Below are 72,089 nucleotides of genomic sequence, written 5' to 3'. Positions count from 1 at the left end.
CACACCGTATCCGGATTCGTGTTTCTTTTAGAGTAATTGTAACGGTCGGAAATTTCAAAGTCGCCGAAGGTCGATTAATATTTACTTTAAGGATGCAAGACGAGTGACAGCAAGTTTGAGGTAAGTTAAGTTATTAATATTCTATTCTCTGATGCCTCATATCACAAAAATGTTGATGACGTTCGTGAGCATTTCCATTGAACTGATTTTCACTCAATTTGCAGAAACCGCGCAAACATGCATGTGATATATTCACTTATATTTGAGTCTGTTGCACTTGATTCCTTTAATCATTTCGGTTAATGTTTTCTAAGACTTACCGGATCCTTTAAATACGATTACGGTTTTATTTTGTTTATGTTTTTGAGAAAAAAAGGGGGTCCTTTTTCCCCACACTGGCCACATAAAAAAAATGACATTTATGTACAGTACACTCAAGGTTGGCAAAAAAGTGGTCAATACTAGTATTGATCATGCCAGTGGTAAATACTGGTAAATACCGGGAAATACTGGCAAATACCGGCAAATACTGGTCGATTGAGTTTTTGAGTGGTCATTACTATTGGAAAGGTAAACGGACAGAAAGTCACAGGACAAAAAGTCACAGGACATAAAGTCACAAATTTGATAGGACAAAAAGTCACAGGACAAAAAGTCACAAATATTTTTTTTACAATTATTTGAATATATAAGAGAATTATCTTGAAATATTTACTTGTTATTACATATTTTCATATTAAAGTTAATGAAATTTATCATTTTACTTCAGAAATGAAGAATTATTTAATTTTAATCATGTAAACAACATATTTCTTGGCACCATGAAGCCATTTAAGTGCCAATCTACTTTGACATTTTGTTTTCTTAACAATTATTTGATCATCTTTGATATTTATTTGATAAATTATGCTTACAAAGTTGGTTAATATACAATACTTCAAGAAAAATACAAAAATGTTTTTTGTAAAAATAAGCATGTTTTATTCAAAGAACAAATGAATTGTGACTTTTTGTCCTGTGACTTTCTGTCCTACATTCTATAAAAACCACTCTCTGCCTGGTCAATTACTATTAATAATGAATTAAATAAAGTGTTCAAATAATTTTTTATGCTCTCATGTCTATTTCTATTGTAAATTATTTTAATAGGTAGTGACCTACATTGATTAATGAGTACAAAATATTATAATAATAAGATAAAAAAAAAACTGTTTTGTCCCTGCTTCAAAATTTCCATTTCCAGCATGAAGAAGTGTTTTGTCTCACAGTTAAATAGATAGGAAATATTTTATTGTTTATAAGGGGGTCTTCAAATAGGCGCAGGACATTTCAGCGAAAAAATTAAAACTACTAGGGGACATTTGAGCGCCAACATTAGAGCCCATTTAAGCGCCGGATTAATCCGCTCACCTGTATTTTCGATAGCCCATTACAAACAACAACATATATAAAGAAACGAAGTATAGAGGAATGTGCACCACGATCGAGAAAAGATAAAGAGAAAGAGCAGTTCCTAATGCAATTCTATGAACAGTATTGTACAGAGGGTATATCTAGACCCATTACGTACGTGCTCTAGGTTATAAATTCCAGGCTAAAACAGACTTTTAACATTAGTGCTGAATTTTAATGGACATGTTTTATATTGTGCTGTCTTGAGTCTATTAAACATTTTTCAATTTATTAAATTATTTATTTACTAAAAAGGGTTAACATTATTTCGCTAAAATGGGCTTTTGTAAATTATTTTAATAATCAGTGACCTACATTGATTAATGAGTACAAAATATTATAATAATAAGATAAAGTAAAAAAGTAGGAGCCTGTAATTCAGTGGTTGTCGTTTGTTTATGTGTTACATATTTGTTTTTCGTTCATTTTTTTACATAATTAAGGCCGTTAGTTTTTTCGTTTGAATTGTTTTACATTGTCTTATCTGGGCCTTTTATAGCTGACTATGCGGTATGGGCTTTGCTCATTGTTGAAGGCCGTACGGTGACCTATAGTTGTTAATGTTTGTGTCATTTTGGTCTTTTGTGGATAGTTGTCTCATTGGCAATCATACCACATCTTCTTTTTTATATTTGGCAATTTTATTTTTTTCTAAAATGGGTTAAAATTCTGGCGCTCAAATGGGTTCTATTTTGGTGCTCAAACGTCCTTTTTTTCGCCCAAATGTCCTATCAATGCGGTCAAATGTCCTCCGCCGCTTCAAAAATCTTTTTTATTACTTTCAACCCATGTACTGTCAACATTTATTGGAGGCTGTTGTTTTAGTAATTAAATTTTCACACCTGGCAATCAGGTGATAGGTAAAAAGACACAGGTAACTTCATTTACCTGTAGTTTTATTACTTTTATTCTAAATACCTGTAAAATCATACATTTTGAATAAAAATATATTGATTTATAAATTTTGAGGTTACAAGTCAATTTTTATATATATCTACTAAAGTATGCAATATCCCAATTCATAGTAACTACATTTTAAATCAGTAGGAATAAGTGTTACAAATGAATAAAACATATCAAATTCATTAATTCATATAAGCTGACACATGCATAAAGATTAAAGTTTAAATATATTTGACTTTTTATAAAATTTTTACTTCAATTAATAGTAAAAACAACCATGAATATTTTAATTGACCAGTTTTTGCCAGTATTGACCACTAAGGGAGTATTGTCCAGGGCGGTAAAACAGGTAAATACCACTGGTAAATGGTCCGAGACCACTATTATTTCTTAGTGCATTTCTATTAACTCAAAATATGGACAATTTTATGTTTAGGGCGTCTTGAAATCTTTTGACAGCTTCCGAAGTGCTAATTTTAAACCTTTTTCAGCTGGACCAAATCACTACTTTCCTTTAAAATTCTTGACTCATTTTTTGTTAAAGTGTAATGTCACCTCCCTACTTGCTATTTGAGGCATTAAACATGGAGAAATAAATTTGGAAGGGGTATAAAAATTAATGGCAAGGAACCCACTGTCAACACTAGGGACTATATTTGTGAACAACGAAAATAAAGGGACGACAATTGTGGTCTTGGACCAAATACCGGGGGTGGTATTTACCGCCCCACCTTGAGTACACTACGTAGACATATACATAGATAATTGGAAATTAATAGCAAAAAGTATCTCTGAAATGGAGTTCACTCTGATAATCAGAAGCATAACCCCCTTTGAATGTGTCTGAAGCTATTTAAGTATTTTCTGACTTGGCCGTCAGGACACAGTATTCAAAAGGGATTAATCGGAGGCGTAGCAGGAAAAGTATTTAATATGTGTACGCAAAATGTCCTTTCTAGAAGGGTTTGTGCCATATCATAAGAATAATAGGTATGGCAATGAGGTGTTTAAAAAATAATTGGTATGGCGAATGTGCCTGCAGTAAAAGTTGCCACTCCCCTGGTCCCCTGTAAAATAAATAGCTGTGACTCATTACGGCCACTTATTCTAGACAAATTTGGCTTTAGCCATACATATTATTACTTCAAAGAAACATGTAAATGTAATAGTCTGTCTTAAAAGTGTCTTTAGTATTTAAAAAAATAATATAAGTTGACAATACAGAACTAATTTTTCTTTATCACAATCAAACAGTCTTAAAGTTTAATAAGTTAGTTTTATTGTTTTAGAAACTTTCTAATCATTAGTTAGAAAAGATTTTGCTTAAAAGAAATAGGAAATTGTTATTATAAGATACAGAGAATTTATTTTTATTCATGGAATTAAAGGTGCCATGGTCAGGTAGTAAAGATGTCGCATCAAAGAAATTGGAAATATCAGCTACCATTGTTTTCTTGGGTTTAAGCAAACTTTGAATTTAAATGTTCAAGACAACTTATCACAAAACTTCAATCTTATAGGTTACAGTTTTAAACTTTACATTAGAATTGCGGAAGATTTAAACAATTATATCTTTTGATGAATAGTTGATAAAATATATCAAAGCCTGTCGAATGTGACACATATTGTAAAACAATAAAACTCTTTAGTACTTTAGTACATTTATTAGCTTAATCAAACAACAGTATAGTAACACAGTAGTTAAAATGTACTGTCTAGACATAAATTATATAATACAAAATCGACAGGTGAATACATTCCCAGAAGCACGTATCTAATATTCATATCAATAAATCATTTAGGGGCTGCATAATGATATTCTTTTATTTTTAAAATGCAAATAACTTTCAAGAGTCTTTATCTTATTGTCATAAATTAATTTTTTTTAATAGTCATTACTTCACTTTGAGGTGCGCGGTTTCTGCAAATTCAGTGAAAATCAGTTCAATGGAAATGTGTTCCATCCTTAAAGTAAATAGTAATCGACCTTCGGCGACTTTGAAATTTCCGACCGTTACAATTACTCTAAAAGAAACACGAATCCGGATACGGTCTGATATTCCTGGAAGTTCTCGTTTTTACATGTTTCGGTTCCAATCAAAATTAATGTTTACATTGTTTACAATAATGTACAGACGAAAAGCAAAATACTTTTTTTTAAATACAAAATATTTACTGGCACAAAGTCATTAATTATAACAATGAATGGTTCCATTTAAAAGTCATGATCAGTCCTGTACAGTAGTATTGCATAACATAATATTTAAACAAACATATATTTATAATGAAAAGTTTATAGGATATTTAGAAAAATGTGAGTGGAAATAATAAGACCATATTACAATAATCACTTGGGTTGTTTTAAATCTGAATTAGGATAAGAAAAAATTGAGACATGAAAAAATATCACGGCTTTTCACTGGTCACAACATCCAGTGAAAAAGCCGTGATATTTTTTATTAAGCATGAAAGGACAAATTATCAAGGCCTTCTCACGGAATATCGAAATTTCACGGTCTTTTTCTAACATCAAATATTTTTCACGGCCTTTAGAAATATGTTTTTTACAAAAGTCACGGGGTATTTTCACGGGGTTTTCACGGCCCTGTGATATTTCACAGACATTTCACGGCCTTTTCATGGGCTGTTGTTACAGTAGTGCTAGTTTATATTCTTTTTATTTAGTTGCTGCTGTTGGGGACTGTCAGTCTTTAATTGAAGGTTTGTACTCCAAGTAGCTTGTTCATAATTTAGATTTACATACATTATGGAAAACGACTGCCTCGCCTTATGCGATTGACATAAATTGTTATTAAATAAGATTGACTATGGGAATATCATCTGGATGTGAAATAAAGCTACTTTGTGTTTTAATAAGTCGTATCCAATCTAACTATCTGTTGTTATACATCATAATCGAGTACAATAAGGCAAATTTCCCACTAGAATCCGCGACAGAAAACTTCTTAAACATGATAGACCAAAAGTTAACTGCAACTAATATTGTTGCATTATCAATTACAAAATGAATTTGCTTTGTCGGTTAGGCGTTTCGGAAACGTTAAAAATTAGTCAACCAATCATTCTTATCTTATATGCCTCGTCATCAGAATTGATATATAAATGATGCATGCAGCCAATGAAATAACTTACCCACGCATTCGTAGGAGTTTAAAGTGGAAATACAGCAAATCCTAGGGAAATCACCACGCAATATCATAGATGGCTTCTTTTCAATTGGTTGCTTCATACATCGTCGTATCGGCTTATACGTTTGTTTTGTTTATTTTCCCTCCCACCGAAAAGTTACAATCCACTATATAAGGAGACACAGAATTATGACAATTCATTCTTCTCCAAGAATAGCCTGACATCCAATCAACCATCAGATTATATCGAAAGGGTAAGTTCACAATTTGTTATTTTCGTAACTTCAGTAGTGAGCAATGCTCGTGTCTTGACTTTGATGTAAATATTTGTTAGGTATTTATTCTCGTATTAAGGCATCTAAAAAGTAACCTAAAAGTGTTTCTATCAATATTATTTATAAACATAAAAGTAAATTATATTTTAATATAACCAAGTCAGGAATATGACAGTTTTTTTCACTGGTTCCATTGATTGATAGTGTTTGATTTTGTTGGTTTTTATGGACTTCCACTTTGGAATTTACCTTGGAGTACGGTATTTTTGTTATACATTAAGGCCTTTTCAATGTAATATAATGCTATTAAATACAATTTAAAATCTAATACTCTTTAATTGGTAAATATTTGCATCAAAGGACATGCTTAACAAAAATGAACTAATTTGTGACTGAAACACAATACCTAGCGTTTCGTTTGTTATAATATTAAAATTCAAATAATCTGTCAAATAAATACTCAAAATTGGTAAAAATCTGCAGTTTTATGTCATTCGCTTTTATATGAATTATAATTTGATCATATGTACGGAATAACGCTATAAAGCTTTTAGAACTTTAAGTACACATATTACGCTGTAATACTGTGAATATTTGGGAAGATAAAATGACTGTTGGAAAGTGACATTGGAGTAAAACCTCTTTGCGTTATGTTAAAACGTGAATGTAAGCATCGATTATAAGAAGTCTATTTTGAGGCTTGGTATTTTTAGAGAGTTTTTACTGTTTTAAAAAGCGGTTCAGGAATAGTTTTACGTAGTCAACAGAAACAGGCTCTTTACTCATTACTTAAACATTATGCAACAATTTCGCGTACATATTTTGTTGCATTTTGTTGATTTGTATATATTTTTTTGGATCAAGTAAAACAGGAAACAGCAACTGACATGTTAATTAAAAGTATACTTGTAATTAAAAATACACTCAATATAGATATACATGACCACTGGTGTCGAGACAAGTTGGTTAATATGAAAATGAGAAGATGATATGATTGCCTATGAGACAACTCTCACATAGAAAACAAATGACATAGAAATTCCCAACTATATGTCACTTAAACACGCTACGAAACAATTTCGACAAGCTCTTAGGTTATATCTTATATAGTGCTCTGGATTATCTATTGGTATTCATCAAGTAGCTTGAAAGGTTACACTTCAGGCCTAAACATATTTTATACTAAAATTGATAAATGGAAATTCAAAACAACAAATAAATTGCTTTCAGTATGTTTTGGAGAACAAACGTAGCATCAAACATATGCATTGAACAAAGGCCGTATAAACAGCTTAAAATGATACTTTGCCAAAGAAAATAGTATTTAACCATATATGTTTAGTATTTTTAACATATTGTCTTTTATATTAAGGGAACAGCGGTAATGTGTTTTATGATTTACTTCACAATAACACATACAATTGAAAACCATTCATAAATAACGATGCGTTCTTATCATGCTTGTAAGTCTTAAAAAAATAAGCTTACATTTGATCATTAAAAGATTTAAATGTTAAATTTAGTTAAAATAATATTAAACAATTTAAATGGACGTTTTGAATTTTCCTCGGAGCTCTGTATTCTTGTGATTTTACTTTTTAACGAAATTCAAATTTGGGAAACGAAAGATGAATTGAGCCGTTGAAGAAGATATTTGATTTTTTGAAAAGCATGATTGCATTTATTTAGTTATAAATCACTGTAACAAAGATTCACTTTCATTTATTTACTCGGAGACAAAATGTATACAAAATTATCCCTAAAGACGATGTTTCCAGAAAAACGTATGCTAACGGGTAGAAGACAACATTCTCGACAAAAGTCCATTGGAAATGTAAATTAAAACACAAATAAGGAGAAAAGTTCAAAAGGATCAAGTTCTCGTGAACAAAACCACGAAAATAAGTAAAAGAATGAAATGCAGACTCCAATTAGAGACAAATTAATAACCGATAGTTTTTGCAAACATGCTAATGTAATTTATTTCTTTAATTCATCATGCACGTTTTGTCCTATGCCCTCACTTGTACGATATAATTGAATGTAAAGAGTACTACGTAACTATAATACTATTTTTTTTCAGACACACCACTATAACAATGAGCTACTATACGATTTCCATGTTAATCGACAGCAAAACCTATTACCTGTCATACGACACAAGTACGACCCCCGTGGTGAAAGTTGAGGCATCCTCTTCTCCTCAAAAATGGGAAGTTATCCGAATGTCTCGTCCACAAGAGTATGCTTTGAAAGATGTTAACAGCACATATTTCCTGCACGTGGACAGTACCGGACACGTTACCTGTGTACCAGGAAGACCAGAGGGTACATGTTTCACCCTTCCAGGAGGCCTAGGAAAATCAAAAATTACGAATTTTTCTCTTCAACCTAATATCACATTGTATGTCGACGCTGGTTCATATCACGTCTCTGGAAAAAATGGACTTGAAGGACAGGAGTGGGCATTCCAACAGTAATTGCTGATGGTGATTGATACTGTTTCAACAATTACAATATCGCTTAACTATAATATTAACTCTTTACAACACAAATTCAAGACTATTCTCTTTATTTAATCTGACTTTTAGAGACATTATATTTGCTTAATGCATGCTTGTAACTTGCAGTAATATATTCAATTTCAACTGTTTTTTTCGAATTAAAAATATCTATGACAATTCGTCTTTGTATTTATTCATTACAGAAACTGTCAAGGAACTTTTCCATGAGGTTTAAATTCCTACCGTTCGGGTGAATTAAAGTGTTTCAATTGAAGTTTGTATATTAATAAGGACTCATTTTGACCTTGAGATGTCTTTTGACTTTATGTCATTTAGTTGTTATCTCATTGCAGTTCAACGTTCATCATCTTCTATTTTCATCAATAAGTTATTATATATAAATGTGTCGTAGATCAAATTTATTCGTTCAGTGCATGTTTACTTGTTTTTGTTAATATTTTTTTTGACCGTTTCAATCCATTTCAATTGATATTTTATAGTGTGTCTTTCTATTTTGTAATGTTTTACTACTGCTTCATGTTAGGGTGAAGGTTGGAGCTTGTTAAAACGTTTAAACCCGCTGCATTTGTTAGCACCTGTCCTTAGTCAGGAACCTGTTGTTCAGTGGTTGTCGTTTTTTTATGTGGTTTCTTTTTCAATTGTGGTTTTAGGAGTATAATTTTAAAAGCCGAAGTAAAAAGGTTTTATTACAAGCATATTGATAGAGTGTCAGTGTTTTCCATTCGGCATTTAAGCCGGGTGTGCCAACCACCTTCTTTTGTAAGCCGACCACCTTTCGATTTTAGGAGGTGGTCGGCTTTTTTTTCAAATTTCGGATTTTTTTCGGTTCCGTACCGTTAAAATTTGAATACTAATTGCGCCTCGCTGATTTGTTTTCATTGACAAAGATGGCGTCCAATCGTCAAATTTCAATGTTTTCATTTATCAATCGGGGTACAAAAAAGGCAGATGACGATGATGATAAAGAAAATACTAGACCAAATAAGTTAAATAAAATTGATAGTAATGTTGAAGTTGTGGAAATTGAACAAAAATCAACCAAACAAAGGAAAAGACACGCAAGTGAAGACAAATATGAGCAAGACTTCAAATGGCTTATAGTCACAGAGGAAGGATACTACTGTTCTATGGGCCAAAAATACGGCACAAAAGTAAGAAACAGGACATAAAATTGTAAATGAAAGAAGAGAGAAAAGAGATAAATTGTTGAAAAAAATCAAATCAAAGAATATTTGACAATTAATATGGCTACGTCTATTTATGTTTTTTTCAGCTCCATTAAATGTGAATATTATACTAATCTTTTTTTTTTGTGACCCCCAAGTGCACCCACAGTAAATTAAAAAAAAAACGGGTGGACATTTAAAAAAAAAACCACCCGGTTGCAAGTGATTTTTTTAAAACACCCACCTTCCCTTAGTGGAAAAAGGAAAACACTGAGTGTCAATGTGTTAATATGAAATGAGATATGGGGTATACTTAAATTAAACAACATCACATCTCCACAATAAAATCTGCAAAGACATCTGCTGTTCAGAGAAAAGTCTTTATCGTATGTCATGCCCTAATTCTAAATGATATTTTGAATAGATTATATTGAAACTACCAGTGTAAATATCATATAGTTTTAACATTTATATTGGTCGATGCACTTTCAAAAGATAGGTCATACAGAAACGTCATTAAAAAGTGCAGAAAGATAAAGTCTTCTTAGAGATGACCAGGATATTGACGAACGTAGTTACGGAAGCGTAACTTGACGAATCGAACGAAACGGGAGCTGCTGTTTTATACATAGAAATGTATACATCTAACATAAAAACGCTGGTTGAAGCACTAGTGTAGTAATCTGTATCTAACTCCTCACATTAATAATTCAATGTTTTCTACAATAGCAAATGGTTCACTCAATATCCGAGACTCTGCTTTGAAAATTAAGGTCCCAACAGGGAAACATCTAAATTTCACAAGTCTTCACCCAACCCCCACCCAAACACGTTTCAGTACTTTTATTCTTTACAACAAAAAGTACATGCAAACTATTTCTAATAATATTATTATTTGTCGATAAAAACAGTGCATCAATATTGGAAATAAAGCTTCAAGTGGGGAAGTTTTTTGTGACTACAGGACAGCCAAAAATTATGACACACTAGTTACAAATATGACATCTGAATCAAGTGTTAGACACTTCTGTTGAAATATCAGATACTGATTGAGAGTATATTCATCAAATTAGCTATAATTTGTTCATGTTTGAAATACAGAACAGCTAAATCTTGTAAATATTATTCTTATCAATCATATTATTTGTTTTCTGAGTATATTGTGAAATCAGTGATATTTTAAATACTTATATCGGTACTTCAACAATCTACGCAATTGCATGTGTGTTAAACAAACCATTTCAGACAAAGTATGTTTCGGTCCATATATTTTCCCAAAGAAACGGATCTTTGAACTTTATAAATTTTAATCCATACCAGTATGCATCTCCTCAGACATGGTTTGATATCCATACTAAAATGTTGTTTTAAGTATGGACAGTAAAAAAAGGGGTTGTAACAGAGTGGGAAAATTCACTCGAAAATAAGTGAGGCATACGCAGAAGTGATTGATAAGTGGTATAAGCGTATAAATAATAATATTTTAATCAAAAATAAATTTATAATTAATACAAATTAAACAAAAAGGGAGAGTCTACCCCATAAGCGCCTGTGGTCATTTTGACAAATATTTATTCTTCTTCTAAAAAGTTATCTTTAATGTCGTCGCATGCGTTATTAATGGACTAATTATACCTTTTGTCTAATTAACTCCTTTACAAAAAATACTTAATTTACTCGAAAGACCAGTTTTTTTACACTAAAAACTTTGCAACAGAAATCTTGTTTTTTTTAATTGGTATAAAAAATGTAGGATTTCGTTGTTTTCTTAATTATAAACCAATAGATTTGTTAATCTGAAACTTGAATATCCAATTTAAAACACAGAGCAAGCATACGATCTGACAACAATAATTTGATAAATTAAATCAAATCATTAAAAAATGCATTCATATTTGTGTGAACATTGCAGAAGTCGTCGGTGCACTCGAATAATTATATGCGTGATGTCATTTCATTTTGCTTTCAACCAGAACAAACAATCACATTCCATCGTAAGATATGGAACACTTTCGCAAACTTTTAAATGCCCTTTCATTTATATTATGAAAACCTTTTTAAAATCGGTATGATTTTATGCTATGCGTTTCTATCTATTAACGTGATTGCATCCAAAAACAGTTTAAACATGATTGCATCTCTTAAAGTTTTAAGTACGTTTGTAAACATACAATTACGTCTTCTATTACGTTTGTTCGTCGAGATAGGTTCGTTCTCTAATATCCTGGTTGTTTCTCTTAAAACGTACGAATCAAATTTGTGTAAGGTTTCAATATCATACACACACAAAAATCAATAAACTGTAAACAAGTCTTGTGTTTCAACATATAAATGTGTCCTTATATATAAATCTTTTAAAAAAAGATGAAAATATTTCATAAACTTTTGGTTTAAAATTTCCAAATTGTTCTTATTAAAAAATTATCATAAATTGTATCATAGCTGAGAATAAGGCATCTTTAAGTTAGGATGTTTCACAAAAAGAGCTTGACGGGCCGATGTTGGATTATGTAGTTCCAGGGTTTGTATGACTCCGACAAAAGCTGTCATTAGAAAACAAGTATATTCTGACAAAAAATAAGCATTTGCAGCGTTTTTCATCACACGAACGACATTCTGCAGAAATAGTTTATGATTAAACACTTCAGTTCTCACCAACAGGTTCCGAAGACTATTGGGTTGCCTAAAAGCTATCATGGTAGGCTCGGGCCAAATCGTGGAAAGTTTGAAATTCTTTTCAACTGTTTTCCAATGATCACGAATGACATCAAAGCTGTTTTTGAAAGATGGGTGGTAAGTAAGGACACATGGAGTCCTTTTTTTTTTCTTTTTATTCTTAGTTTACTCCTTGGGATGGTTTTCGCTTTCTGATTTTTTTTTGAATAGTTCTGTGTTTAAAGCCTCTTCTCTTCAAGCGGGTTTTGAGTTGACTTAGTCGTGTTTTAGTTGTTTCTGTGTTGGAACATTTTCGCTTGACTGTACGGTATGCTCTTAGTACAATGAGCAGGATTGCAACTTTTAGGGGACAGGTATGGTGAGTACAGTAGGCTTAGAATATAGGTCAGTGGATATAATGCCATCTGTGAGGGAGCTTGAAGTATCGAGGAAGGTGATTTTGGATTTAGATCTCTCATGAGTAAATTTGATAATTTGATGCATGTTGTTGGCATGAATGATGAATGTATCTAAATCCTAAAAGTATCTGCGTGAGCATTTTGACCAAGCATTCAGTAGGTGGATATTTTAATGGTCGGGAATTCCAAAATTCTTTACATTCATCAATGCCATCTGCATGTGGAATATTCGTGTGGAGGGAGGTGGCGTCCATAGAGACAAGTGTCGTGTTGGAGGAAAGTAAATTTAAGGCCTACATTTTTCTAAGATAATCGGCTGTGTCTTTGATGTGAGATGGTAAGTCTTCAACATGTTGACGAAGATGGAAGTCAACGAATTCCGAGATTTTTTCCGTCGGATGACCGTTCGCTGAAACAATAGGTCTTCCTGGGTTATTGGCCATATGAATTTAAGGTAAAAGATAAAAATCTGCCCGGTTTGGATATTCTGGTTTCAAATATATAAGAGTTTTTTCATCGATGAAACCATCGTCGTGCATTATATCAAAGTGTCAGTTATTTCTCTGCTTAAAGATTTTGTAGGATCAGAGTCTAGTTTTCGGTAGAACCTTGCATCGTCAAGTTGTCGATCAGCCTCTTCAATGAAAGCAGATTTTTCCATGACAACCACTGTACTGCCTTTTGTCTGTAGATCTAATGACGATATTGTTGTTGGTTCGTAAGTTTTTCAGTGCAATTCGTTCTTCATTGGTAAGACTGTCAAAAGGTTTATTGTTTTCTCTTGTATTTCTAATAATGTCCGACTTAAAATTGTCAATAAATGACTCCAATAAGACGTGTGGAGAAAACGATACCCTAAAGACAAACAATATACTTTTTGTCGGGGTAACTCAAAGTCACGAATTGATTATATCTTTATAAGTAGTGAGCTTCAATATAAATCGCAACAGGCAAAAATAGTTTATTTTCCGTTCAGTGATCACGACGGTGTATTCATGAAATTAAAAACAAATGAACCAGAACGCGGTCCCGGAACGTGGAAAATGAACTCATCAGTTATTCAATCGGATTTATTTAGAAATACGTTCGAAAGCTTTTGGGGAAACTGGAAATTAAAAAAAAATAAGTTCGAAAATAGTCTTGAATGGTGGGAGGAAACTAAGATAAAAATAAAAAGTATTACTATAGAAGTGGCAAAGCAATTAAACGTGACAGAAAAACAAATAAGGGAGTGGGAAAAAAATTGGATAAAATTACGGGATCCGATCTTACAAATAACTTGAATAATGAAAACGAATTAAATGATTTAAAAGTTAAAATAAAAGACTATTATGACAAAAAAGCCGAGGCAGTCAGAATTAGGTCTAAGGTTAATTGGTACGAAAAAGGCGAAAAATCGCCAAAACAGTATGCTGTTTACCGAAAGAAAAAGGGGGGATAGGAATGATAAACTTAAGGGACTTTATTAAATCAAAACAGGTGAAAAGTATGTACAGTATTGTCAACTCAAAAACACAAAAATGGAATGCAATAGGAAAATACTGGTCAACGTCACTAGACGAAAAATATGATACAGATTTTTTTATATGTTCTTGTTCGGACACTACATGTTTTAGGCAAATACAAATGTCCAAATATTATAAAGAACTTTTAATTTCCTGGACTGACTTACAGAAAATCCAAAAATCGGTCACGAAAGAAGACCTTTTAGAAGAAAATATATTCGGCAATTGTAAATTTAAGTTCAAGGGACATGCATTATATTATGCAAATTTTGCCTCCAGTGGAATAAAAAAAATAAAAGATATATGGGACTTAAACAATAAATCCTTTAAAACTTCTTTTGATATTTTTAACAGTCTTAAAGATAAAAGGAATTGGATTGCACAATATAGCCGCATTAAATCTTCGTTAACACCTCAACAAATTGACTTAAACAATAAATCCTTTAAAACTTCTTTTGATATTTTTAACAGTCTTAAAGATAAAAGGAATTGGATTGCACAATATAGCCGCATTAAATCTTCGTTAACACCTCAACAAATTGACGTTTTAAAAACAGACTCTATCATACAAAGTCATTCTGATAGACCTATAAAAATAACAAATTCTTGTCAATTTATAAAAAATGGAGTTGTCGTTGATGCCAAAAAATTATGCCTTAATGATATTAGATACTTTTATGAGAATAAAACAGCTCCAAATAGCCAGTTTAAGTGGACTTTACATTTTGGGAATGAACTACCATGGGAATACATTTGGGAAACTTTAAATAAGAATTTAGCTAACAGAAAAACTAAACAACATCAATGGAAGTTACTACATAATATAATTTACACTGAAGAAAAATTACAAAAAATGAATCGCTCAAACGGGAAGTGTCACTTTTGCAATGAAAACGAATCACTTTTTCATCTTTTTATTTATTGTAAACTGGTGGAAGACGTTTGGCGGGAATTTTTTGAGAAAATATGGGAATTTTGTTCAAAATTAAATATCGAAAAATTACAAAAATCGGAAACAAGTATAATTTTTGGGGTCATTAATGCAGATGCATCTTATACCCAAATTTTAGATACGGTGCTTCTAATCACGAAATGGGTTATCTGGAAAACTAGAAATATCGCAAAATATCAAAAGAAAGGGATAAGTAAATCGGTGATTTTAAATATGATAAAACATGAAATGCAATTTTTGCTCAAATGTCTTAAACCAAATACGAAAAACGAAGCCTTTTCTACTATGTGTGACATTTTTTGTATATAAATATATATTTTGCGTGGTCAGGTCAGTGCAGTGACATCTTTGATACTGATTATACCCCACGCAACGAAGTTGCAGAGGGTATAATGTTTTTGACCCGTCCGTCCGTCCGTCCGTCCGTCAGTCCGTCCGTCCGTCCGTCAGTCCGTCCGTCCGTCAATCCGTCCGTCCGTCAGTCCGTCAGTCCTGTTTCTTGTCATCGCAACTCCTCTCAAACCACACAACAGAATTTCACGAAACCTTTTCAGATAATAAGGACATACTATGTAGTTGTGCATATCGACGGGAAATTGCGATTCAATTTTTTTTCTAGGAGTTACGCCCCTTTGAACTTATTTACTTTAATGTACTACTGCAACAGTTTGTCATCGCAACTCCTCTCAAACCACACAACAGAATTTCACAAAATCTTTTCAGATAATAAGGACATACTATGTAGTTGTGCATATCGACGGGAAATTGCGATTCAATTTTTTTTCTAGGAGTTACGCCCCTTTGAACTTATTTACTGTAATGTACTACTGCATCAGTTTGTCATCGCAACTCCTCTCAAACCACACAACAGAATTTCACGAAACCTTTTCAGATAATAAGGACATACTATGTAGTTGTGCATATCGACAGTAAATTGCGATTCAATTTTTTTTCTAGGAGTTACGCCCCTTTGAACTTATTTACTTTAATGTACTACTGCAACAGTTTGTCATCGCAACTCCTCTCAAACCACACAACAGAATTTCACGAAACCTTTTTAGATAATAAGGACATACTATGTAGTTGTGCATATCGACGGGAAATTGCGATTCATTTTTTTTTTCTAGGAGTTACGCCCCTTTGAACTTATTTACTTTCATGTACTACTGCAACAGTTTGTCATCGCAACTTCTCTCAAACCACACAACAGAATTTCATGAAACTTTGTAGATAATAAGGACATACTATGTAGATGTGCATATCAACAGGAAATTACGGTTCACTTTTTTTTCTAGGAGTTATGCCCCTTTGAACTTATTTGCTTCAATGTACTTCTGCAACAGTTTGTCATCTCAACTCCTCTGAAAACACACAACATAATTTCATGAAATTTTGTAGATAATAAGGACATACTATGTATATTGACAGGAAATTATTATTCAATATTTTTTCTTATACTTATTTAATTTCTCCAATGACAATGTGGGGACGTGGGGTATGTGAGCGTGCTCACTAAGGTTCTTTTAATTGAATAATAATATGTACACTGCTCTCAACTCCCTGCACGTAATTTCTATTGTGTATGTAATTCATGTATATCATCTAATTGTAACAAGTCATGTTGTATCAACAGGTTCATTTTATAAACAAATATTTACTCACCATATCTTTGAAATAAATCCTTTTTGGAAATCAAAATCATTAATCCATTTTTTTATGAATGAACTACACATCCCTTGAACAAATCGCATGTGGTAAATGATCACTCGACCAGAAATTAATAATCTTTTGATTTTCATTTATTCGTATTATGTTAACATTCCCTCGACAGGCGAAGCCTGTTAGCCTTGTTATACATGTTATAACCAGTTTGATATTGATCATGAGTTGGGAAATCAAGCATCATTTAAAAAAAAACTTGTTAATAATGGGAAATAAGTATGTTTGTATATAGTTACAAATATAAGAGACAATCCTTGTCTTCGGGTACAGGTACAATGCTCAATCCAGAAATATATGTTCAAACTCAATAAAGTATTGTTTTTATACAATTTGTTTAATCACGATTTCGACTTTTCAGTGAACCTCTGTATGGTCCAATGTCTTGAATATTCATGTTTGGAAAAAAAACAATTGCTTTGGAAATATTCTCCCATCAAATTGTATGATGACTTCCAAAAAAAGCCGACATTTTCAATCTGAATAATCAGAAATTGATTTTCATTGAAAGGTCAGATTTATAAAGACATTTTATTAAAATAGAATGTGTTTCACCAATTATACTCATATCGAATTTGCAATTCATGTTAATGACTTGACTTTTAAAAAGTAAAATAAGAAAATACAGTTTCGAGTTAAGAAAACATTCAACAGGGACATTTGATTGCATAAATGTGTCAATTTCCCAGCATTTCAAAACATTTTGTTAATTTTTCAAATTTATGAAGGATCCTGTTCACCGTGATACACAAGGTGGCAAAAGATACCAGAGGGACAGTCAAACTCATAGATAGAAAATAAACTGACAATGCCATGGCTAAAAAGGAAATGACAACCGGACAAACAATAGTACACATGACAGAACATAAAAAACTAAAGACTAAGCAGCAAAAACCCGACCAAAGATTAGGGGTGATCTCAGGTGCTCTGGAAGGGAAAGCATATCCTGCTTCACATGTGGCACCCGTTGTGTTGCTCATGTTATAACAAACCCGATAAATAGTCTAATTCAGTAGGTCACATTCGTGAAAAGTAAAAAATAGCATTCTGTTACATAAATATTCATATAGAATTATATATCCAACATATAATTTAAGTGAATATATTCTTTATGAAGGTATCTGGTTCTCGTTACCATAAAGTTTAACAACAAAACCGGGACACAAGAATACCAATTTAAGTCGTTTATCAGATGATTTAAAAATTTGAGTGTATTGTGTTTAAAGTCATAAGAAACGAGAGACCGGTGAAAAATAATGTTCTTCCAATTCTTGAACCAATGCATACAAACATCATAAACTTAGTCTTCTGTGCACGAATTTATAATTTTTTTCGTGTAAATTTCGTATAATCGTTAATTTTTTTTTCAATCGGTCAGTGTTGTGAAAATATGGCAGGTAATTAAAGTTCGTGTTTTGAAGCCGAAGTTTAACGATTGTCACCTGTTTGTCAACAATCGACAATTTAATCAACAAAAAAATGGAAATTGAGCACGTGTTTAACATGTAAATTCAGATAATAGTTTATTTTAAGGACATCCATGCGTATTGTTATCACCGGATTTTTACGAGATGGGTCACACTGAGGTCACTTTGCATACGGAAAATATGTCGGGGGAATTGCTTCCTGGAAGGAAGCAATTAAAATAAAATAAACTTCTTTTAATTATGAATAAGTTAAAGAATTTTCTTCAGAAAAAAGTATATGTAAATAAGTTTTATAATGAAAATTATCCATTGAGTGTTAAAAAAACGTATGCATTATTTTTTTTTTTGATTTGAGGTTTCTTATGACTTTAACATTACTTTTGGCAACCATTTTGTAAATTAATATTTTTATCCGCAGTTCCTGTAAATAGAAATGAGAACAAAACAGCCCTCCTCACGGTTAATGATAAAAAAAGTTTTAGGAATTTCGGTCCTCAATGCTCTTCAACTTCGTACTTTATTTGGCCTTTTTAACTTTTTTAGATTCGAGCGTCACTGATGAGTCTTTTGTAGACGAAACGCGCGTCTGGCGTATGTACAAAATCTAGTCCTGGTACATGTATCTATGATGAGTTTATTTACAACCACTGGGTCGATGCCACTTCTGGTGGAGATTTATATCCCCGAGGGTATCACCAGCCCAGTAGTCAGCACTTTTTGTGCTGACATGAATTATCATTGATATTGTTATATTTATAAATTACCTGTTTACAAAATTTAGAATTTTTGAAATACTAAGGCTTTTCTACCTCAGGCATAGATTACCTTAGCTGGATTTGGCAAAAGTTTTAGGAATTTTGGTCCTGAAAGCTCTTCAACTTCGTACTTTATTTGGCCTTTTTAACTTTTTTAGATTCGAGCGTCACTGATGAGTCTTTTGTAGACGAAAAGCGCGTTTGGCGTATGTACAAAATCTAGTCCTGGTGTCTATGATGAGTTTCTTTACAACCACTGGATCGATGCCACTGCTGGTGGAGATTTATTTCCCCGAGGGAATCACCAGCCCAGTATTCAGCACTATTTGTGCTGACATGAATTATCATTGATATGGTTATATTTATAAATTAACTGTTTACAAAATTTTGAATTTTTGAAATACTAAGGCTTTTCTACCTCAGGCATAGATTACCTTAGCTGGATTTGGCAAAAGTTTTAGGAATTTTGGTCCTCAATGCTCTTCAACTTCTTACTTTATTTGGCCTGTTTAACTTTTTTAGATTCGAGCGTCACTGATGAGTCTTTTGTAGACGAAACGCGCGTCTGGCGTATGTACAAAATCTAGTCCTGGTATCTATGATGAGTTAATTTACAACCACTGGGTCGATGCAACTGCTGGTGGAGATTTATTTTCCCAAGGGTATCACCAGCCCACGTAGTCAGCAATGTTTGTGCTGACATGACTTATCATTGATATGGTCATATTTATAAATTAACTGTTTACAAAATTTTGAATTTTTGAAATACTAAGGCTTTTCTACCTCAGGCATAGATTACCTTATCTGGATTTGGCAAAAGTTTTAGAAATTTTGGTCCTCAATGCTCTTCAACTTCGTACTTTATTTGGCCTTTTTAACTTTTTTAGATTCGAGCGGTAAAAAAGTTGCCGGTTGAATGTAAACAAATAATTGCGCTCTTGTAACCGTGTTGATGATCGTTGATCACTGACTGTAAGTAGTAGAAGTTGAACTAAAAAAACAGTTTGAAGGTGAGGATGTTTGTTTCATCCACAGACCTGGTACCCGTCACCTATTCTGTAAATTCCACCTTTCTCAGACGAACCACTTCGGTTTGGAAATCCTCAGCTTACCTGACATGCAGCTAGTGACAGGTTAGCTGCGGAACCGTAGCTCTTAGGTCCTTATGTTATTTTTTGACTATTTGCGGACCATAGATCGTCCGCAAATAATCAAAAAATAACATAAGGACCTAAGAGCTACGGTTCCGCAGCTAGTGACAGGTATGAGGAAAATCTGGATTCAGAATATTTTTTGTCATTTGCTTGACCACAATAATGTCAACTGTTCAATGCTTATTAAATAGAGCAATAATTTCTCTTACACAGTTTAAAAAAAAAAACAATTTAAAATTCAGAAATAAAGTTATTCATTAAAACAATACATGTACTACAAAAATATAGACCTATTCAAGTACACCTTTGGCTTAATTAAGAAGTTCCGGGTCAAGTCAGATACCGATACCAATAGTATATTCACCTGTTACCTATTACCTTATCTGTACTTTCCGCATCTGACAGGCGCACCACCAAACGGTGTATTCAGGATTAATATGCTATATATACACAGGTCATAATCACAATTCACAGGGTTGACACTACTAAATTGTCAAATTGTTACCTATTGTAGTATTTTAATCAGTAAGACTTTCTAAGATAACAATATACGAATACTAAAAATTTGGACTAAAAATAAGGCTTATAGGTACAGTTTTCAATTTGTTAGTGGGCATGACGTAAAACAGCGAATCAAAGAATTCAACTTTATTTATAACTAATATAGGACAATGCTGTTGATTAAAAAATACTCCATTCCAGGACCTTTTGTTTCCAAATAATTAATATTACCAATAATTGATAAGTTCCAATTCGACGGGTTCAAACAGAGAGATTTGAAAGCAGAGAAAACTGTGTATCTTATAATCGGCATGACTTTATCAGATGACAATACTAATACTAAAATAAGGCTTGCGCATAGTTATATTATACTTTAATTCAGTCATGGACCTGCGATATCACAGGTGTGTTCTAGTTTAATTTAAAGTTCTGTAGGACTCTTTGTAAACAATAAATGCTGGCATAATTAACATAATACTTATTTTAGTGACTTAATCACAATGAAAATCTGTAATAGATCAACCTAATTAAAAGTCTCTGGTTTTTTTTTTACAAAAATCTAAGCTTTACTTGCATACAACCCCTATTTTCTATTCGTTTTTTTCTTTTTTTTCTACTCTATTCTACCATATATATAGTAACCGCCTTCAACAAAAGTAAGATGTTGTAATTGAGTTAATATTGATGCTTTGAAATTGAAGATTTGAAAGAGTCTACTGAAGTGCAATTTACAATGTTATCCGGTAGTTTAGATCAGGCCATGCAAAAATGATTGTTTGTTTCCCCCATCCCTGCTGGGAATGAAGATGAAAAAAAAAGAAAGAGTTGTTTTGGTTTTAAAATTGTCTGATATTTTTTATAAAGTGTTTAGTTTAAACAATATTTATTCAGATAAATCAACATTTAACAATATTATACAACATGCACCAAAGAAATAATATGTATTATTGAATAGCAATATAATATTTCCAACAAAAAGTAACCAAAGGTTATATATATTATTATGAGCGTGCAATAAATTCCAATATTGCACTAGTGCAATAAATCTTCAAAATTCATGACGTCATGCAATGTCTTTATCTACTGTGGATTCATTGATATTCTTTGGATATCAATTTCGGTGGTTTTCATGGGTACAGGCCTAGGTGAACCACAAATTTAAAAGTTCACAAAGAATAACAAATTTTCTCTATTAGATTGTATGCAGTTAAACTTTGCCAAAACCATGTTCTAAACAAAACAACACAGTGATAATTTAAAGTGTTCAATAAAACATTACTCTGGACTTACTAACTATTATTATTGCATAGCAATATAATATTTCCCACAGATAGTAACCAAAAGTAATTTAAGTGTGCAATAAATCTTCAAAATTCATGAATCTTCGTTTAAACCAATTTTAACTTTCAAATATTATATTGCTATACAATAATAAGGTTATTGCATGAATATTGGGGAATATTGTCCCTTGTAGAACATATTTGATTGCACTCGCAATCTCATGCAATAACGTAATTCTACTCTAGACAATATTCCCCAATATTCATGCAATACATGTAACCCTATAATATTATTTTAATTTATCGGATGCTGTGAAAAAGTGTTCTTCAATTGGACATTATTTCATGAAAAAGTACTATTAAATTCTGTCCTACAAGGTTGACTTTCAATAAGAGGACTTTTTCACAGTGAAAGGTGTCCTTTAAAGGGAGATAATAAAAAATTCACTGATCATTAATTCTGCTAAGGTTTTTTTACCTATTCTGAATCAATTAAAGAAATTGAAAGATCTACTTCAATGGATCACAGCTTATTGGGAACCACAAGCACCAAATCTGAAGAAACTTCTTACATGAACAAAATTCAGTACACAGAAGGTGGCAGAAATACAAAAATGCAGGGATCCCAGATGTGGAATGTGCTAAATGCTAGAAGTGAGACAAAGTAAAACTCTGAAATCAGGCACAGCAATTAAACCAAAATTATAGCATGAACGGGGCCTTTTATAGCTAACTATGCGGTATGGGCTTTGCTCATTGTTGAAGGCCATACGGTGACATATAGTTGTTATTGTCTCTGTCATTTTGGTCTCGTGTGGACAGTTGTCTCATTGGCAATCATACCACATCTTCTCTTTTATATGAACTAAATCATAAAAAAATATTTATTGTGCAACCTGTCCCACTTGTAATCATAAGTACATACATGTAGGTCAAACCAATAGGCCAATTGATAAAGTGAGAGTTCACAAAGTGACAGCAGATAAAGGACCCGTCAATTAGAAACTCTCCATGTTCAGGAACATTTTGACCAATGTTGAAAGGGAAAATTTAAAGTATATCCCTTTTTAGCTCACCTGACCTGAAAGGTCAAGTGAGCTTTTCTCATCGTCTGTGCCGTCGTCGAGCTGCCCCTGAATTGGCAATTTTAAGGAAATTTTGCAGTTTTTGGTTATTATCTTGAACATTATTATGGATAGTGATAAACTGTAAACAGCAATAATGTTCAGCAAAGTAAGATCTACAAAAAAGTCTGCATGACCAAATTGGTCAGTTGACCCCTTAACGAGTGACTGCCCTTTATAGTCAACTTTTGTCAATTTTTTCATAAATTTTTAATTGTAATTTTTACAAAAATCTCTTCTGAAACTTTAAGACAAATTTAACCAAACTTGTCCACAATTATCATTAGGGTATCTAGTTTAAAAAATGTGTCCGATGACCTGCCCGGCGAACCAAGATGGCTGAAAATAGTACATAGGGTGAAATGCAGTTTTTAGCTAAAATCTCAAAAACCAAAGCATTTAAAGCAAATCTGACGAGTTCAATTTGTTCATTAGGGTCAAGGTCTATCTGCCTTGAAATTGCCAGACTAATCAGGCAACCTGTTGTTGGGTTGCTGCCACTGAATTGGTAATTTTAAGAAAATTTTGCAGCTTTTGGTTATTATCTTTAAATTTAATATTATTATAGATAGAGATAAACTGTAAACAGCAATAATGTAAAGCTAAGTAAGACTTACAAATAAGTCAACATCATGATGAAAATGGTCATTTGACCCCTTAAGGAGTTACATGTATTGTCCTTTATAGTCAAACATGTATTGTCCTTTATAGTCAATTTTTAACAATTTTCCTAAATTTTGTAAATCTTGTAAAATTTTACAAAATATTTTAACTACTGGGATAGATTCATGGGTTCATTATAGATAGAGACAATTGTAAGCAGCAAGAATGTTCAGTAGAGTAAGATCTGCAAACACATTACCATCATCAAAACAAAAATTTTGTCATGAATCCATCTGTGTCCTTTGTTATACCCCCGCTTTAAAAAAGGGGGGTATACTGTTTTACCTCTGTCTGTCAGTCCGTCCGTCAGTCCGTCCGTCAGTCCGTCAGTCAGTCTGTCCCATTTTTCTCAGGAACTACACATCCACCCTTTCTGTAATTTGGTATCAACATTTATATATGTCAGCCATACCGTGTGATGCGTTTTCAGATTCATCACTTGACAACTTCCTGTTTACCGAACACTTGTCTGATTTTACACTTGATAGCCAAGTTGAAAATTTTCGTCACATTTTTCTCAGGAACTACAATACAAGGATTTCTGAAATTTGGTTTCAGGATTTATATAAGTCAGCTATACCGTATGATGCGTTTTCAGATTCATCACTCGACAACTTCCTGTTTACCGAACACTTGCATATTTTTACACTATTAATATTATCCACTTGCGGCGAGGGTATCATCAGTGAGCAGTAGCTCGCAGTTTCACTTGTTTATAATGATATGCACATAGACCAAGGTGGGCAACACAGGCTCTTTAGAGCCTTTAGTTTAAGATGTGGACCGAAGATAAAATTCCATGTGAAGCCAAGGAACCCTATTTTCTTGAACTGTATAAACTGACTTTAAATAGGAAGTGAAATTTGGTCCGTAAATAAGATTCCGTAATCAGTCAGGGGACTTACTTAAACAAGTGATTTTCTAAATCACTGATTCAAGTAACATTATTTCCATAAAGGTTGGAAGTTAGAGTTGTCTTTCTTTAATAATCACCTATTTAAGTAGTACAAATTAATCACTAGAAGAAGTGATTTAATTTTATTGTAGCTTTAAATATAGAATACTAATGATCCAGGGACTAATTCATGTAATTATGTTTCAGAACCAACATCTGTGTTGTCTAGGATGACCAGGTCATTTCAGGTGATGACCTTGTACTGAATCTAGGATAATGACATAAAAATCACTTGTTTAAGTATCACACCTCAATTTCCTTCCCAAAAATCACTTCTTTAAGTATCATTTTTTTAATAACTCCCACTAATTTCAACACCCCACAAACAGTGAAATTTTTATTGAGAACAGTAGAATTTTATTACATAATCTGAAAGATGAAACCTTGAACTTCACAGGAAAAATACTCCCACTGCTGTGAAAAATCTTTTAAGAAAGTATCAGTGCATTATGAAAAGCCATTATTATAGCATTTTTTCAACTAAAATAGAATTTTCAGCTAAATCATAGCATCAAAGGCATAAACCTTGCTACTTTAAAGAAGCAAAAAGTTCATATTTTTTAATTTTACTAATTAAAAGATATTGTTTAAACCTATTTGTTTAAAATTTTGAAAAAACTACAAAATCCCAATTTGTGACAAAACCTCAAATTTGCTACTCAAATAAGTGATTTAAAAATCACTTATTTCAGTAAGTCCCCTGACTGGTAATATATACAAACTACCGCATGTTACTATTAGGTAATGTCACAAGTTGTTACTAGTAACGATAACAGTTCTGTCTGATGAACTCTAGGAGATGCGGTGAAAGTGCTAACAGAAACAATGTTTGATTTATAACGGGATTTTTGTCAAGCCTGCAACTTTTGTTGCAGAAAGCTCGACATAGGGATAGTGATCCGGCGGCGGCTATGGCGGCCGCGGCATTAGCTTACTTCTTAAAAGCTTTATATTTTAAAAGGTATAAGACCTGGATGCTTCATACTTTGTATATAGATGCCTCATGTTACGAACTTTCCATCAGTCACATGTCCAATGTCCTTGACCTCATTTTCATGGTTCAGTGACTACTTGAAAAAAAAGTTAAGATTTTTTGTAATGTTAAATTCTCTCTTATTATAAGTAATTGGATAACTATTTTTGGTATGTGCGTACCTTGCAAGGTCCTCATGCCCGTCAGACAGTTTTCACTTGACCTCGACCTCATTTCATGGATCAGTGAAAAAGGTTAAGTTTTGGCGGTCAAGTCCATATCTCAGATACAATAAGCAATAGGTCTAGTATATTCAGTGTATGGCAGGACTGTAAGGTGTACAAGTCCAACTGGCAGGTGTCATCTGACCTAGACCTCATTTTCATGGTTCAGTGTTTATAGTTAAGTTTTTGTGTTTTGGTCTGTTTTTCTTATATACTATATGCAATAGGTCTACTATATTTGGTGTATGGAATGATTGTAAGGTGTACATGTCTAGCTGACAGGTGTCATCTGACCTTGACCTCATTTTTATGGTTCAGTGGTCAAAGTTGAGTTTTTGAGTTTTGGTCTATTTTTCTAATACTTTATGCATTAGGTCAACTATATTTGGTGTATGGAAATATTTTATGATCTATATGTTTGTTACAAAGGTTTTATTTGACCTTGACCTCATTTTCACGGTCCATTGCTAAGTGTTAAGTGTTTGCGTTTTGGTCTGATTTTCTTAATTTATAAGCAATAAGTCAACTATATTTGTTGTATTGAAGAATTTTTAGCTGAACATGTCTGCCTGGCATGGTTCATCTGACCTTGACTTCATTTTCGTGGTTCATTCATGATTGATCAATGTTTCGTTTTCTTGGTTAGTGTTGAGTTTAAGTGACAGTTGTAATAAAGCTTTTTATTTAGGTCTATCAACATAATATCAATGATTAGTAAAGAAGGCGAGACATTTCAGCGTTTGCACTCTTGTTTGTGCTTTTTATTTTTAAGCTATATGTATGTTCTTTGAAAATTTCTTAATACATTATAGGTCATCAAAAATGTGTGTCATTAATATTTACATGTACTTGGGACCTTTTAAATGTTCACAACTGTTCTATTTGCTTAAAAGTAATCTGAAGCAATTTCTAGACATGCTTCTATCATCAAGGTAAAAAGCCTTGTGACCTAAATATTGATTAATCAGTTAAGCTAAAAAAAAAAAATTTCATTAATAAAAAAATTTACAGATGATTAAGTATAAAACAATTATATATCTATTTCAAGGAAACTATAAGAATGTTTAAAATTTAAAAAAGTCACAGAATCTAAATAGAAAAATTGTAACTTTGCATTATTTGTTAAAGGGACACTCAGTGACAGTATGGACTCAGTTCATCATTATGATAGGAGCACATGTCCTGTGCATGCTGTGTATATAGTATAATAGATTTATTATGTCTAGTCTATCTTAAGTTTGGTTAAACTGCCTACTGGGAAAACATTATTACATGTTTACATTCCCAATTACTACTATTAGTCAATTATGTGTGAAAAATGTCAATTTCATGGGTTTTACTTGCTTAAAGACAATAAAAATATAAAATTAGGGTAATATAATATTCCCCAAAAAAAATGAACATTGAGAAGTTCTCACTCTGATACACATTTCAAAGATCAATAAAATCATATATATCTTTTATAAATTAGATGTGAGGACATGATGGGTAATTTATAAACTCTTTCCTTACTTAGAAAAAGCACCTGGTTTCCTTAAGAGCAGAACATTTCAGGGGGAGGATGCAGAGCCTCTATATATTTACTATTCTCCTGGATACTGATTTGTAAACATGTAAAAAATAAGGCAGATAAATCACTCATGTAACCTCAACAACGATAGCGACAAATGTATAATTTTATTTACTTTTTTCAATTTCTCATTGATGTGATGTAAATTTTCTGTTAGAAACTCACACGACTGTCTATCTAAATTAGTGTGACAGTTGCACAAGACTGTTTTATCTTAATTTAGCAGATTTTTTTTCTAGGTGTACAACTGTGCAAGTATTGAACATCAGCTTGAAATGCAATGTGAACCTAAAAGACAGCATAATAATGGACAGATGTAAGTAATGATAAAATAGTCAATGATATGGGAAATGTATGAAATTGTAAGAAAAAAGTAGACAGACATATTATTTTACACCTGTCCCTCCGTCGGTCAGTTAGCTATAGGTCAAAGTACAGCCTTCAACAATGAGCAAAGCTCATACTGCATAGTCATATATATAAGCCCTGAAATTACAATTGTAAAACAATTCAGAACTAATGACCATAATATTAATATACAAATAAAATAACTAAAAACAAATATATGCAACACAGCAACATACAACAACCACTGATTGTCCAGGTTCCTGACTTGGGACAAGCACAGAAGATGGCAGGATTAAACATGTCAACGGGATCCAAGCCCTCATAAAATCATGTATTTTAGATATTCTCCTCAAATAAATCTGATACATGTATATCAGAAATGTAATTAACATCAACCATTGTCAACACTTTTAAAAGTTGTATTTAACTTTATTTGATTTATGCTTATACAAAGAAGATGTGGTATGATTGCCAATCAGACAACTCTCGACAAGAGACCAAATGACACAGAAATTAACAACTTAAGGTCACTGTACTGCCTTCAACAATGAGGAGCCCATACCACATAGTCAGCTATAAAAGGCCTCCAAATGACAAATGTAAAACAAGAAAACAAAAAACTAACTGCCTAATTTATGTACAAAAAATGAACAAAAACAAATATATGTAACACATCAACAAATGACAACCACTGCATTAAAGGCTCCTGACTTGGAACAGGCACATACATTACATTGTACCTTAATATTTTAATTCACATATTGGTATAAAATCTATTATGTTTTTGTACGACCCAAATTTTTTTTTTGGATTGTATAATGGTATGATGTCGTGGTCGTCATCGTCCGAAGACACATTGTTTTCCGGATAATAACTTTAGTTTAAGTGATTAGATCTTTATGAAATTTTCTCAGAAGGTTCAAAGTACCACAAAAGGAAGGTTGGGATCAATTTTGTGGATGATGGTCCCAACTGTTTAGGGATTAGGGGCCCAAAACAAGCATTTTTCTAGTTTCAGGATAATAACTTAGTGTACAAGTATTTAAATTGCTCTGAAATTATACCTCAATGTTGAGACCACACGTAGAAGGTTATGATTCATTTGAGGGGTTATGGGGCCAAAGTTTAGGAATTCAGGGCCAAAAAGGGGCCAAAACAAGCATTTTTATAGAAGCTTCTCTTCTGTTAAGGGGTATGTTAAGGGGCATAAAGAGGGGAGGGGTTAACATTAGAACACTATGGGATTTTATTTAAAAAAAAAATCAAATGACTTGAAAACTGTAAGTGATAAACCCATGTAGTCTTCAGAAATGATCACAGGACAATAAAACAAATCAAATGAAATATAGGGTGAGTCCCTGGGGGAAACCCCCACCCCCTTCAATTTGAGAATGTGCTATTATCTTGTAAACTGTCCAGACCCCCACCCCTAAACCATATATATTCCTGTATGGGACAATAAAACAAATCATATAAAATAAAAGGGAAGTCCCTGGGGGTCACCCCAACTCCTCTTGTTTGAGAACTTGTAAATGATCAAAATCCCCACCCCTAAACCATATATATTCTTGAATGGGACAATAAAACAAATCAAATGAAAGAAATGGGAATTCCCTACGGATCATCCCCACCCCCTCTTGTTTGAAAACTTACTTGTAAATGGTCCAGATCCCCACCCCTAAACCATATATATTCTTGCAAGGGACAATTAAACAAATGAAATGAAATAAAAGGAATTTCTCTGGGGTTAACCCCCACCACTCTTGTTTGAAAACTTGTTAACCATCCAGAACCCCACCCCTAAACCATATATATTCTCGTATGGGACAATTAAACAAATCAAATGAAATAAAAGGGAAGTCCTTCAGGTTTACCCTCACCCCCTCTTGTTTGAGAACTTGTAGCAGTTCAGATCCCTACCCCTAAACCATATATATTCTTGAATGGAACAATTTAACAAATCAAACCAAATATAGGGGGAGACTATGGGGTTACCCCACACCCTTTTGTTAGAATACTTGTAAACAGTAGAGATCCCCACCTCTAAACCTTATATATTCTTGTATGGGATAATAAAACAAATTTATTACATTTGTTACAATGAATTACATTGATTTCCCAGTTAGATAAAAACCGATAGTTTCACATGTGAAATGAACGTGGTTATTTCACTCTCTGACGTCATACAACAAAAAGCGTTGTCAAGACGTTGATAACGTCGGATCAAAACAAATTGTCAATGCGTAGGAAAAAGATATAGTTCCTTACATTTTCTTCGTTAATTTCATAAAAAAAAAACATTTGCCAATGTAATAAAAAGAATAACTAATCGCCGTATTTGAATATCAAAAATAAGACAACTTGTTACCGAACGCCGCTATGGATTAAACTTGTGCTCCGCACTCGTTTAATCCATGCGTCGTTCGGTCACGCGTTGTCTTATTTTTGATATTCAAATACAGCGATTAGTTATACTATAACTAATAAAATATGGGACCATGGAAATGGCTAATTATGGGAGCTTTGTTTGGGAGATTTCATAACAGCATCCTGTTACAATTACTTCTTGTTTATTACATATTTTAGTGTATTAAAGTAATTATACTGCTTTGACCTTTCAAAATTCTTTGAAAGCTCTATCTCTTTAATGGATAAATAAATGAAACTAGTCAAGAACTCAACAGATAATTTTTTTTCAGGTTCTCTGATTGTAAGTACCTGTTGGCCACACACATGAATACTCTCACAGATCCTGCATTCAGCTAAATATCAGAAAAATTAAGAACAAAGGAAAATATGCTGAAACTGTACAGTCACTGGTCAGGATTATTTCAGAAGTGCAATTATAATACAATATATATATGTTACTGGTTAATTTCTATGATTTGTAAATTTAAACAACACACAGAGGCTTTGCATTATTGTTTTACAAGAAAGACACCAAAAGATGCAGTCAACATTTATCATTTTTATCAAAATACGCCCAGGACAAACCATGGGTACACTTAGCTTGAAAGATGGTGCTTTCATACCAAAATTGCCTGGAAGTAAAAGAAATAAAGAACCAAAATTCATGTCAGCAATCAGGGGATAAGATGAAAGAATACAGAATAAGGTACTGTCATGTTCAGTCTTTATAAGAGTCCTGATGCTCTATATATACAAATGTATATGCATTTTGTTATGCCCCGTCATAGCGGTGGGGGCATTTAGTTTTATCCTTGTATGTTTGTACATAATATTAGATTTAAGAAGATGTGGTATGACTCCCAATGAGACAACTCTCCATCCAAGTCACAATTTGTAAAAGAAAAACCATTATAAATAGGTCAAAGTACAGTCTTCAACACATGTACAGAGCCTTGGATCACACCCAACAGTAAGCTATTATTATTTTTAAAAAAATTACTAGTGTGCAACCAGCTTTGAAACATTAAACCAAAGGTTTATTCTATATAAAAAAAAGAAAAAAGAGAAACACTTATAGTGCATGATTTTCTCACTTTGTTGAAGACCCATTGGTGGACTTTGGTTGTTGTCTGCACTTTGGTCGGGTTGTTGACATATTCCCCGCATTTCCATTCTCAATTTTATTAAGAAGTTATTGAACTTTATTCTTTGAAAATGTGATGGAGGTATCATGTGCACAGGGCGAATCTGTTTATTTGTTTTAGTTCACTATAAACTTAAGTTTGCTTAACCTAAACAAAAGCTTTAAGGGGGATCGCAGGCATAAAACAATTTTTGTTTTTAAACATAGAATTTTGCTATTTTTTTTCTAGAAATAAACTTTATATCCTATACTTAAATAGGAAATAAAAGTATAGGGTCACCGTTCATTAAAGCTCACAATCTGCCTTCGAAAGAAGCATGTATTTTTTGCTAAGTATCTTTTACTGTAGAACTAAAACATGTAATAGGACAAAATGTAAGAGGAAAAAAATGTAATTTCAAAATATAAAGAACTAAATTACAGAAATTGCTTAAATTTTACAATAGTACAGCTTATTTTGAGAAAAAATAATGAAAAATATAAGTCACCCATGAGTTGAAAAAGATGTTTCAATTTTAATGCCAAAAAATTGCATTTTTTCATCTAAGGGAGATAATTTAGAGCTTTTTCAGTGGTATAAACATTTCAAAAATCATCAACTTGTGACCGAACGCCGCTATGGATTAAACTTGTGCTCCGCACTCGTTTAATCCATGCGTCGTTCGGTCACGCGTTGTCTTATTTTTGATATTCAAATACAGCGATTAGTTATACTATAACTAATAAAATATGGGACCATGGAAATGGCTAATTATGGGAGCTTTGTTTGGGAGATTTCATAACAGCATCCTGTTACAATTACTTCTTGTTTATTACATATTTTAGTGTATTAAAGTAATTATACTGCTTTGACCTTTCAAAATTCTTTGAAAGCTCTATCTCTTTAATGGATAAATAAATGAAACTAGTCAAGAACTCAACAGATAATTTTTTTTCAGGTTCTCTGATTGTAAGTACCTGTTGGCCACACACATGAATACTCTCACAGATCCTGCATTCAGCTAAATATCAGAAAAATTAAGAACAAAGGAAAATATGCTGAAACTGTACAGTCACTGGTCAGGATTATTTCAGAAGTGCAATTATAATACAATATATATATGTTACTGGTTAATTTCTATGATTTGTAAATTTAAACAACACACAGAGGCTTTGCATTATTGTTTTACAAGAAAGACACCAAAAGATGCAGTCAACATTTATCATTTTTATCAAAATACGCCCAGGACAAACCATGGGTACACTTAGCTTGAAATATGGTGCTTTCATACCAAAATTGCCTGGAAGTAAAAGAAATAAAGAACCAAAATTCATGTCAGCAATCAGGGGATAAGATGAAAGAATACAGAATAAGGTACTGTCATGTTCAGTCTTTATAAGAGTCCTGATGCTCTATATATACAAATGTATATGCATTTTGTTATGCCCCGTCATAGCGGTGGGGGCATTTAGTTTTATCCTTGTATGTTTGTACATAATATTAGATTTAAGAAGATGTGGTATGACTCCCAATGAGACAACTCTCCATCCAAGTCACAATTTGTAAAAGAAAAACCATTATAAATAGGTCAAAGTACAGTCTTCAACACATGTACAGAGCCTTGGATCACACCCAACAGTAAGCTATTATTATTTTTAAAAAAATTACTAGTGTGCAACCAGCTTTGAAACATTAAACCAAAGGTTTATTCTATATAAAAAAAGAAAAAAGAGAAACACTTATAGTGCATGATTTTCTCACTTTGTTGAAGACCCATTGGTGGACTTTGGTTGTTGTCTGCACTTTGGTCGGGTTGTTGACATATTCCCCGCATTTCCATTCTCAATTTTATTAAGAAGTTATTGAACTTTATTCTTTGAAAATGTGATGGAGGTATCATGTGCACAGGGCGAATCTGTTTATTTGTTTTAGTTCACTATAAACTTAAGTTTGCTTAACCTAAACAAAAGCTTTAAGGGGGATCGCAGGCATAAAACAATTTTTGTTTTTAAACATAGAATTTTGCTATTTTTTTTCTAGAAATAAACTTTATATCCTATACTTAAATAGGAAATAAAAGTATAGGGTCACCGTTCATTAAAGCTCACAATCTGCCTTCGAAAGAAGCATGTATTTTTTGCTAAGTATCTTTTACTGTAGAACTAAAACATGTAATAGGACAAAATGTAAGAGGAAAAAAATGTAATTTCAAAATATAAAGAACTAAATTACAGAAATTGCTTAAATTTTACAATAGTACAGCTTATTTTGAGAAAAAATAATGAAAAATATAAGTCACCCATGAGTTGAAAAAGATGTTTCAATTTTAATGCCAAAAAATTGCATTTTTTCATCTAAGGGACATAATTTAGAGCTTTTTCAGTGGTATAAACATTTCAAAAATCATCTGGGGCCAAAACAAATAGATTTTTTGGTTGATGTTTGTACCATATATTAACCTCTAATAGTATATTTAAGAAATAAAATTTGTAATGAAAAAAAAAATGTTTAAATTTTTGCTGAATTTTTATACCCTCATGCATCCTTAAGATACAACTTTATGTGACAGGAATGGTCTTGACTTGGGAAAGCCACATGCAAACTCAATGTTGCTCCCCTTGTAAATCTCGATTGGTCTTTTTAAAAAGAAAAAAAGTAAACATAAAAGAATGCAGGTTGTCAGGAACATTCAATTGAAGAAAGGGAAAAGAACACAACTTTACACTAAATAATTTTGAAAACTTATTGCCTATACTATCTTTATTGATAACAGACTGAGCCAAAAATGTTTTCATCTACTAGTACGGACACTAAATATCAAAACTTGTGCCTTTATAACTATATGAAGTTTTGAAAATATTCAATAGTCCGAATCAATATTTACTAGTCTGGGGCATTGGACTAGTGGCTAACAGTGCAGACTGTGATAAAAAATTTCAGAAACATTATGTACATTATGATCATTGTGATTGTGTTAAACATCAGACAATTAAGGCAATCAAAATGGTCAGAGGGGGCAAAGAAGTTTTGTTAAAAATGTCAAATGGTTATAGTCTCAACCTATCAACATGATCAAAATTGTTGATTTCACAGTTAATATTTACTTTTAGCATGTTCAGCGGAATAGAATGTTTTTGTTATATTTTATTAAATGTTAATTTACTTTGTTCTTATAGGCAGCAGTGAAAGGAAGAGAAAACAAGGCATCAGTAAAGAAGCAGATCAATTTATATTGATATGTAATAATTCCAACTGAATATGTTACAAACATTGCACATGCTATGAAGATTTATTCCTATGTATACTATGATTTGTAGTTATCTTTTATTGTATGCTTTTGTAATATTATAAAGTACTGCTACATGTATTTTTATATTTTGCTGTGGAGAATATCAAAGAAATTTAGAAAAATATAATTAAAGATAGTTTCTTCCATGTTTTCTGTGACAAAAAAAATTGTGCAATTAGGAAAATGAAATGAGGCTACATTATTGAATATTTTTGAGTTTGAGTTTGAGGGTTTTTTTTCATTCCTATTTTAAACTTTCATTAGCATTTGAATGAGTTGAAACTAGTTTTTATCAATTATTTTGTTTTCAAGATGTACAACAGTACAGTAGGTAAAGGTTTTTTGTACAATAATTTACTATTATGTTATGGTCACTCAAATAAACTTGAAACTTTGTACTTTCAAGTGTTCATTATGAAGTCAGTATTTTTTAAACAATTACAAATAAGTTACTGAACATGGAAATCTGATTGTGGAAGAAGGGTACAATGTGTTATGGACGCATATCTCAATTGCCCTCCTCACCAGCCTCTCAGTAATGGAACTTTGACTTTGAAAATTTCCTTAGTTTACACTGAAATATTTGTGATAACTGGGTTAGTTCAGTTTTAGGAGAACCAGGGGTATTTTATATGCAGTTAAATAAACTTTTGGACAATACATGTGCTTGGGGATTTTAATAATCCTGAACCTTAAATCATAGTTTTATAACTTGCAATCTTTTACAGTTTACATGTTAAAGTTTATGCTTAGGCCAGTTTAAAATCAACCTCTTATAAATAGGATTTAGAGGAGGCCTAAGAACCCCTTTTTGTGGGACAAATTGGCCTGATATTATATTTAGAAAATTACTGAAGCATGACAAAAGGGATGCAATAGAGAGCAACCTTAATATTTCTAAGAAAAGTAATGAAAAATGTGGTCATAAACAAATACATATTTTTTTTCAGTTAGAAACATATTTTTTATGAATCAAAATTTTTATGAATCAACATTTTTATGAATCAAAATTTTAAAAAATAAATTTATGTAAAAACTTTTCTTAGATGTATCAACATTTTATGTTGTAAAATCTTAAACATTTTGTTTTTTGGGGATTTTTCCCAAATATGTTTAAGAAATCAAAATGCATTATTTCTGCTTGTAGATTTTATTTCGGGATTTTTCCCGAAATGGGTAACAAAAATCTATGTAACAAGTGAGTGCCTGATATTAGATTTATATTTTCGGGATTTTTCCTGAAATGTGAAAAGAAATTATTAGTCGTTATGTCTAGCATATACACTTGAATTTTCGGGACAAATCCCGAAATATTTGAAGACATCTGTGTGCATATTTTGTAGTAGGTTAATTTTTGTCGGGATGTTTCCCGAAATGTGTTTTTCAGGATTTTTCCCAAATATGTTTAAGAAATCAAAATGCATTATTTCTGCTTGTAGATTTTATTTCGGGATTTTTCCCGAAATGGGTATCAAAAATCTATGTAAAAAGTGTGTGCCTGATATTAGATTTATATTTTCGGGATTTTTCCCGAAATGTGAAAAGAAATTATTAGTTGTTAGGTCTAGCATATACACTTGATTTTTCGGGATAAATCCCGAAATATTTGAAGACATCTGTGTACATATTTTGTAGTTAGTTAATTTTTGTCGGGATATTTCCCGAAATGTGTTTCAGATATTTTTGTTGAAACGCTTTGCCAACATATATGTTATAAATAATAATGTTGAAAATGATTTCGGGATATTTCCCGAAAAAATAGTTGTCACATACAGCTTCACTACAAATATTTTGAAACTTTCATATATTTTCGGAAATTTCCTGAACATTAAATGTAAATTTTATCAGTTTTAAGAATAAAAACATGGAATATTATAAAAAAGTTGTGTTTCTTTATGAAATTTGCATTCAATTTATGGTTAACATTGAAAAAGATTAGAAAAAGGAATAAAATGGATTTTACTCTTTTAAAATAGAGTCTGTTATATATAATGAAATTCATCTCCTAGCACATTGCTGTTACATAAATCACATATTCTTTCTGATCTATCAATGCTATAAAATCTACCACATTCAATAGGTAACCTATGACTACTGCACCTATATTTACACAAATTAATTCTTAGATCAAAAGGCAATGTAGTTAAATAATTTTCAAAACCAAACTCAGACTTGTACATTCTATAATTTAAACATTTTGAGGTATTAAATATCTGAGCCTTCCATTCATTTACAAACAAATTGTGGTAATACTGTTTCACATTTTTAGACAACTGACAATTTGTATCTATATATTGATTATTCCAGGCATTAATAAAACCACATTCAGATATAATATCTTTTACACAATTCAGCCACTTCGAGTGGTAAACATTACCAGAATCAAGTTTATATAGCATTTCATACAATGTACGAGAAATTTTCTCCTTTTTGCCAGTAACAATACGTTTCCAAAAACCAACCATTCTTGCTTTAATATTAACAGACATTGGTACTCTACCTAGTTCACCATATACAATGCAGTTAGGTGTACATTTTTTAACTTTCATTATATATTTACAAAATTCTAAGTGCAATGATTCAATAACATCATTTTTCTCATACCCTCCAAACTTCTGCACCGTACATTCATATAGGGCCAACCACAGCATCAAAAAGTTGTAACAATACATCTATAGGTAAATACAATTTTCTTGCCTTACGTAATACATAAAACATTGCTTTTCTGGCTTGTTGAACCAGTCTAGACTTATTCACATGAAAAGTACCTTTTCTAGAAAATACAATACCTAGATATTGAAATTCATCAATAACAGATAAACGGTCATTATTATATATAAAATGAACATTATCAGCCTGTCGACTTTTAGAAAATATAACAACATTGGTTTTTTCAGTATTAACTTTGAGATTCCATGTTTCACAATATAAATACATTACATTCAATGCTGATTGTAGCTCAACTGCAGATTCTGCAAAAATGACTGTGTCATCTGCATATAACAACAGATACAATTTAAAATACACTTCAATATCATCATCGTCAAACAGTAAATGAGACATATTACAAACATCATTCAGACCACTATAAGCATGTGACATAAACTCAGTCAAATCATTAAGAAAAATAGAAAATAATAGGGGCGACAGGTTTTCACCCTGCCTCATACCAATATTAGATGCAAAAAAATCTGAACAATTAGATCCATCTCTTACACAAGATTTTTATACAAGTTTTGTAATACAATCAGCAATTTACCATCTATACCATTGCGTAACAATTTTTGCCATAATAATATTCTGTTAACAGAATCAAAAGCCTTACGAAAATCAACAAAAGCACAATACAATTTTTTTCTTCTAAATAAATACAAATCAATGAGACATTTCAAATTAAAGATATGATCAACAGTGCCATACCCCTTTCTGAAGCCTGCCTGTTCTTCACATAATAATCCTAAACTTTCCAAATAATTGAACAATCTATTATTCAAAATACATGTAAACAATTTTCCATAACAACTCAATATTGTAATACCTCTATAGTTGTCAGCATTTGCAGGATCACCTTTCTTTTTAAAAATAGGGCAGATAAAACCCTTTGACCATGAATCTGGTATAATACCACTTTCAAATACAATATTAAATATTTTCAAAAATACAGGCATAAGTTTACAAGATGCATGTTTCAAAAATTCATTAAGTATCATGTCATCGCTACATGCTTTGTTATTTTTCAAAGACTTAATTGCATTTACAACTTCCTGTTCACAAATAGACTGATTAATTACAGTATTATACTCACTAATATTTTCTGGTAATACAACATCAATATCATTTTCTGCATAATTCAAATTTTTAAAATGGTTAAAAAATAAATCAAGAGCAACCTTCTGAGATACATTTTCTCACAGCCCTTGTTTAACAATGACCAATAAGACTTAGGATCAGTGGTACGCAAACCACGCAATTTACTTATAAATGCCTTCTGAAACTCGTTAAGTTGAGTTTTCAAAGTCTTCTTGTACTCTCTACTTTTACATACCAAATCATCATAATTAATTGTTGAACGTACTCTATAGTAATACTTCTTAGACCTGCGATAATTTTTACGTTTTACATAACATTCACTATTGAAATACTTCTTACGATGTACAAATTGAGAGTTACATTTTTTTTAACATTTTTATCATTGATTTTAACAAACATATTGGCTTGTTCTGTCGCATTCCTTATAATATTAACACAATCATTTACAACATTATTGACAGTTACATTATCAGTATTTTGAGGATCAATATCCTCTAATTTATTCAAAAGTTCATCTATACTGGTATCGTCTAGGTTCTCCGTGAAAACTGGTGCTCTGTCTCTGGCCCATATTGGTTTTACAATAGACTCTGATTCACCATGCAAGGTGATTACAATATTAGAGTCATTTGTATTGTCCATATCATTGTCATTAACATTAGAGTTATTCAAATCTACATCAACAACACAAGTTAAATTTGTACACAAATGTAAACTAATAGGTTTATGAATATCACTAAGAATTGGATCAAATATCAATACATTGAAATCAACAATCGATCGGAATAGATTTGGTGATACAATGGCATAATCAATAACAGAATTATTACAAGTCGTAAGCCCAATATCCCTGTCATTACCCGCTCTACCATTAACAAAGAACAGTTCTAAACTTCTACACAGTTCTAATAATTTTTTGCCATATTTATCAACCTTATGCTTATCTTGAGACTGTCTTACAACAGGGATACCACATTCCTCTAACATATGTAAATTATTAACAAGACTTTGCTCAATATTTGGCACATTACAAAAGTCAAGAATATTATTATCAATGTCAACATATTCATTACAGTTACTGCAATGTGCATTGAAATCACCAAGTATACAAACTTGTAAATCTGATTCATTTATAAAATTTTCAATTTCATTAAACATGTCAACACTACTATATAAACTACCATCAGGTGGGATATAAACAACCCCAAATAAAGTTTTTTGAAACAATAGCTTATCATCAATGGTGAACTATAATACACAATGACTAGAGCAAGTAAATGGGTCCCTTACATGGACATAGTTGCATATATATTCTTTTACATAAACACAAATACCACCTGATTTAGATGTACAATTTTGCCTTATAACAGAGGGTAGTAGCTTAAACCCATTAACCTCAACATCATCATATTGATCACTTTTAGTTTCAGTAAGACATGTTACATCATATAAAGACATGAATTCAATAAAATCTGGATTTTTCAATTTAGAGACAAGACCACACACATTAAGGGTTAAAATTTGATATTTTTAAATTGCAAGATATTTTCATTTTCAAGCACTTCCTTTTGAATCACAGATTTATCATCACTGACATCAAGCACTGACTCGGTGTCTAGACATTTCCCTTCCGCGCGCTCCTACAGCTCAGTAAGTCCCAACTTTTTATAATCAACGTCCACGATTCCTAGTTTGAATAGGTCGTCAGGGGATGCGATCACCACTCTATCACCACCATTCTTCATAAAACAATGACTTTTACCATCACGCGTGTGTGCGTTTTTGACGTCATCATTTTTTCTTACCAATTGAAAGAGTTTAAAACGTAACGGCGTCAAATCTTCGCTAACATATACGTCTTTAAACTCAGTTTGTTTAAGTTCTTTCCTACTAGCAAGGAATTTAAAACGATCAGTGCGGTTTTCAAACTTTACGATCACCTGCCTGTTTTTCCCTGGAGTTTTCTTACCAGTTCGGTAGGCGTCACCGATCTTTCCAGTTAAAACAACCTTCATAGCTTGAGCTAAAGCCATTAGAGCATCTATTATCACTTCATTGCCTTCCACTTCCGGTATGCCGGTCACTCTGATGTGGTCCCTCCTCGACTGCTGATCTAGCGCATCATTCGCGTTTTCGATGTTACGAACTCCTACCTGCAATCGGTTGATTTTCGTATCGTGAACCATTAAAGTTTCATCCCTACGGGCCGAGAAAGCATCTAGAACGGGCATCATCAGTGTCATTACATTTAATGCGGTTTTCTCCGTATCCTGAAGCTTATCACTTTCCTTATTGAAGCGTTCATTGAGAGCCTCCATAGTCTCATTACCTGACATATTATCGTCCTTCATGTCGTTACACTTATCCTTTATAAAAGTACACATGTCCGAAAACAATTTTCCGCCATTGCCCTGTTTCGTAGTATTCTTTGCTGGCATTTTTGAATTAAGCTATATTCACAATGTCTAGTCCAGAAAATATCCTGCCATATGTGCGATCTTTCTTCCAGTAATTAAAAAAACACAATGATAAAGTGTCTATTTTTCATGTATGCATTAAGTTAAATTATCTCCCCTTACATAATCAATTTGCCTTTATTGTGCTTTTCACTGTCAGAAAATCTTAACAACTAATGGTATTTGCATGGAAAATGAATAAACCATTTAATCTTGCTGATATAACATCATAAATACATTCTTTGTCAAAAATAATATCTAGTCAATGTATAGAAACTCCTATTTCTATCTCTATTTCAGACCAATATGAGAGCTAATTGAATAAGTAAGGACCCCTTAACCACTTACTGGTTCCCCAAAAGCTCCTACTGGTGTCATGTTACATCAGAACTACCAATTAAACCTCAAGAAACTAGTATAGCTGTACTTGTGTTGAAAAAAATAAGAAATTATGCAATTTATTTATTTCGGTGAAAATAATAGGATGTACATGCAACCGAAGAATGTCGTGTCTCAAATTTCAGTGGTTGCACATGTGTCAGACACTGCGAAAAGTTAAAGCGAGCATTTATAATTAAAAATGTATTGCAAGTTACATAAAAATAATGAAGCTCTACTTTCTAGCTAAATTTTTACATTATTACCTACAGATAAGGCAAAATTTGCTGAATCAGCAATTTTTACTCTCAGGGGTGGAATTTAAGGCTTGTTTTTATCATAGTTGCCCTTAATCAACTTATGATTGATAAACTTATAAATTGCATAGGTAAAAAAAGTTCCTTTATTGATTTAGTGTAAAAATATATATCCCCCTTAACCAAGACATAACAAACTTGAAATCAGTCATGACACCTATGATGCATAGACTTCTTACTTTGGAACATATTACAATAAAGAATACTAGTTTGCACTCATTTCTTACCCAAAAAAAATGAAACATTACATCCCTACCCCATCTGGCAGATTTCCACTTTTTTTCATCTTACCATTTTTACTTAAGCAGTGAACAAAACCCAAATATATGATGTTTCAAATAAACACAGACGTCAAACATGGTGATTCAGGAGGAATTATTAGATTGCCAACTCTGTTTATGGTTAATCTGACTGAAAGAAACAGTTTAAGCACCAAATCATGAAAACTGATATTAAAGTCCATTCCACATTTTACAGCATGCCTTATATTACTTTAAACATTTCCAGGTTATGAGGGCAATACAACAAGAGTCTTTAGATTGCAGTTAACTATAATTCCAAAATCTGTTTGACAATACATGTACTAGAATACATCTCTAAGTTGACTGTTTGTCTATTTCTCATGTATGTATTAAGTTAAATTATCTCCCCTTACATAATCAATTTGCCTTTATTGTGCTTTTCACTGTCAGAAAATCTTAACAACTAATGGTATTTGCATGGAAAATGAATAAACCATTTAATCTTGCTGATATAACATCATAAATACATTCTTTGTCAAAAATAATGTCTAGTCAATGTATAGAAACCCCTATTTCTATCTCTATTTCAGACCAATATGAGAGCTAATTGAAAAAGTAAGGACCCCTTAACCACTTACTGGTTCCCCAAAAGCTCCTACTGGTGTCATGTTACATCAGAACTACCAATTAAACCTTATGAAACTAGTATAGCTGTACTTGTGTTGAAAAGAATAAGAAATTATGCAATTTATTTATTTCGGTGAAAATAATAGGATGTACATGCAACCGAAGAATGTCGCGTCTCAAATTTTAGTGGTTGCACATGTGTCAGACACTGTGAAAAGTTAAAGCGAGCATTTATAATTAAAAATGTATTGCAAGTTACATAAAAATAATGAAGCTCTACTTTCTAGCTAAATTTTTACATTATTACCTACCGATAAGGCAAAATTTGCTGAATCAAAAATTTTTACTCTCAGGGGTGGAATTAAGGCTTGTTTTTATCATAGTTGCCCTTAATCAACTTATGATTGATAAACTTATAAATTGCATAGGTAAAAAAAGTTCCTTTATTGATTTAGTGTAAAAATATATATCCCCCTTAAGGTGGCACGGTAGTATTTCCTGGCCCATAAGGGATAATGATAGCCTTTTTAGAATTTTCACCACTTTTTAACACTGCAAAAAATTCTACATTTACAGTTAACTGAAGTACTTTCATTTTACTATTCAGAAATGAATTGGAAAATGTATGATGACCGTTTAGTTTTTTTGCTATTTTTAAAAACCTAAGGCCACTAGTACTTTTAGGTCTTTTATGGTGCAGTGAATACAAAATTTAAAAAAATTCTCAAAAATTCATTTTCATCTGTATGTAAAATTATTTCATATTTTTCTACACCTGATTCATCCCTCAGTTTGGGAAAGTATGTTCAGTTGATACTGTATCTTTTGTCCAATCACGCTGTTTAGATACATTTACCTAAGTAGGGTACACAAAAGAGCAACCTAAATTCGGGAATGCAAATACTACCGTGCCACCTGTAGGGAAAACGGTACTATTTATTCTGCCATAGGCCACAATATTAACATTTTCTAAATTTACCACTTTTTAAGATAAAAACCTGGATAAAACAGTTATATGTTGTATTAGTACTTTATTATTGTGTTTTAAAAATTAAAGCCAAATAGTATCATGACCAACTTCCCACGGAGCTTGTTTATGTTATCCATGCCCACCGTCATTTTGCACCAAATTTATGAAATTTTGCAAGTCTTTTCGAAGAATTCTCTAGAAAATATTTCAGTAGGTTTCAAAATGTATATTGTAAATATACACACTGCAGTTATTCATAGATAAATAAAAAATATATTGTACCCTTACATCCAATCACAGCGCTCCTAATTTGACTTCCTTCACCTGCCTTTGGTACACAAAAGCCCAACCTAATTCTGGGAAAATTAAATACTACCGTTTTCCCTGTATTGGAGTTACTTTAATATTCTTTTATGTTTTGAAGGATTTATTTTGTGTAAGCTTACATGCTTGACTATGCTCATGTACATACATATCTAGGTAAGTTTATAAAAATTGTGTTAAATTCATATCAAAAGGTTATTTGCTATGCGGTTCCCCCCCCCCCCCCCCCCCCTCGTGTTATAATATTTATTCAAAGCCAAGGGAAGTTATCGTGTGTTTATTTGTTAAAAACAAACTACACCTTTACTTAGAGGTTACAATATGCTGATGTCTTTAATAACATATTCCCGGTTTCTATATTTCTTATCGCATTTAATCTTATAATGTCATAGATTTCCTTTTTGAAAATTTTAAAGATTTCTATCTTTGTTTCTTTTTTGTTTGAAACAAAATGTGCCTTATACATGGAGAAAATATAACTGTTATCAGGGTGTTTATATTAAAATATTTTACATCTGCTATTTTATAGCCAGTTTTTAAATTTTCTAGCCTTAAAATATGTCTATCTATTTGAAGATAAAGTAATAACTTGTATATTTCTTGCCAGTAAGTATTATTATAAGGGCATGTAATAAAAAAAATGTTTATAGTTGTCAATTTCTTTGCAAAAATTGCAAGAATTGTTTTGTAATACTTTCCACTGTACTAATAAGTCGTTGCATGGAAGGATGAAGTTGAGTAATTTCCATTTAAACATTTTAAATTTGTTGTTTTCTAGGTGATTTAATATAAAACTAAGAGTGCTTTTAAATTTTATATTTAAATTTTCTTCAAAAATTCTTTCCCACTTCACAATACCTACAGGTTTTTCTTGTTTATAAGGGGCAATTAGTATTGAATATATTTCTTTATTACCAATTTCTGGATAGATATTATGATTGAGTAGCGTTTGCAGATTTTTTGTATTCTTTATATTTACTTTTGTTTTAAATGAGCTTTCTTGTTTTAAAATATTCTTCCAATGTTTTGGATAATTCTCTAATCCAATCCCGTTTATCTTTTAATTTAAGTAATATTTTATTTTCTGATATATGACCTCTTTCATCAAGTATGTCATTTACATACAGAATAGTATGTTCAATTTTATTTAGTAAATATGAACATGTAGTATAATTTCCAATTGAACAACTATCCACTAGATACCAAATGACTTACATATTAGATATGAAAGGTTTTGGCCGATGTTCGGTTTTATCAAGTTCACAAAGCATACAATTTGATGTGACGGTGCTTACGAACATGTTTGGTTTATAAAAGTTTTCGGTTTATACATAATTCGTTTTTTGCAGGTTTCATTGTAACTATTTGCATAACATCTACAATATTGATAGAAAATTGAAGTCCCGTAGAACTACCTGGACCGTTAGTCCAGCTTCAAAACATAAAATAATTAAGCAAGTTCTCTCGAGGGTATCATCAGCTCAGTACTCAGAATTTCGGTACTGACATGATTTAACAAATATTTCTAAAAAAATTGTTTATAAATTTTGAAGTAATTAAGAAACTAAAGTTTCAACTCTCTCAGGCAAAGTTGACTTTAAATGAATCAGGCTATTTATTTGAGGTATTTTTGTCATATAGCTCTTCGACGATTTCGGTACTTATACATCCTCGGATTTCAAATGTTTGTCTTTGAGCGTTCCTGATCCAGAAAAGCTCTTCTGACGCATGAAATCGTTTTACGTGTTGTTTTCAATTTTTTCTATACTTAAATAAAACATGTATAATTACAAGAGGAGAAAGAGACAGTATAATATATTCACTGTTCATCAACACCACAACATAACAGGTTAAGAGTCCACTTAAACAGTCTATAGTATTAGGGGGATTCAAATTTAATTAATACACTATGTAATTTTAAGTCTATTTCAATGTGTTGAATATAAATACTGTTTTCGTGTCTTGTATACATGTTTCTTAAATTGTGTTTTGTTTATTTTGTCACAAATCAGGAAAAGCCAAAAATACCATGGCAATTAACGAAAAACGCAGAAAGAGAAAGATCGATCTACAAACCACTACATAAACAACTAAATACAGGGCACAACGAACCATACATATGGGTTTATCTTAAGGATTTTCGACACACTGACTCAAAATATCAAGCTTTTTAAAAGACTGTTATAAATTCATAGTATCTAAATAAAGGAACTACAAAAGCAGAAAAAAATAAAAGGTGCGTGTGCCTGTTTTCGAATATAAGCCATTGAAAATTTGGTGGCAAATGATTTTCTCTAGGATTTTCATATCTTTAACATTGATACCTCTTTTCTTTCAAAAACAATTAAAAAATAACAAGAATTTTATAAGATTTTCAAATGTTGATTTTTAAACTGTATATGATAAAATTATAAAAACAAAAGTAGGGGTTTAGCGGTCGTAAACATTTAATGGCACTACATGGATAAAACCAAAGGATTCCGAATATCTGTCAAAAATTTAAAAATAAGAGGAGCGAACACCCTTTGTATGTAAATTTAACTTAGGCTGTCCCTTTTCCCGCCCGTAGTGTTGACCATGGTAAGTATAATTATGTTTTTAGATGGGACTTGTGTGTAGGGGGGTGGTTGAAATCTTACAATTCATTTTTTCGCCCCGCTGCATTTTTGAGTCTGTCCCAAGTCAGGTATCTCTAACCTTTGTTAGTCTTGTATGTTTTATTAGTTTTTATTCTTGTGACTGTATGTTTTGGAGTTTTGTGTGGCGACCATTGCGTTTAATTACAACACACTATTGCTAAGTGGCCAGCTGAAACTGGCCGTTGGGTGCAGGATTTTCGTACTTCGTTGAAGACCCGTTTGTGGACTTTTGCTCTTTGGTATGATAATTTTCTCTTCAACAAATTCACCGTTTCCATTCTTTGTTATATAAACATATGAGAGTCATCTCCTCAATTATTAAACTTACCTTGTTGATGTGAATTCCGAATAATTTAACATATTAAAACTATAAATAGCAATATCTTCATCTGAAAAATAGTCAAAATATCAGTAAAAAGTGAAAAATGCACAATACTCATTGTCAATTATTAAAACTTTACTCGATTATTTTTTTTTTATTATCACGAATTAACAACAATTATTAATAAGTTCTTAGGCGTTTTTATTTGACTTTGAATCTCAAAATGTGTTCGCCATACTGAAGATATATTTGTTTTTCTTACATCCCTCAGGAGATGTTTATTTTTCAAATTTACAAGTTGTTTTTCTTTATGTTTTCAGTTAAAACAGTAATATTTTCTAAAAATATCATAAAATACAAATTTGATCCAAATATCATACAAGGAGTTATCATCAGTTAATGTTTCACCAACAATTGCACTTTCAAAGGGTCTCTGTGTTTTATTTTGAACAATGCAATATATGTTAACATAGTATTCATATATAGTTTCGAAACATAACGTAGAAAATGATAACTCATGTATATTTAAAATAATATACTACAAATGCAAAACTTAAAATTGCCACCTCAGCGTCCGTAAAGAAAACCTTTAAATACACTTATTCTAAAACTTTAATTCTAATATGACGTGTTTCATTCGCTTTGTGAATAAACCCAAGCTCTAAATCCAATAAAATTAGTTTGCACATGCGTGTATTGACAACTGCAAAATACTGAATTTTATCAAATTAGCATGCATTTAATATATTTGATTAAACTACAAACACATCCAACCTCTGAAATGATGCCCATGTTGTTACTAATGCATTTATCATGACTGCAACATGTTGCAATTCGAAATTGACATATTTGACCTAGACAATAACAATCGAAACCAAGGAGTAAATAAAGATACGACAACCGTTCATGTTGACTGTTTTAAACTCCTCCCTCTAAAAGATCACTTTGCCAGTCGTTTGCTTATTTCCAAACAAAAAGGGAGGTTCCTGGAAGAGCCTACACAAACGCTCCACGCTTATACATATGCAAATATCATATAACACAGTACTAATATAAAAGTATCTATACTAAGTAATTTACACACAACAGTATTTTCCGCTATACTGCGAAACGCTGAAAAAAAAATATATTGTCAGGTAGATTGTATACTATAAGGATGTAAAACTAAAGGTCAGATACGGAACAAAATTTTAAATGTATATGATTTTCAATTATATATGTTTATATTGTAGTATATTTAAATTTGTAATTGACTAACAATAGTTCGATATATTATAATTTATAAATGTATATATATATTACAGATATTCAAACTAAAAAGTATTAACCAAATTGATCATATAATACTAACGGTTAACCGGGCCGGATAAGGTACCGGTATTTAATGTATCCACTAACAAATTTCAAAACTATCAATAAAATATGATTTACTTTAAAGACATTATATATTTATAGTGGATTGGGATACAAGTTATTGCAAATTATAGTAATCCCTTTCCACTTTATGGGTTCGACTACTGCCTTATTGGCAACTAGCTTGTTCTTTTGCGAAATCTACAAGGGTGTATTTTACGTGCAAGAGATATGGCTCTATCTTAACATGGGTTAGTCATTTATCGTCCCCTCTGGACGGACGATCATCTTTCCCTCAAGACCATACTCGCAAATGGTGTCAAGGGAGAACCACAAATAAAGTTCCATAAATTTTCTCCCCGGAACATGTGTGGATATGTGTAAATAGTTTTCTTGTCTATTGCGTGGTAAAACGCCACTTTTCGTATACAGGTTTGTATTTAAACCTCTGTATATGTGTGAGATAAACATGAAAAACCAACAAATAACTGGATACGTTAGCTTTGAACAATACGATCTTCGAAATTATAATGTTACTTGTTACAATACACCATTTGATTGTATGGGCGCAGCTGTTTGATGAGCATAACATGGTATTCAGAATTAAGAGTATGGTTTATCCTGATTGGTTGAAATGTGAACTCGTTATTTTTTATTATAACTTCGGGCAGTCTGCATTCTATCAAAGATCATCATAGGCCAAACAAATTATATTCCTAAGCCCTAACGGAAATGAGATGTTTTTCAACGCTAGGACGAGACACGTATTTTTAGTAAAATTGATAAGGCATTGGAGATTAGTACAAAATACGTTAAAAAAGCAGCGCAAACCTATATGTTTTGGACCGAAACAATACTGTCCGAATATCTTTTCTATAATTTTAACAAGGTTTCGATTAAAAAATCAACTTTCTACAGTAACTATATATAAGTATCTCAAAAAAGGCTAGCATTGTCGCCTATGGGAAAATTAATTCTTTATTTCAATCTGTATCACATTGCCTAGGATCAAAACGTTTGATATTTTTTTTTTTTGTCCCCAGTTTTAATTCAATGAGTTAAAGAAAATAAATTTGAGTTTATATTTTCTTGTTGATAATTAGATATTTTACTTTTTATCATTGTTGATAATATAAGTGAAATGTCAATTGAGAGCAACAACAAATGAACATCAATGATTAAAAAAAAAATGAACATCAATGATTATTTAAAAAAAGCCTTAGAGCTATTAAACAAAAGCAAATTAGAACTGAACACCACCTTTCTAATTGTGTCCATTATATGTATAATGAAAGTATTCCTAATGGATTACAAATCAAGCTCATGCCACAAACACCTGACTATCTATCCAACACATTACTTCGCAGGTGGGATCAAACCCTCTGCCACTGTTCCAAGCGGTTAATGATCCTCCTCAAACAACATTGCGAAGAACATCTCAAAACTCTTATTGGCGAATTTAACACTCTTTTGAATAGCTGCAAAGACGATCTCACACCTGACAACTGTGCTGCTATCAATGCTCGCCTTAGAGACATAACAACCATACAATCTCCAAATTTGAGAGAAAGGCAGAAAAGAAAGTTCCTCAGGGATGGCATTGAATACATCCATTATCTTAGAAAAATGCAGGCATTAAATCTACTTACCTCCGACACCACGACACTTGTCTCTATGGACGCCACCTCCCTCTGCACAAATATTCCACATGCAGATGGCATTGATGCATGTAAAGAAGTTTGGAATTCCCGACCAGTAAAATATCCACCTACTGAATGCCTGGTCAAAATGCTCACGCTGGTACTTAAGAACAACAGTTTCTCCTTTGATAGAGATCATTATCTGCAAGTTAACGGAACTGCTATCGGTACCAAAATGGCTCCATTGTATGCCAACATATTTTTTGGCAAATTAGAAAAACAACTCCTTGAATCTTTAATCGAAAAACCGCTTTCCTGGTTTAGATTTAAAGATGATGTGGATATGTAATGGAATAAAAGTGACGAGGATTTAGATACATTCATCATTCATGCCAACAACATGCATCAAAGTATCAAATTTACTCATGAGAGATCTAAATCCAAAATCACCTTCCTCGATACTTCAAGCTCCCTCACAGATGGCATTATATCCACAGACCTATTATCTAAGCCTACTGTACTCACCAAAACCTGTCCCCTAAAAGTTGCCATCCTGCTCATTGTACTAAGAGCATCCCGTACAGTCGGGCACTAAGAGTCAAGGGAATATGTTCCAACACAGAAACAACTAAAAAACGACTAAGTCAACTCAAAACCCGCTTGAAGAGAAGGGGCTTTAAACACAGAACTATTCAAAAAAAATTCAGAAATCGAAAACTATCCCAAGGAGTAAACTGTTAGAATAAAAAGATAAAAAAAATAAAAGGACTCCATGTGTCCTTACTTATCTTTATCTTTCAAAAACAGCTTCGATGTCATTCGTGATCATTGGAAAACAGTTGAAAAGAATTCCAAAGTATTTCTGGAGAATGTCGTTCGTGTGATGAAAAACGCTGCAAATGCTCATTTTTTGTCAGAATATACTTGTTTTCTAATGACAGCTTTTGTCGGAGGCGAACAATCCCTGGAACTACATAATCCAAAATAAGCCCGTCAAGCTCTTTCCGTGAAACATCCTAACTTAAAGATGCCTGATTCTCAGCTTAAATACAATTTATGATAATTTTTCAATAAGAACAATTTGGAAATTTTAAACCAAAAGTTCATGAAATATTTTCATCTTTTTTTTAAAAGATTTATATATAAGGACACATTTATATGTTGAAACACAAGGCTTGTTTACAGTTTATTGATTTTTTGTGTGTATGGTATTGAAACCTTACACAAATTTGATTCGTACGTTTCAAGAGAAACAACCAGGATATTAGAGAACGAACCTATCTCGACGAACAAACGTAATAGAAGCGGTAATTGTATGTTTACAAACGTACTTAAAACTTTAAAAGATGTAATCATGTTTAAACTTTTTTGAGATGCAATCACGTTAATAAATAGAAACGCATGGCATAAAATTATACCGATTTCAAAAAGGTTTTCATAATATAAATGAAAGGGCATTTAAAGGTTTCTGAAAGTGTTCCATATCTTACGATGCAATGTGGTTGTTTGTTCTGGTTGAAAGCAAAATGAAATGACATCACGCATATAATTATTCTAGTGCACCGACGACTTCTGCAATGTTCAAACAAATATGAATGCATTTTTTAATGATTTGATTTAATTTATCAAATTATTGTTGTCAGATCGTATGCTTGCTCTGTGTTTTAAATTGGATATTGAAGTTTCAGATTAACAAATCTATTGGTTTATAATTTAAAAAAAAACGAAATCCTACATTTTTTTATACCAATTCAAAAAAAAATTTCTGTTGCAAAGTTTTTAGTGTAAAAAAACTGGTCTTTCGAGTAAATTAAGTATTTTTTGTAAATGAGTTAATTAGACAAAAGGTATAATTAGTCCATTAATAACGCATGCGACGACATTAAAGATAACTTTTTAGAAGAAGAATAAATATTTGTCAAAATGACCACACGCGCTTATGGGGTAAACCCACCCTATTTGTTTAATTTGTATTAATTATAAATTTATTTTTGATTAAAATATTATTATTTATACGCTTATACCACTTATCAATCACTTCTGCGTATGCCTCACTTATTTTCGAATGAATTTACCCACTCTGTTACAACCCCTTTTTTTACTGTCCATACGTAAAACAACATTTTAGTATGGATATCAAACCATGTCTGAGGAGATGCATACTGGATAGGATTAAAATTTATAAAGTTCAAAGATCGGTTTCTTTGGGAAAATATAAGGACCGAAACATACTTTGTCTGAAATGGTTTGTTTAATACACATGCAATTGCGTAGATTGTTGAAGTACCGATATCAGTATTTAAAATATCACTGATTTGACAATATACTCAGAAAACAAATAAGATGATTGATAAGAATAAAATTTACAAGATTTTAGCTGTTCTGTATTTCAAATATGAACAAATTATAGCTAATTTGATGAATATACTCTCAATCAGTATCTGATAATTAAACAGAAGTGTCTAACACTTGATTCAGGTGTCATATTTGTAACTAGTGTGTCATAATTTTTGGCTGTCCTGTAGTCACAAAAAACTTCCCCACTTGAAGCTTTATTTCCAATATTGATGCACTGTTTTTATCGACAAATAATAATTTTATTAGAAATGGTTTGCATGTACTTTTTGTTGTAAAGAATAAAAGTACTGAAACGTGTTTGGGTTGGGGTTGGGTGAAGACTTGTGAAATTCAGATGTTTCCCTGTTGGGACCTCAATTTTCAAAGCAGAGTCACGGATATTGAGTGAACCATTTGCTATTGTAGAAAACATTGAATTATTAATGTGAGGAGTTAGATACAGATTACTACACTAGTGCTTCAACCAGCGTTTTTATGTTAGATTTATACATTTCTATGTATAAAACAGCAGCTCCCGTTTCGTTCGATTCGTCAAGTTACGCTTCCGTAATTTCGTTCGTCAATATCCTGGTCATCTCTAAGAAGACTTTATCTTTCTGCACTTTTTAATGACGTTTCTGTATGACCTATCTTTTGAAAGTGCATCGACCAATATAAATATTAAAACTCTATGATATTTACACTGGTAGTTTCAATATAATCCATTCAAAATATCATTTAGAATTAGGGCATGACATACGATAAAGACTTTTCTCTGAACAGCAGCTGTCTTTGCAGATTTTATTGTGGAGATGTAATGTTGTTTAATATAAGTATACCCCATATCTCATTTCATATTGAAACATTGAAACTCTATCAATATGCTTGTAATAAAACCTTTTCACTTCGGCTTGTAAAACTATACTCCTAAAGCCACAATGTAAAAAGAAACCACATCAAAAAACGACAACCACTGAACAACAGGTTCCTGACTAAGGACAGGTGCTAACAAATGCAACGGGTTTAAACGTTTTAACAAGCTCCAACTTTCAACCTAACATGAAACAGTAGTAAAACATTACAACATAGAAAGACACACTATAAAATATCAATTGAAATGGATTGAAACGGTAAAAAAAAAATTAACAACAACAAGTAAACATACACTGAACGAATAAATTTGATCTACGACACATTTATATATTATAACTTATTGATGAAAATAGAAGATGATGAACGTTGAACTGCAATGAGATAACAACTAAATGACATAAAGTCAAAAGACATCTCAAGGTCAAAATGAGTCCTTATTAATATACAAACTTCAATTGAAACACTTTAATTCACCCGAACGGTAAGAATTTAAACCTCATGGAAAAGTTCTTTGACAGTTTCTGTAATGAATAAATATAAAGACGAATTATCATAGATACTTTTAATTCGAAAAAAAAGTTGAAACTGAATATATTACTGCAAGTTACAAGCATGCATTAAGCAAATATAATGTCTCTAAAAGTCAGATTAAATCAAGAGAAAAGTCTTGAATTTGTGTTGTAAAGAGTTAATATTATAGTTAAGCGATATTGCAATTGTTGAAACAGTATCAATCACCATCAGCATTTACTGTTGGAATGCCCACTCCTGTCCTTCAAGTCCATTTTTTCCAGAGACGTGATATGAACCAGCGTCGACATACAATGTGATATTAGGTTGAAGAGAAAAATTCGTAATTTTTGATTTTCCTAGGCCTCCTGGAAGGGTGAAACATGCACCCTCTGGTCTTCCTGGTACACAGGTAACGTGTCCGGTACTGTCCACGTGCAGGAAGTATGTGCTGTTAACATCTTTCAAAGCAAACTCTTGTGGACGAGACATTCGGATAACTTCCCATTTTTGAGGAGAAGAGGATGCCTCAACTTTCACCACGGGGGTCGTACCTGTGTCGTATGACAGGTAATAGGTTTTGCTGTCGATTACCATGGAAATCGTATAGTAGCTCATTGTTATAGTGGTGTGTCTGGAAAAAAAATAGTATTATAGTTACGTAGTACTCTTTACATTCAATTATATCGTACAAGTGAGGGCATAGGATAAAACGTGCATGATGAATTAAAGAAATAAATTACATTAGCATATTTGCAAAAACTATCGGTTATCAATTGGTCTCTAATTTGAGTCTGCATTTCATTCTTTTACTTATTTTCGTGGTATTGGTCACGAGAACTTGATCCTTTTGAACTTTTCTCCTTATTTGTGTTTTAATTTACATTTCCAATGGACTTTTGTGGAGAATGTTGTCTTCTACCCGTTAGCATACGTTTTTCTGGAAACATCGTCTTTAGGGATAATTTTGTATACATTTTGTCTCCGAGTAAATAAATGAAAGTGAATCTTTGTTACAGTGTTTTATAACTAAATAAATGCAATCATGCTTTTCAAAAAATCAAATATCTTCTTTAACGGCTCAATTCATCTTTCGTTTCCCGAATTTGAATTTCGTAAAAAAAAAATCACAAAAATACTGAGCTCCGAGGAAGATTTAAAACGTCCATTTAAATTCTTCAATATTATCTTAACTTAATTTAACATTTAAATGCTTTTAATGATCAAATGTAAGCTCAATTTTTAAGACTTACAAGCATGATAAGAACGCATCGTTATTTATAAATGGTTTTCAATTGTATGTGTTATTGTGAAGTAAATCATAAAACACATTACCGCTGTTCCCTTAATATAAAAGACAATATGTTAAAAATACTAAACATATATGGTAAAACACTATTTTCTTTGGCAAAGTATCATTTTAAGCTGTTCATATACGGTCTTTGTTCAATGCATATATTTGATGCTACGTTTGTTCTCCAAAACATACTGAAAGCAATTTATTTGTTGTTTTGAATTTCCATTTATCAATTTTCGTAAAAAATATGTTTAGGCCTGAAGTGTAACCTTCCAAGCTACTTAATGAATACCAATAGATAATCCAGAGCACTATATAAGATATAACCTGAGAGCTTGTCGAAATTGTTTCGTAGCGTGTTTAAGTGACCTATAGTTGGGAAATTCTATGTCATTTGTTTTCTAGGTGAGAGTTGTCTCATAGGCAATCATATCATCTTCTCATTTTCATATTAACCAACTTTTATCGACACCAGTGGTCATGTATTTCTATATTGAGTGTATTTTTAATTACAAGTATACTTTTTATTAACATGTCAGTTGCTGTTTCCTGTTTTACTTGATCCAAAAAAATATATACAAATCAACAAGATGCAACAAAATCTGTACGCAAAATTGTTGCATAATGTTTAAGTAATGAGTAAGGAGCCTGTTTTTATTGACTAAGTAAAACTATTCCTGAACCGCTTTTAAAAAAATGAAAACTCTCTAGAAATACCAAGCCTCAAAATAGACTTCTTATAATCGATGCTTAAATTCACGTTTCAACATAACGCAAAGAGGTTTTACTCCAATGTCACTTTCCAACAGTCATTTTATCTTCCCAAATATTCACAGTATAATAGCGTGATATGTGTACTTAAAGTTTTAAAAGCTTTATAGCGTTATTCCGTACATATGATAAAATTATAATTCATATAAAAGCGAATGGCACAAAACTGCAGATTTTTACCAATTTTGAGTATTTATTCGACAGATTATTTGAATTTTAATATTATAACCAACGAAACGCTAGGTATTGTGTTTCAGTCACAAATTAGTTCATTTTTGTTAAGCATGTCCTTTGGTGCAAATATTTACCAATTAAAGTGTATTAGATTTTAAATTGTATTTAATAGCATTATATTACATTGAAAAAGCCTTAATGTATAACAAAAATACCGTACTTCAAGGTAAATTCCAAAGTGGAAGTCCATAAAAACCAACAAAATCAAACACTATCAATCAATGGAACCAGTGAAAAAAACTGTCATATTCCTGACTTGGTGATATTAAAATATAATTGACTTTTATGTTTATAAATAATATTGATAGAAACACTTTTAGGTATACTTTTTAGATGCCTTAATACGAGAATAAATACCTAACAAATATTTACATCAAAGTCAAGACACGAGCATTGCTCACTACTGAAGTTACAAAAATAACAAATTGTGAACTTACCCTTTCGATATAATCTGATGGTTGATTGGATGTCAGGCTATTCTTGGAGAAGAATGAATTGTCATAATTCTGTGTCTCCTTATATACTGGATGGTAACTTTTCGGTGGGAGGGAAAATAAACAAAACAAACGTATTAGCCGATACGACGATGTATGAAGCAACCAATTGAAAAGAAGCCATCTATGATATTGCGTGGTGATTTCCCTATGATTTGCTGTATTTCCACTTTAAACTCCTACGAATGCGTGGGTAAGTTATTTCATTGGCTGCATGCATCATTTATATATCAATTCTGATGACGAGGCATATAAGATAAGAATGATTGGTTGACTAATTTTTAACGTTTCCGAAACGCCTAACCGACAAAGCAAATTCATTTTGTAATCGATAATGCAACAATATTAGTTGCAGTTAACTTTTGGTCTATCATGTTTAAGAAGTTTTCTGTCGCGCATTCTAGTGGGAAATTTGCCTTATATATATTGTACTCGATTATGATGTATAACAACAGATAGTTAGATTGGATACGACTTATTAAAACACAAAGTAGCTTTATTTTACATCCAGATGATATTCCCATAGTCAATCTTATTTAATAACAATTTATGTCAATCGCATAAGGCGAGGCAGTCGTTTTCCATAATGTATGTAAATCTAAATCATGAACAAGCTACTTGGAGTACAAACCTTCAATTAAAGACTGACAGTCCCCAACAGCAGCAACTAAATAAAAAGAATATAAACTAACACTACTGTAACAACAGCCCATGAAAAGGCCGTGAAATGTCTGTGAAATATCACAGGGCCGTGAAAACCCCGTGAAAATACCCCGTGACTTTGTAAAAAAAATATTTCTAAAGGCCGTGAAAAATATTTGATGTTAGAAAAAGACCGTGAAATTTCGATATTCCGTGAAAAGGCCTTGATAATTTGTCCTTTCATGCTTAATAAAAAATATCACGGCCTTTTCACTGGATGTTGTGACCAGTGAAAAGCCGTGATAATTTTTCATGTCAATGTTTTCTTATCCTAATTCAGATTTAAAACAACCCATGTAATTATTGTAATATGGTCTTATTATTTCCACTCACATTTTTCTAAATATCCTATAAACTTTTCATTATAAATACATGTCTGTTTAAATATTATGTTATGCAATACTACTGTACAGGACTGATCATGACTTTTAAATGGAACCATTCATTGTTATAATTAATGACTTTGTGCCAATAAATATTTTGTATTTAAAGAAAAGTATTTTGCTTCTCGTCTGTACATTATTGTAAACAATGTAAACATTAATTTTAATTGTAACCGAAACATGTAAAAACGAGAACTTCCAGGAATATCAGACCGTATCCGGATTCGTGTTTCTTTTAGAGTAATTGTAACGGTCGGAAATTTCAAAGTCGACGAAGGTCGATTAATATTTACTTTAAGGATGCAAGACGAGTGACAGCAAGTTTGAGGTAAGTTAAGTTATTAATATTCTATTCTCTTATGCCTCATATCACAAAAATGTTGATGACGTTTGTGAGCATTTCCATTGAACTGATTTTCACTGAATTTGCAGAAACCGCTCAAACATACATGTGATATATTCACTTATATTTGAGTCTATTGCACTTGATTCATTTAATCATTTCGGTTAATGTTTTCTAAGACTCACCGGATCCTTTAAATACGATTACGGTTTTATTTTGTTTATGTTTTTGGGGGAAAAAGGGGGTCCTTTTTTCCCACACTGGCCACATAAAAAAAATGACATTTATGTACAGTACACTCAAGGTTGGCAAAAAAGAGGTCAATACTAGTATTGACCATGCCAGTCGTAAATACTGGTAAATACCGGGAAATACTGGCAAATACCGGCAAATACTGGTCGATTTATTTTTTGAGTGGTCATTACAATTGGAAAGGTAAACGGACAGAAAGTTACAGGACAAAAAGTCACAGGACATAAAGTCACAAATTTGATAGGACAAAAAGTCACAAATATTTCTGTTACAATTGTTTGAATATATCAGAGAATTATCTTGAAATATTTACTTGTTATTACATATTTTCATATTAAAGTTAATGAAATTTATCATTTTACTTCAAAAATGAAGAATTATTTAATTTTAATCATGTAAAGGACATATTTCTTGGCACCATGAAGCCATTTAAGTGCCAATCTACTTTGACATTTTGTTTTCTTAACAATTATTTAATCATCTTTGATATTTATTTGATCATCTTTGATATTTATTTGATAAATTATGCTTACAAAGTTGGTTAATATACAATACTTCAAGAAAAATACAAAAATGTTTTTTTTGTAAAAATAAGCATGTTTTATTCAAAGAACAAATGAATTGTGACTTTTTGTCCTGTGACTTTCTGTCCTACATTCTATAAAAACCACTCTCTGCCTGGTCAATTACTATTAGTAATGAATTAAATAAAGTGTTCAAATAATTTGTTATGCTCTCATGTCTATTCCTATTGTAAATTATTTTAATAGGTAGTGACCTACCTTGATTAATGAGTACACAATATTATAATAATAAGATAAAAAAAAAACTGTTTTGTCCCTGCTTCAAAATTTCCATTTCCAGCATGAAGAAGTGTTTTGTCTCACAGTTAAATAGATAGGAATATTTTATTGTTTATAAGGGGGGTCTTCAAATGGGCGCAGGACATTTCAGCAAAAAAATTAAAACTACTAGGGGACATTTGAGCGCCAACATTAGAGCCCATTTAAGCGCCGGATTAATCCGCTCACCTGTATTTTCGATAGCCCATTACAAACAACAACATATATAAACAAACGAAGTATAGAGGAATGTGCACCATGATCGAGAAAAGATAAAGAGAAAGAGCAGTTCCTAATGCAATTCTATGAACAGTATTGTACAGAGGGTATATGTAGACCCATTACGTACGTTCTCTAGGTTATAAATTCCAGGCTAGAACAGACTTTTAACATTAGTGCTGAATTTTAATGGACATGTTTTATATTGTGCTGTCTTGAGTCTATTAAACATTTTTCAATTTATTATATATTATTTATTTACTAAAAAGGGTTAACATTATTTCGCTAAAATGGGCTTTTGTAAATCATTTTAATAATCAGTGACCTACATTGATTAATGAGTACAACATATTATAATAATAAGATAAAGTAAAAAAGTAGGAGCCTGTAATTCAGTGGTTGTCGTTTGTTTATGTGTTACATATTTGTTTTTCGTTCATTTTTTTACATAATTAAGGCCGTTAGTTTTTTCGTTTGAATTGTTTTACATTGTCTTATCGGGGCCTTTTATAGCTGACTATGCGGTATGGGCTTTGCTCATTGTTGAAGGCCGTACGGTGACCTATAGTTGTTAATGTTTGTGTCATTTTGGTCTTTTGTGGATAGTAATGTAATAGTCTGTCTTAAAAGTGTCTTTAGTATTTAAAAAAATAATATAAGTTGACAATACAGAACTTATTTTTCTTTATCACAATCAAACAGTCTTAAAGTTTAATAAGTTAGTTTTATTGTTTTAGAAACTTGCTTTTCATTAGTTAGAAAAGATTTTGCTTAAAAGAAATAGGAAATTGTTATTATAAGATACAGAGAATTTATTTTTATTCATGGAATTAAAGGTGCCATGATCAGGTCATAAACTCAAATTAGTAAAGATGTCGCCTCAAAGAAATTGGAAATACCAGCTACCATTGTTTTCTTGGGTTTAAGCAAACTTTGAATTTAAATGTTCAAGACAACTTATCACAAAACTTCAATCTTATAGGTTACAGTTTTAAACTTTACATTAGAATTGCGGAAGATTTAAACAATTATATCTTTTGATGTATAGTTGATAAAATATATCAAAGCCTGTCGAATGTGACACATATTGTAAAACAATAAAACTCTTTAGTACTTTAGTACATTTATTAGCTTAATCAAACAACAGTATAGTAACACAGTAGTTAAAATGTACTGTCTAGACATAAATTATATAATACAAAATCGACAGGTGAATACATTCCCAGAAGCACGTATCTAATATTCATATCAATTAATCATTTAGGGGCTGCATAATGATATTCTTTTATTTTTAAAATGCAAATAACTTTCAAGAGTCTTTATCTTATTGTCATAAATTAATTTTTTTTTTAATAGTCATTACTTCACTTTGAGGTGCGCGGTTTCTGCAAATTCAGTGAAAATCAGTTCAATGGAAATGCTCACAAACGTCATCAACATTTTTGTGATATGAGGCATAAGAGAATAGAATATTAATAATTTAACTTACCTCAAACTTGCTGTCACTCGTCTTGCATCCTTAAAGTAAATATTAATCGACCTTCGTCGACTTTGAAATTTCCGACCGTTACAATTACTCTAAAAGAAACACGAATCCGGATACGGTCTGATATTCCTGGAAGTTCTCGTTTTTACATGTTTCGGTTCCAATTAAAATTAATGTTTACATTGTTTACAATAATGTACAGACGAGAAGCAAAATACTTTTCTTTAAATACAAAATATTTATTGGCACAAAGTCATTCATTATAACAATGAATGGTTCCATTTAAAAGTCATGATCAGTCCTGTACAGTAGTATTGCATAACATAATATTTAAACAGACATATATTTATAATGAAAAGTTTATAAGATATTTAGAAAAATGTGAGTGGAAATAATAAGACCATATTACAATAATCACATGCATTGGGTTGTTTTAAATCTGAATTAGGATAAGAAAAAATTGAGACATGAAAAAATATCACGGCTTTTCACTGGTCACAACATCCAGTGAAAAGGCCGTGATAGTTTTTATTAAGCATGAAAGGACAAATTATCAAGGCCTTCTCACGGAATATCGAAATTTCACGGTCTTTTTCTCACATCAAATATTTTTCACGGCCTTTAGAAATATGTTTTTTACAAAAGTCACGGGGTATTTTCACGGGGTTTGCACGGCCCTGTGATATTTCACAGACATTTCACGGCCTTTTCATGGGCTGTTGTTACAGTAGTGTTAGTTTATATTCTTTTTATTTAGTTGCTGCTGTTGGGGACTGTCAGTCTTTAATTGAAGGTTTGTACTCCAAGTAGCTTGTTCATGATTTAGATTTACATACATTATGGAAAACAACTGTCCGCCTTTGCGATTGACATGAATTGTTATTAAATAAGATTGACTATGGGAATATCATCTGGATGTAAAATAAAGCTACTTTGTGTTTTAATAAGTCGTATCCAATCTAACTATCTGTTGTTATACATCATAATCGAGTACAATAAGGCAAATTTCCCACTAGAATCCGCGACAGAAAACTTCTTAAACATGATAGACCAAAAGTTAACTGCAACTAATATTGTTGCATTATCAATTACAAAATGAATTTGCCTTGTCGGTTAGGCGTTTCGGAAACGTTAAAAATTAGTCAACCAATCATTCTTATCTTATATGCCTCGTCATCAGAATTGATATATAAATGATGCATGCAGCCAATGAAATAACTTACCCACGCATTCGTAGGAGTTTAAAGTGGAAGTACAGCAAATCATAGGGAAATCACCACGCAATATCATAGATGGCTTCTTTTCAATTGGTTGCTTCATACATCGTCGTATCGGCTTATACGTTTGTTTTGTTTATTTTCCATCCCACCGAAAAGTTACAATCCACTATATAAGGAGACACAGAATTATGACAATTCATTCTTCTCCAAGAATAGCCTGACATCCAATCAACCATCAGATTATATCGAAAGGGTAAGTTCACAATTTGTTATTTTCGTAACTTCAGTAGTGAGCAATGCTCGTGTCTTGACTTTGATGTAAATATTTGTTAGGTATTTATTCTCGTATTAAGGCATCTAAAAAGTATACCTAAAAGTGTTTCTATCAATATTATTTATAAACATAAAAGTCAATTATATTTTAATATAACCAAGTCAGGAATATGACAGTTTTTTTCACTGGTTCCATTGATTGATAGTGTTTGATTTTGTTGGTTTTTATGGACTTCCACTTTGGAATTTACCTTGAAGTACGGTATTTTTGTTATACATTAAGGCTTTTTCAATGTAATATAATGCTATTAAATACAATTTAAAATCTAATACACTTTAATTGGTAAATATTTGCACCAAAGGACATGCTTTACAAAAATGAACTAATTTGTGACTGAAACACAATACCTAGCGTTTGGTTGGTTATAATATTAAAATTCAAATAATCTGTCGAATAAATACTCAAAATTGGTCAAAATCTGCAGTTTTATGTCATTCGATTTTATATGAATAATAATTTTATCATATGTATGGAATAACGCTATAAAGCTTTTAAAACTTTAAGTACATATTACGCTGTAATACTGTGAATATTTGGGAAGATAAAATGACTGTTGGAAAGTGACATTGGAGTAAAACCTCTTTGCGTTATGTTAAAACGTGAATTTAAGCATCGATTATAAGAAGTCTATTTTGAGGCTTGGTATTTCTAGAGAGTTTTTATTGTTTTAAAAGCGGATCAGGAAGAGTTTTACGTAGTCAACAAAAACAGGCTCTTTACTCATTACTTAAACATTATGCAACAATTTCACGTACAGATTTTGTTGCATTTTGTTGATTTGTATATATTTTTTTGGATCAAGTAAAACAGGAAACAGCAACTGATATGTTAATAAAAAGTATACTTGTAATTAAAAATACACTCAATATAGAAATACATGACCACTGGTGTCGATAAAAGTTGATTAATATGAAAATGAGAAGATGATATGATTGCCTATGAGACAACTCTCACCTAGAAAACAAATGACATAGAAATTCCCAACTATAGGTCACTTAAACACGCTACGAAACAATTTCGACAAGCTCTTAGGTTATATCTTATATAGTGCTCTGGATTATCTATTGGTATTCATTAAGTAGCTTGGAAGGTTACACTTCAGGCCTAAACATATTTTATACGAAAATTGATCAACGGAAATTCAAAACAACAAATTAATTGCTTTCAGTATGTTTTGGAGAACAAAAGTAGCATCAAACATATGCATATGAACAGCTTAAAATGATACTTTGCCAAAGAAAATAGTGTTTTACCATATATGTTTAGTATTTTTAACATATTGTCTTTTATATTAAGGGAACAGCGGTAATGTGTTTTATGATTTACTTCACAATAACACATACAATTGAAAACCATTCATAAATAACGATGCGTTCTTATTATGCTTGTAAGTCTTAAAAAATGAGCTTACATTTGATCATTAAAAGCATTTCAATGTTAAATTTAGTTAAGATAATATTGAACAATTTACATGGACGTTTTGAATCTTCCTCGGAGCTCAGTATTCTTGTATTTTTGTTTTTACGAAATTCAAATTTGGGAAACGAAAGATGAATTGAGCCGTTAAAGAAGATATTTGATTATTTGAAAAGCATGATTGCATTTATTTAGTTATAAAACACTGTAACAAAGATTCACTTTCATTTATTTACTCGGAGACAAAATGTATACAAAAGTATCCCTAAAGACGATGTTTCCAGAAAAACGTATGCTAACGGGTAGAAGACAACATTCTCCACAAAAGTCCATTGGAAATGTAAATTAAAACACAAATAAGGAGAAAAGTTCAAAAGGATCAAGTTCTCGTGACCAAAACCACGAAAATAAGTAAAAGAATGAAATGCAGACTCAAATTAGAGACAAATTAATAACCGATAGTTTTTGCAGACATGCTTATGTAATTTATTTCTTTAATTCATCATGCACGTTTTGTCCTATGCCCTCACTTGTACGATATAATTGAATGTAAAGAGTACTACGTAACTATAATACTTTTTTTTCAGACACACCACTATAACAATGAGCTACTATACGATTTCCATGGTAATCGACAGCAAAACCTATTACCTGTCATACGACACAAGTACGACCCCCGTGGTGAAAGTTGAGGCATCCTCTTCTCCTCAAAAATGGGAAGTTATCCGAATGTCTCGTCCACAAGAGTATGCTTTGAAAGATGTTAACAGCACATACTTCCTGCACGTGGACAGTACCGGACACGTTACCTGTGTACCAGGAAGACCAGAGGGTGCATGTTTCACCCTTCCAGGGGGCCTAGGAAAATCAAAAATTACGAATTTTTCTCTTCAACCTAATATCACATTGTATGTCGACGCTGGTTCATATCACGTCTCTGGAAAAAATGGACTTGGAGGACAGGAGTGGGCATTCCAACAGTAAATGCTGATGGTGATTGATACTGTTTCAAGAATTGCAATATCGCTTAACTATAATATTAACTCTTTACAACACAAATTCAAGACTTTTCTCTTTATCTAATCTGACTTTTAGAGACATTATATTTGCTTAATGCATGCTTGTAACTTGCAGTAATATATTCAATTTCAACTGTTTTTTCGAATTAAAAATATCTATGACAATTCGTCTTTGTATTTATTCATTACAGAAACTGTCAAGGAACTTTTCCATGAGGTTTAAATTCCTACCGTTCGGGTGAATTAAAGTGTTTCAATTGAAGTTTGTATATTAATAAGGACTCATTTTGACCTTGAGATGTCTTTTGACTTTATGTCATTTAGTTGTTATCTCATTGCAGTTCAACGTTCATCATCTTCTATTTTCATCAATAAGTTATAATATATAAATGTGTCGTAGATCAAATTTATTCGTTCAGTGTATGTTTACTTGTTTTTGTTAATATTTCTTTTTTGACCGTTTCAATCCATTTCAATTGATATTTTATAGTGTGTCTTTCTATGTTGTAATGTTATACTACTGTTTCATGTTAGGGTGAAGGTTGGAGCTTGTTAAAACGTTTAAACCCGCTGCATATGTTAGCACCTGTCCTTAGTCAGGAACCTGTTGTTCAGTGGTTGTCGTTTTTTGATGTGGTTTCGTTTTACATTGTGGTTTTAGGAGTATAATTTTACAAGCCGAAGTAAAAAGGTTTTATTACAAGCATATTGATAGAGTTTCAATGTTTCAATATGAAATGAGATATGGGGTATACTTAAATTAAACAACATTACATCTCCACAATAAAATCTGCAAAGACATCTGCTGTTCAGAGAAAAGTCTTTATCGTATGTCATGCCCTAATTCTAAATGATATTTTAAATAGATTATATTGAAACTACCAGTGTAAATATCATATAGTTTTAATATTTATATTGGTCGATGCACTTTCAAAAGATAGGTCATACAGAAAAGTCATTAAAATGTGCAGAAAGATAAAGTCTTCTTAGAGATGACCAGGATATTGAAGAACGAAATTACGGAAGCGTAACTTGACGAATCGAACGAAACGGCAGCTGCTGTTTTATACATAGAAATGTATAAATCTAACATAAAAACGCTGGTTGAAGCACTAGTGTAGTAATCTGTATCTAAATCCTCACATTAATAATTCAATGTTTTCTACAATAGCAAATGGTTCACTCAATATCCGAGACTCTGCTTTGAAAATTGAGGTCCCAACAGGGAAACATCTGAATTTCACAAGTCTCCACCCAACCCCAACCCAAACACGTTTCAGTACTTTTATTCTGTACAACAAAAAGTGCATGCAAACCATTTCTAATAATATTATTATTTGTCGATAAAAACAGTGCATCAATATTGGAAATAAAGCTTCAAGCGGGGAAGTTGTTTGTGACTACAGGACAGCCAAAAATTATGACACACTAGTTATAAATATGACATCTGAATCAAGTGTTAGACACTTCTGTTGAATTATCAGATACTGATTGAGAGTATATTCATCAAATTAGCTATAATTTGTTCATGTTTGAAATACCGAACAGCTAAAATCTTGTAAATATTATTCTTATCAATCATATTATTTGTTCTCTACGTATGTTGTCGGAATGAACACAGAAATAACACGACGGGTGCCGTATACAATGCAGGAAATGCTTACCCTTCCGGAGCACCTGATTTCACTCCCGGTTTTTAGTGGAATTCGTGTTGTATCTTAATTATCATTTATAACTGTTGATGTAAATGTCCTTTGGTTTTGTGAGTCTTTGTGTACTCCTTGGTTTTGATTGTTATTGTCTTGTCAAATCAGTGATATTTTAAATACTCATATCAGTACTTCAACAGTCTACGCAATTGCATGTGTATTAAACAAACCATTTCAGACAAAGAATTTTCGGTCCATATATATATTATCCCAAAGTGACGGGTCTTTAGATTTTATAAATTTTAATCCTATCCAGTATGCATCTCCTCAGACATGGTTTGATATCCATACAAAATGTTGTTTTAAGTATGGACAATAAAATAAGGGGTTGTAACAGAGTGGGTAAATTCACTCGAAAATAAGTGAGGCATACTCAGAAGTGATAGATAAGTGGTATAAACGTATAAATAATAATATCTTAATCAAAAATAAATTTATAATTAATACAAATTAAAGAAAAAGGGTGGGTCTACCCCACAAGCGCCTTTATTCTTCTTTTAAAAAGTTATCTTTAATGTCGTCGCATACGTTATTAATGGACCAATTATACCTTTTGCTAATTAACTCCTTTAAAAAAATCCTTTTTTTACTCGAAAGATCAGCTTTTTTACACTAAAAACTTTGCAACAGAAATCTTTTTTTTTTCTAATTGGTAAAAAAAAAACTGTAGGATTTCGTTTTTTTTAAATAATAAACCAATAGATTTGTTAATCTTAAACTTGAATATCCAATTTAAAACACAGAGCAAGCATACGATCTGACAACAATAATTTGATAAATTAAATCAAATCATTAAAAAATGCATTCATATTTGTTTGAACATTGCAGAAGTCGTCGGTGCACTCGAATAATTATATGCGTGATGTATATTTCATTTTGCTTTCAACCAGAACAAACAATCACATTGCATCGTAAGATATGGAACACTTTCGGAAACTTTTAAATGCCCTTTCATTTATATTATGAAAACCTTTTTAAAATCGGTATGATTTTATGCTATGCGTTTCTATCTATTAACGTGATTGCATCCAAAAACAGTTTAAACATGATCTATTAAAGTTTTAAGTACGTTTGTAAACATACAATTACCTCTTCTATTACGTTTGTTCGTCGAGATAGGTTCGTTCTCTAATATCCTGGTTGTTTCTCTTAAAACGTACGAATCAAATTTGTGTAAGGTTTCAATATCATACACACAAAAAAATCAATAAACTGTAAACAAGCCTTGTGTTTCAACATATAAATGTGTCCTTATATATAAATCTTTTAAAAAAAGATGAAAATATTTCATAAACTTTTGGTGTAAAATTTCCAAATTGTTCTCATTTAAAAATTATCATAAATTGTATTATAGCTGAGAATCAGGCATCTTTAAGTTAGGATGTTTCACAAAAAGAGCTTGACGGGCCGATGTTGGATTATGTAGTTCCAGGGTTTGTTCGACTCCGATAAAGCTGTCATTAGAAAACAAGTATATTCTGACAAAAAATGAGCATTTGCAGCGTTTTTCATCACACAAACGACATTCTCCAGAATTAGTTTATGATTAGACACTTCAGTCCTCACCAACAGGTTCCGAAGACTATTGGGTTGCCTAAGAGCTAATATGGTAGGCTCGGGAAAAATCGTGGATAGTTTGGAATTCTTTTCAACTGTTTTCCAATGATCACGAATGACATCAAAGCTGTTTTTGAAAGATGGGTGGTAAGTAAGGACACATGGAGTTCTATTTTTTTTCTTTTTATTCTTACAATTTATTCCTTGGGATAGTTTTCCCTTTCTGATTTTTTTTTTTTTTTTTTTAATTGTTCTGTGTTTAAAGCCTCTTCTCTTCAAGCGGGTTTTGAGTTGACTTAGTCGTGTTTTAGTTGTTTCTGCGTTGGAACATATTCGCTTGACTTTAAGTGCCTGACTGTACGGGATGCTCTTAGTACAATAAGCAGCATTGCAACTTTTAGGGGACAGGTTTTGGTGAGTACAGTAGGCATAGAATATAGGTCTGTGGATATAATGCCATCTGTGAGGGAGCTTGAAGTATCGAGGAAGGTGATTTTGGATTTAGATCTCTAATGAGTAAATTTGAGACTTTGATGCATGTTGTTGGCATGAATGATGAATGTATCTATATCCTCGTCACTTTTATTCCATTACATATCCACATTATCTATCAATCTAAACCAGGAAAGAGGGTTTTCGATTAAAGATTCAAGGAGTTGTTTTTCTAATTTGCCAATATGTATGTTGGCATACGATGGAGCCAATTTGGTACCCATAGCAGTTTCATTAACTTGCAGATAATGATCTCTATCAAAGGTGAAATTGTTTTTCTTAAGTATCTGCGTGAGCATTTTGACCAGGCATTCAGTAGGTGAATATTTTACTGGTCGGGAATTCCAAAATTCTTTACATTCATTAATGCCATCTGCATGTGGAATATTCGTGTGGAGGGAGGTGGCGTCCATAGAGACAAGTGTCGTGTTGGAGGAAAGTAAATTTAAGGCCTGCATTTTTCTAAGATAATCGGCTGTGTCTTTGATGTGAGATGGATGTCTTCAACATGTTGACGAAGATGGAAGTCAACGAATTCCGAGATTTTTTCCGTCGGATGACCATTCGCTGAAACAATAGGTTTTTTTTCATCTTACCATTTTTACTTAAGCAGTGAACAAAACCCAAATATATGATGTTTCAAATCAACACAGAAGTCAAACATGGTGATTCAGGAGGAATTATTGGATTGCCAACTCTGTTTATGGTTAATCTGACTGAAAGAAACGGTTTAAGCACCAAATCATGAAAACTGATATTAAAGTCCATTCCACATTTTACAGCATGCCTTATATTACTTTAAACATTTCCAGGTTATGAGGGCAATACAACAAGAGTCTTTAGATTGCAGTTAACTATAATTCCAAAATCTGTTTGACAATACAGGTACTAGAATACATCTCTAAGTTGACTGTTTGTCTATTTCTCATGTATGCATTAAGTTAAATTATCTCCCCTTACATAATCAATTTGCCTTTATTGTGCTTTTCACTGTCAGAAAATCTTAACAACTAATGGTATTTGCATGGAAAATGAATAAACCATTTAATCTTGCTGATATAACATCATAAATACATTCTTTGTCAAACCTAATGTCTAGTCAATGTATAGAAACCCCTATTTCTATCTCTATTTCAGACCAATATGAGAGCTAATTGAATAAGTAAGGACCCCTTAACCACTTACTGATTCCCCAATAGCTCCTACTGGTGTCATGTTACATCAGAACTACCAATTAAACCTCAAGAAACTAGTATATCTGTACTTGTGTTGAAACAAATAAGAAATTATCCAATTTATTTATTTCGGTGAAAATAATAGGATGTACATGCAACCGAAGAATGTCGCATCTCAAATTTCAGTGGTTACACATGTGTCAGACACTGCGAAAAGTTAAAGCGAGCATTTATAATTAAAAATGTATTGCAAGTTACATAAAAATAATGAAGCTCTACTTTCTAGCTAAATTTTTACATTATTACCTACAGATAAGGCAAAATTTGCTGAATCAGCAATTTTTACTCTCAGGGGTGGAATTTAAAGCTTGTTTTTATCATAGTTGCCCTTAATCAACTTTTTATTGATAAACTTATAAATTGCATAGGTAAAAAAAGTTCCTTTATTGATTTAGTGTAAAAATATATATCCCCCTTAACCAAGACATAACAAACTTGAAATCAGTCATGACACCTATGATGCATAGACTTCTTACTTTAGAACATATTACAATACAGAATACTAGTCTGCACTCATTTCTTACCCAAAAAAAAATGAAACATTACATCCCTACCCCATCTGGCAGATTTTCACTTTTTTTCATCTTACCATTTTTACTTAAGCAGTGAACAAAACCCAAATATATGATGTTTCAAATCAACACAGAAGTCAAACATGGTGATTCAGGAGGAATTATTGGATTGCCAACTCTGTTTATGGTTAATCTGACTGAAAGAAACGGTTTAAGCACCAAATCATGAAAACTGATATTAAAGTCCATTCCACATTTTACAGCATGCCTTATATTACTTTAAACATTTCCAGGTTATGAGGGCAATACAACAAGAGTCTTTAGATTGCAGTTAACTATAATTCCAAAATCTGTTTGACAATACAGGTACTAGAATACATCTCTAAGTTGACTGTTTGTCTATTTCTCATGTATGCATTAAGTTAAATTATCTCCCCTTACATAATCAATTTGCCTTTATTGTGCTTTTCACTGTCAGAAAATCTTAACAACTAATGGTATTTGCATGGAAAATGAATAAACCATTTAATCTTGCTGATATAACATCATAAATACATTCTTTGTCAAAAATAATGTCTGGTCAATGTATAGAAACCCCTATTTCTATCTCTATTTCAGACCAATATGAGAGCTAATTGAATAAGTAAGGACCCCTTAACCACTTACTGGTTCCCCAAAAGCTCCTACTGGTGTCATGTTACATCAGAACTACCAATTAAACCTCAAGAAACTAGTATAGCTGTACTTGTGTTGAAAAAAATAAGAAATTATGCAATTTATTTATTTCGGTGAAAATAATAGGATGTACATGCAACCGAAGAATGTCGCCTCTCAAATTTCAGTGGTTACACATGTGTCAGACACTGCGAAAAGTTAAAGCGAGCATTTATAATTAAAAATGTATTGCAAGTTATATAAAAATAATGAAGCTCTACTTTCTAGGTAAATTTTTACATTATTACCTACAGATAAGGCAAAATTTGCTGAATCAGCAATTTTTACTCTCAGGGGTGGAATTTAAAGCTTGTTTTTATCATAGTTGCCCTTAATCAACTTTTTATTGATAAACTTATAAATTGCATAGGTAAAAAAAGTTCCTTTATTGATTTAGTGTAAAAATATATATCCCCCTTAAGGTGGCACGGTAGTATTTCATAAGGGATAATGATAGCCTTTTTAGAATTTTCACCACTTTTTAACACTGCAAAAAAATCTACATTTACAGTTAACTGAAGTACTTTCATTTTACTATTCAGAAATGAATTGGAAAATGTATCATGACTGTTTAGTTTTTTTGCTATTTTTAAAAACCTAAGGCCACTAGTACTTTTAGGTCTTTTATGGTACAGTGAATACAAAATTTAAAAAAATTCTCAAAAATTCATATTCATCTGTATGTAAAATTATTTCATATTTCTCTACACCTGATTCATCCCTCAGTTTGGGAAAGTATGTTCAGTTGATACTGTATCCTTTGTCCAATCACGCTGTTTAGATACATTTACCTAAGTAGGGTACACAAAAGAGCAACCTAAATTCTGGAATGCAAATACTACCGTGCCACCTGTAGGGAAAACGGTACTATTTATTCTGCCATAGGCGACAATATTAACATTTTCTAAATTTACCACTTTTTAAGATAAAAACCTGGATAAAACAGTTATATGTTGTGTTAGTACTTTATTATTGTGTTTTAAAAATTAAAGCCAAATAGCATCATGACCAACTTCCAACGGAGCTTGTTTATGTTATCCATGCCCACCGTCATTTTGCACCAAATTTATGAAATTTTGCAAGTCTTTTCGAAGAATTCTCTAGAAAATATTTCAGTAGGTTTCAAAATTTATTTTGTAAACATACACACTGCAAATATTCATAGATGAATAAAAAATATAATGTACCCTTACATCAAATCACAGGGCTCCTAATTTGACTTCCTTCACCTGCCTTGGGTACACAAAAGGCCAACCTAATTCTGGGAAAATTAAATACTACCGTTTTCCCTGTATTGGAGTTACTTTAATATTCTTTTATGTTTTGAAGGATTTATTTTGTCTAAGCTTACATGCTTGACTATGCTCATGTACATACATATCTAGGTAACTTTATAAAAATTGTGTTAAATTCATATCAAAAGGTTATTTGCTATGCGGTCCCCCCCTCGTTTTATAATATTTATTCAAGGCCAAGGGAAGATAGCGTGTGTTTATTTGTTAAAAACAAACTACACCTTTACTTACAGGTTACAATATGCTGAT

The 72,089-nt window shown here is 31.9% G+C and overlaps 2 long non-coding RNA genes across 2 annotated transcripts; both read left to right on the top strand.

The window, feature by feature from the left end:
• The first annotated feature begins 19,848 nt into the window (after positions 1-19,848).
• LOC139491459 (uncharacterized) lies at positions 19,849-31,145 on the top strand. The gene is made up of 3 exons (XR_011656547.1): positions 19,849-19,874; positions 27,586-27,662; positions 30,394-31,145. It is a non-coding gene; the product is annotated as an uncharacterized lncRNA (long non-coding RNA).
• A 1,040-nt stretch (positions 31,146-32,185) lies between these two features.
• Positions 32,186-36,398, top strand: LOC139491458 (uncharacterized). The gene is made up of 2 exons (XR_011656546.1): positions 32,186-32,601; positions 34,404-36,398. It is a non-coding gene; the product is annotated as an uncharacterized lncRNA (long non-coding RNA).
• Positions 36,399-72,089: the final 35,691 nt, after the last annotated feature.

Source organism: Mytilus edulis, chromosome 10 (assembly GCF_963676685.1).
Source record: "Mytilus edulis chromosome 10, xbMytEdul2.2, whole genome shotgun sequence".
In the NCBI taxonomy this organism is placed as follows: Eukaryota; Metazoa; Mollusca; class Bivalvia; order Mytilida; family Mytilidae; genus Mytilus; species Mytilus edulis.
The sequence above is the reverse complement of the archived record's forward strand: the minus strand, read 5'-3'. Positions and strand labels throughout refer to the sequence as shown.